At 42.4% G+C, this 72,089-nt stretch overlaps 1 protein-coding gene across 1 annotated transcript; it reads left to right on the forward strand.

Moving 5' to 3' along the window:
* Nucleotides 1-11,769: 11,769 nt before the first annotated feature.
* Nucleotides 11,770-41,380, forward strand: LOC114204180 (nuclear RNA export factor 2-like). The gene is made up of 22 exons (XM_088028548.1): nt 11,770-12,104; nt 27,604-27,698; nt 31,853-32,036; nt 32,265-32,418; nt 32,708-32,791; nt 32,911-33,015; nt 33,132-33,212; nt 33,333-33,402; nt 33,550-33,638; nt 33,759-33,866; nt 34,044-34,153; nt 35,828-35,864; nt 36,286-36,354; nt 36,441-36,496; nt 36,636-36,743; nt 36,864-36,922; nt 37,033-37,148; nt 37,241-37,283; nt 37,867-37,939; nt 38,496-38,678; nt 41,137-41,197; nt 41,336-41,380. The coding sequence occupies exons 1-22, from the start codon at nt 11,770-11,772 to the stop codon at nt 41,378-41,380; spliced, it is 2,265 nt and encodes a 754-aa protein (XP_087884674.1).
* The last annotated feature ends 30,709 nt before the right edge of the window (nt 41,381-72,089 follow it).

Genomic DNA, 72,089 nt, shown 5'->3' on the forward strand with positions numbered 1-72,089 from the left:
AGAATTTAAGGAGAGTCTTACAGAGCAGTTGAAATTTGGGCTTGACCTTGAAGGATATATAGCCTTTGGATAGTAGGAAAGAAGGCAGAAGGTAATTCCAGATGGGTTGGAAGGGGTAGGCAGAGATTTAGAGTTAGAAATGCCTCCTATATGAGAAGTTTGAGGACAAGGGCCATTCTAGAATAGAGCTTTTATATTAGGATTTAGGTTTAGGTCAGGTCATGGACAGCCTTGAATGCTATAACAAAGTATTTGGGCTTCATCCACATAGGCCAGTGTTTTTGCAAAGCTTGCTTAAAACACAGATTCCCAGGCTCCACCCTGACCGACTAAATCAAATTTTCGGGGTTGCAGCTTAGGAAGTCAGTATTTTAAGCAAGCTCCCCTGGTGTGTATGCTGCACATTCAAGTTTGAGATCTATTAGATAAGCAGAAGGGAGCCCTTGGAAGCTTTTCGTCAAAGGAGTGATGTGATAAGAGAGGTATCACAGGAAGCTTGATAAGGTGGGAAAGTGTAGCATATAGGAACTAGGTGAGGAAATCAGGTGACTTAAAATAGTTCAGATATGAATTTCACAAATGCAGATCTTTCTGGTTGGTGTGCTTGGAATTGTAAAATTGATTCCTAATATTTCCTATGTTTGAATTTTCCACACTGTTTGTTTGCTGTTTGAAATGACTAGGGCCCAGACACCAGAGCCTGACTTCGTGGGTTCACATCCCAACCCAGCTCAGCGGGGAGTCTGCTTCTCCCTCTCCCTCTGCTCCCCCTGCTTGTATGCCCGCTCTCTCTTTCTCTGTCAAATAAATAAATAAAATCTATAAAATAAATTAAATAAATAAATAAATAAATAAATAAAAGCTATTTTAGCTTTGAGTACCTACTTAACTTCTCTGAGCTTCAGTGTCCTTATTCATAAGCTGGAGATGATCCTAGCGCCTATCTCATAAGGACATTGTATTTTATTTTTTCAAAAGCACAAGCAGGGGGAGCAGCAGGTAGAGGGAGAAGCAGGCTCCCCGCTGAGCAGAGAGCCCGATGCAGGACTCGATCCTAGGACTCTGGGATCATGACCTGAGTCAAAGGCAGACACCTAACTGACTGAGCCACCCAGGCGCCCTGGCATTGTGAGGAGTAAATAAAATCATAAATAGCTTACAACAGTACCTGCCACGTAGTAAGCACTCAATGTTGGTGTTAATATTATTTCAACTAAAAAGCTCTTTTAGTTTATTCTAATTTGTATAATAGTTAAAGCTAAGCAGATGCATTCCACGAAAAAGTGTTAAATTTGCCCACTTACAGTATTAAAGCCAAGCCCTACACTTTTTGCTTATTGAGTCGTATTTCAAAACTTAGTTCTTCACTTAACATATGGTTATCCTTCATAAAATAAATCTAAATAGAGGACAAATTGTCCTTCTCACTGAATGTATTAACCTATGGTTAGTTCCTGGCTATCAGTCACACCTTTTTAATCTTTGTACTTTTTACATTGTTACTAGCTTTCCATGAACTCTGTCTATGATATTTATTTGAGAAAAAGAATGACCTCTACTTGTTCTTCTAGGGGACTGATAATTAAAATAAAATTCAGGGGGCACCTGAGTGGCTCAGTCAGTTAAGCATCTGCTTCTCCTAGCCTCTCCAGTTCCTTTTGACAGTTAGCTTCCTGAAGCCACTCTCAAGATACACCTTCAAGTCTTGAGGGCAGAGAGGGAAGGAAACAGATACAGACCCGTCATAACCACCCAAACACTTCTGAGACAGGCTGCGTAAGAAAATTGCCTTAGACCCTTCTTTCTGCTCTCAGAAACAAAGCCACTGCTAACTGTTCACGTAAATTCTGTTAGATGGTTGAAAAAGATGGTTCTGTGACATGGTGGGCAAAGGTTCTTTTTATGTTTTGAACAGATGAATGCATATTTTCCCTGCTATCTCCCTAGTTGTCCATTCCTCTTCCCTTGAGCCAGTCACTGTGCAATCAGAGGTTCTAGGAGGCCTAGCCATTGCCTAACTACATGATCCTGTACACTGATGTCACAGAATGTGACATCCTGGGCTCCTGGGATCGAGCCCCACATGGGTACCCTTTAGTAGTAAAGCCGAGTAGGAGAGGCAGGAGTGCCGGGGAAGTGATCTGGTAATGGCACAAGATCCATGATCTTAACTGTTGCTTCTACTCTTAGCTCGTCCATTGACTCACCACGTAGTCTAGGGGGAGCCTCTTTCTCCTCTCGGCCCTGCTGGAATATCTCCTTCCCTTGGCCATAAAGTTGAACACTTCAAGGTCCAACCAGTACATAATGTGCCCAGTAAGAAGGAATATGAAAGTGTCTGCAGATAGTTTAATTCTTACTGAATTGTACTAGGGAGCAAACTATAGGTGACATTTTGTTTACATGTAGTTACCATACGATCCAGCATTTTACTTATAGGTATATATTCCATGTGAATTGAACACGTTTCTACGAAAATGTGTATATGAATATTTGTAGTTGTACTATTCATACTAGCCAAAAAGTGAAGATAACCCTAAGATGGTTAATTTTACGTGTCAACTTGGCTAGGCTATGGTGCCCACTTGTTTGGTCAAATAGCAATCTAGATGTACTGGGAAGGTATTTTTTTAGATGTGATTAACGTTCTAAACCAGTAGACCTTGACTAAAACAAATTACCTTCCCTAAGGTGCGTGGGCCTCATCCAATCACCTAAAGGCCTTAGGAGTCTGCCTTTAGACCGCGACATAGAAATTCTGCCTGTTTCATTGAATGACGTACTGGACCAAATGTATTTAACAGATATATTCAGAATATTCCATCTTAATACAGCAGAATGCACATTTTTTTTCAAGTGTATAGAGAACGTTCTCCAGAGCAGATCACACGTTAGGCCACAAAACAAGCCTCAGCAAATTCAAAAATACTGAAGTCATACCATGTGTCTTTTCTGACCACAATGCTATAAACTAAGAAATCAACCACAGGAGAAAATCTGGAAAGACCAGAAATACATGGAGGTTAAAGAACACGCCACTGAACAATGAAGGGGTCAACCAAGAAATCAAAGAAGAAATAAAAAATTACATGGAAACAAATGAAAATGAGAACACAATGGTCCAAAGTCTTTGGGATGGAGCAAAAGCAGTTCTAAGAGGGAAGTTTATAGCAATACAGGCCTACCTCAAGAAGCAAGAAAAATCTAAAAGTAAACCGTCTAACCTTACACCTACAGGAACTAGAAAAAGAAGAACAAACACAACCCAAACCAGTAGAAGGAAGGAAATAATAAAGATTAGGGTAGAAATAAATGATATAGAAACTAAAAAAGCAATAGAACAGATCAATGAAACCAGGAGCTGGTTCTTTGAAAAGATCAACAAAATCGATAAACCTCTAGCCAGACTCATCAGAAGAGAGAGAGAGAGAGAGAGAGAGAAAGAGAGAGAGAACTCAAATAAACATAATCACCAATGAAAGAGGAGAAAAAACAACCGAAACCACAGAAATACAAGTAATTGTAAGTGAATATTATGAAAAACTACATGCCAACAAATTGGACAACCTAGAAGAAAGAGATACATTCCTAGAAACATACCATCTACCAAAACAGAAGCAGGAAGAAATAAAAAAATTTGAACAGACCAATAACAAGCAATGAAATTGAATCAGTAATCAAAAAACTCCCAACAAATAAAAGTCTAGGAGGCGACAGCTTCACAGGTGAATTCTACCAAATGTTTAAAAAGGAGTTAATACCTATTCTTCTCAAACTATTCCAAAAAACAGAAGAGGAAGGAAAATTTCCAAATTCATTCTGTGAGGCCAGAATTAACCTGATTCCAAAACCAGATAAAGACACCACAGAAAAAGAGAACCCTAGAGGCCAATATCTCTGATCAAGACAGAAGCAAAAATCCTCAACAAAATACTAGCGAACTAAATCCAACAATATATTAAAAGAACGATTCCACACAATCAAGTGGAATTTATTCCTGGGATGCAAGGGTGACTCAATATTTGCAAATAAATCAATGTGACACATCATATCAGTACAAGAAAGGGTAAAGACCATATGATCATTTCAATAGACGCAGAAAAACCATTTGGCATAGTACAACATCAATTCATGATTAAAAAAATAAAAAACCCTCAACAAAGTAGGTTTAGAGGGAATACACCTCAACATAATAAAGGTCTTACAGGAAAAACCCATAGCCAACATCATCCTCAATGGGGAAAAGCTGAGAGCTTTTCCCCTCAGGTCAGGGACCAGATAAGAATGTCCATTCTCACTACTTTAATTCAACAAGTGCTGGAAGTCCTAGCCACAGCAATCAGACAAGAAAAGAAATAAGAGGCATCCAAACTGGTAAGGAAGAAGTCAAACTTTCACTATTTGCAGATGACATGATACTACATATAGAAAACCCAAAAGACTCCACCAAAAAACTGCTAGAACTGATAAACAAATTCAGTAGAGTGGCAGAATACAAAATCAATGTACAGAAATCTGTTGCATTCTTATACATCGATAATGAAGCAGCAGAAAGAGAAATTAAGAAAACAATCCCATTTACAATTGTCCCCCAAATAATAAGATACCTAGCCAAAGTGGGGAAAGACCCGTACTCTGAAAACTATAAAACAGTGATGAAAGAAATTGCAGATGACACAAAGAAATGGAAAGACATCCCATGGCCATGGATTGGAAGAAGCAATATTGTTAAAACATCTATATCACCCAACACAATCTACACATTTAATGCAATCCTTCTCATAATAACACCAGAATTATTCACAGAGCTAGAACAAGCAATCCTAAAATTTGTATGGAACCACAAAAGACCCCAAATAGCCAAAGCAATCTTGAAAAAGAAAGACAAAGCTGGAGGCATCACAATTCCGGACTTCAAGTTACATTACAAAGCTGTGGTGACAAAAACAGTATGGTACTGGTACAAAAAAAGACCCATAGATCAATAGAACAGAATAGAAGACCCAGAAATAAACCCACACTTATATGGTCCATTAATCTACAACCAAGGAGGCAAGAATATTCAATGGGAAAAAGTCTCTTCAACAAATGGTGTTGGGAAAACTGAACAGCTACATGCAAAAGAATGAAACTGGACCACTTTCTTACACCATACACAAAAGTAAACTCAAAATGGATTAAAGACCTAAATGTGAGACCTGAAACCATAAAAATCCTAGAAGAGAGCACAGGCAGTAATTTCTCTGACATAAGCTATAGCAACATTTCTCTAGATATGTCTTCTGAGGCAAGGGAAATAAAAGCAAAAACGAACTATTGGGACTACATCAAAATAAAAAACTTCTGCTCAGCGAAGGAAATGATCAACAAAACTAAAAGGCAACGTAGTGAACAGGAGAAGATATTTGCAAATGGCAGATCCAATAAAGGGTTAATATCCAAAATATAAAAAGAACCGATGCAACTTAACACCCAAAAAACAAATAATCCAATTAAAAAATGGGTGGAAGGCATGAACAGCCATTTCTCCAAAGAAGACATCTAGATGGCCAACAGACACATGAAGAGATGCTCAGCAACCCTCATCATCCGGGAAATACAAATCAAAACTACAATGAGATATCACTTCAAAGTATACTTGTCAGAATGGCTAAAATAAAAAACACAAGAAATAAAAAGTGTTTGCAAGGATGTGGAGAAATAGGAACCCTCGTGCACTGTTGGTGGGAATGCAAACTGGTACATCCACTGTGGAAAAAAGTATGGAGGTTCCTCAAAATGTTAACAATAGAAGTACCCTATGATTCAGTAATCACACTACTGGGTATTTACCCCAAAAATACAAAGATGCTAATTCAAAGGGACACATGCAACCCTATGTTTATTGCAGCATTATTTACAATAGCCAAATTATGGTAGCAGCTTACGTATCCATCAAGAGATGAATGAATAAAGAAGATGTGGTATATATGTACAACGGAATAGGATTCAGCCATAAAAAGGAATGAAATCTTGCCATTTGCAACAACATGGATGGAGCAGGAGAGTATAATGCTAAGCGAAATAAGTTAGGAGAAAGACAAATACATGATTTTACTCATATGTGGCATTTAAGAAACAAAACAAATAAGCAAAGGGAAAAAAAGAGACAAACCAAGAAACAGATTCTTAAAACTATAAGAACAAATGGATGGTTACCAGACGGGAGGTGGGGGGGGATGGGTGAAGTAGGTGATGGGGATTAAGGAGTGCACTGTTGACGATGATGAGCCCCGAGTAATGTATAGAGTCGTTGAATCACTATATTGTACACCTGAAACTAATATAATGCTGTATGTTAACAATACTGGAATTAAAATTAAAAACTTAATTAACAAAAAGTTCTGCCTGTTTGCAGCCTTGGCACTCAAGACTGCAACATCAACTCTTTCCTGAATTTGCCTGCCCTGCAAACCAGTCCTCATAATTGTGTGAGCCAATTCCTTAAACTATCTCCCTTCCCTATCCTCCCCTCCCTGTTCTGTTTTTCTGGAGAACCCTAATACAAACCCTGATGTCCATAAACTGATGGATAAACAATATGTGATATATCTACAAAATGGAATATTATTCACCATAAAAAGAAATGAAATGCTAATACATGCTACAATGTGGATGAATTTTGATAACATTATGCTAACTGAAAGAAGCCAGACACACAAAAGGCCATATATTACATGGTTCCATTTATATGAAATGTTCAGAATAGACAAATCCAGAGAGATGGAAAGTAGATTAGTGGTTGACTAGGGCTCAGGCAGCGGGGGCGGGGGGGAGAGGAATGGGTAGTGAGGGCTTAATGGGTATGTGGTTTCTTTTGGGGGTGATGAAGATGTTCTAGAATTAAGTAATGGTAATGGCTGCACAACTTTGTACTAAAAACACTGAATTGTACCCTTTAAATGGGTAAATTGTATGGTATATGAATTAGATCTCAATATAGCCATTATTTTGAAAATAACAAGACTTAAAAAAGAAATAATATCCGTCACAATTCGGTCTCCTGTCCCTCCCCTGTACTAGGCAATGTATGTACAGCTTGCCATCCGCCTGGCAACACCCATCATCCCCAAATTCCATGCTGCATTTTGCAATAGCCCTTCTTTCCCTCCAGTGCTAATTTAGATGATCATTTAAATCAGATTTTTAAAAACATAACTACTAGGGATAAGGGTTGCAGGGAACTCGTGTTTTGACTCCAGGCCCTATGGATGATACTGACGAGGGAGCGGCTCAGAACAGGATAGGAAAAAACTCTTCATCCTCAGGTTGCTTTACGGTGAAAAGAGAAGGCCCAGAGGCTGCATAACTGATTTTGCGTTAGATATCTTTTAAAGATTCTAACGGTTCAAATTGAGCGTTCTACAGAAGGAAGGCATTCTTCCATCCGAGCTAATGATTCTCTGGGCCTTGCCTTTCACCTCCCACCAGCTAGTGTTCTATGACGACTATCAGCCACTTGCTGCACATCTTGCTCCTTCCTCTCCTCTTCCTTCATGCATACCAGCTACCTCTTATAAGTCAGCTCTGACTGCAGTGGCTTTGAAAGCTTAAACCTATTCCGGAGCCTTATATGTTTCAGAGGTGTTCTGAATGCTAATAAAGATGCCAAGAACTTTTTTTTTCCCAAAGATTTATTTATTTCAGAGAGAGAGGGAGAGAGCATGAGCAGGGGGAGGGGCAGAGGGAGAGGGAGAAACAGGCTCCCCACTGAGCAGGGAGCCCGATTCAGGGCTTGATCCCAGGACCCTGGGATCCTGACCTGAGCCGAAGGCAGATGCTTAACCGACTGAGCCACCCAGGCGCCCCAAGATGCCAAGAGCCTTTAGACTCATTCTCTGTTCCTGCTGAGTTTGGAGGTGTTGCAGGGGAGAGTCAAATCTTGGGTCTCCCTTTCCTGTAGAACTTTGGTTCTGCAAGAAGAAGAAATTGACCCTGAACACTATCTAGTATTCAGGGGGCAGCCTAGGGATATCACCTCAGTTGACCAGTCTTTGGGAGATGAGTGGTCTTTTTCTTTTAAGATTTTATTTATTTATTTAGAGAGAAAAAGTAAGCAAGCGGGGGGAGGGGCAGAGGGAGAGGGAGAGAGAGCATCTCAAGCAGACGCTGTGCTGAGCCCAGAGCCTGACTCAGGGCTTGATCTCAAGACCCTGAGATCATGACCTGAGCTGAAATCAAGAGTCAGATGCTACCCAGGCACCCCGGGAGATGAGTGGTCTTAATGGGGAAGGGGTTCCCAGGGCCTCAGTAGTCTCATGCCTGTCAACATTTCCAGTGTCTCTACTCCTCAGAGGAGTAAAGGGCTGAAATCTAGAGGTTGCCTGAAAGAAGAAAGAGAGTTGGACAGAAACAGGGCAAATTCTCAGTTTCTCCCAGGAGGGCAAAAGGAACAGGGAAATAAGAGACCAGAGGATTTAGTGACCTAAAGCGCCAGAGAGTCCTAGGGCTGGAAATAGAGAAGCTAGTGGGTGAGGGGGATCAGATGGCCAGAAACTTACAGGTCTGTATCAGCCATGGGGGAGTCCAAAAAAAAAAAAAAGTGTGACCGTTGGGGCTCTGCCTTTAAGCCGCTTATGGCAATGTAGTTGTGGAATAAAAAATAATACGCTTGCCATAATTTGTAATTTGGTGCTAAACCATGGTGTTGACAAAAAAGCGCTGTAGGAACTTGGAGAAGGGACATATCATGTGGGCTGGCATCCTCTGTGAGCTGAATGGCTGACTGAGGAAGTGGGTCTTTATGCCCCAGGACTTTATGCCCCAGCTCCAGTGGCTATAGCTTTTCTAGAGATGAGTGTGCCTGAGTCTTGCATAGTTTCCTGGAGGAAGTGTGGCGGAGGAAGGCTCATCATCATCGCCATTTTTAAATCATTACTGTCATCAACAAGAACCACAATAAACATTCATTGAGCATCCCTCCCTGAGTCTACACTTCTGTTGGGTAGGCAGGCCAAACACAGAAAGAGCTGAAGGACTGGTGCAAGAGAGAGTGCGCCAGTAGCTTAAAGACAGAGGGAAGCCTGAGGGCTGGGGAGGTGAAAGAAGGCTTCTTGGAGGAGGGAGTACTTGAGCTGACGCCTGAAGGAAGGTTAGGGTTTGGACTAATGGAGGAAAGAGTGCAGGACACTGTAAATGACCTCAACAAGACACAGAGGTGGAAGTGAGGAGGCAAGTATGATTAAATGAGAAAGTTTGCTGGACTGGAGCAAAGGGTTTGCGATAGGGTAACGTGGATGATGAAATTAGAGAGGGAAGTAGTGTGGTGATTACAGAAAGCCTTTAGTGGCGTCCAGAGGAAAGGGGTGTTCAGGAACAAAGTAGGAAGGTCTTGTAGATTTGTGTATTTGGGGCGTGCTGAGGGCACAGGGAAGGAGGAAAGGCTAAAAGAATTGGGATTCTCCATTCTTTCTAGCTTCAGTCTCCCATGCTAGGGTGACCAACTTATCCCATCCCAGCAAACTGAGGTGAGTTTGTCACCCTACTTGAGATCCATCTTGAGAACAGGTTCCTAAGAAGCCCCCAGAAGTTCTTCACCCTATACGGTGGGTGGAGAACCCCGTGCCAGTTGGAAAGCCCCAACCAATTAACACTATGTGTGAAGTGTTCTCAGATAGTGTCGACCTGCCTTGTGAAAAGGAAAGGAGGAAGGATCAGCCTGCTAACCCAGCTAACCCAGCTCTGAGCAGGAGGACGGGTGCAGACCAAGATAGCGTGCCTGCTTCAAAGGCAACAACCTTTAGAAGTTAATTTGTCCCTGAATCAGCCCTGGGGAAAGGAGGCAGCAACAGCAGGAATCTTAAAAAATCAACACAACCACAAGACTAAGTCTTTCTCCAGGCCATCATTTTGGTGGCTGCTAGTTGGCCACTCCTCACATATTCTTTGTACTGACCTCCTGCAGCAAAAGGAGATTGGCACAGGCTCTGCTACATTTATATTATTACCAGGAGGCAGATGTTTTCTGTTTCTCTGGGGTTTAGAATTATGCAAATGAAGGCAGGAAAACAAAAGCTCAGTGAGGTGGGGAGGATTGATCTTAAGAATCCTGGCAATTTTCTGAGCTCTTTAAGTCACCCATCTCAGCTTTTACTAACAGCTCTCTTGGCTCCTCTCCAGTCTATTTAGAATTTGGCACCTCTTGAGAACCTTCCAGCCAAAGACCTGAAAGTTCAATTCTAAAGTTCCTATCCCGGCCTCATTTTGCAAGTGGGGAAATCAAGGCATTATAATACGAGTTTTCAGTGCTGACCTTGAGTCTTGACAACCCCCCCCCCCTCATCCTTTTCTATCTTAATCTCTGCTGCATACAGACTTGCCTGGAAAGGAAACTATGGCCCAATTGCCTCTCAGGTCTCCTCCCCACACCACCGTGATATTATCTGGAGGGCAATAGGACCTAGGGAAGTTCAACCCTGAAGCCCAGAGAGAGACAGAGAGAGACAGAGACAGAGAGACAGAGAGACAGAGACAGAGAGACACCTGCCTAACCGCGTGGGTTGTTCAAGTGTGCAAGCTAGCTAGTTCCTGAAGGCGGGGTAGAAGTGGGAGTCGGCTGCTTTGGGGGAAGAGGAAAGCTGTGGCTTCCCTGTGGGATCCGGGGGTCGTGGTGAAAAGCCGTTCCAAAGGCTAGCCCAAGCCCCCCCCCCCCCTTTCGTTTGTCGCGCCTCTCCACAGGGAGCATCTTTGGGCTGACCGCCCTGGAACTCGCAGGCTGGTTTTGTTTGGCCCCAGCCGTCCCTCCCATTTGGCCCGCCCCCGCCTTGAGTGCCTTAGTTTCCCAAGCCGCCGACCTCTCGCAGCTGGAACTGCAGGTCAGGGAGGACCCCACAGCAGACGGGGCGTCCAAAAGTCTGACGGCATCTGCCTTTGCCCTCCCGGGCTGGCTGGCGCCCCGCACGTCGTGCTTCTCGCTCGCAAAGTTTCTCTGGAAAAGAAGCCCCTCTAGCTTTCTCTGGCTCCTGGAGCGCGCGCGCGCTCCGCTTCCCTCCCCCGCCCCCACCCCCACCCCCACCCCCGCTCCGCCCCTCCCCCCAGCCTGCGCTCCGGGCCCGGGTTGGTGCCTTTGCTCCAGCCCCCGGCCGGCTGCCTCGGGGGCGGAGCTTGGGGAATCGGTGGAGCGAGCTGGAGAAGCTTCGACTGGGCGCGGGTCCTGAGGGAGCAGCGGCGAGCGGGCGAGCTAGTAGCCACAGCCTAACAATAGCTTAGGGTACCTAGGCACTGAAATGAGCCCCCGAAGGGATGCTCAGGCTGCACCCCCTCTTCTGCCCTGGTTCAGTTCTCGGCAGGTTTGAGAGGGCGTGCTGGTCAGGACTCCTCGAGCGGTGCTGCTGAGTGTTGGTGCCCCCGACAGAGTGGCTACCCCGCTCCCTGCGGGGCTGCGGAAGGAGAAGGGGCCAAGGAGACAGCTGTCCCCAAGCCTTTCACGTGCCTGGAATTGCACTCCGGACTGGGCGCTAAAATGCTTGCTTTTGCCCTGTCCAGGTTTCTTGGCACGTCTGTGGACGACTGGAAGCCTGGGCCAATGAAGAGTCAAGTTCAAAGTGGTACTCCTGGGTTCTCTGCCCCATACTCCCAACAAGTGTAACTTGAAACTAGAAAGAGGGGTCTCCTGCTCTAACTAGCAGATCTCCGCTCTGGAATTGTACTTGACAGCTCTCTTCAATACTTGGACTGCAGTGGCTTCAGGGTTCTCTTGGGTGGGGGTGGGGGTTGCTCAGAACCTCGACAATGGACCGAGTTTATGAAATTCCTGAGGAGCCCACCGTGGATCCAGTTTCATCTCTGGAGGAAGATGTCATCCGTGGGGCCAACCCTCGATTTACCTTTCCATTTGGCATCCTCTTCTCCCCCTTTTTGTACTGTGGGGAGGCTGCATCTGCCTTGTACATGGTCAGAATCTACCGAAAGAATAGCGAAACCTACTGGATGACATACACCTTATCCTTCTTTATGTTTTCATCCATTATGGTCCAGTTGACCCTCATTTTTGCTCACAGAGATCTGGCCAAAGACAAGCCGCTGTCATTGTTTATGCATCTAATCCTCTTGGGACCTGTTATCAGGTGAGCAATTTTTCATTTCTATGCCCCCCCCCACAGGGTTTGTGCAGAGAAAGATGAAGCTAATAGTTACAAGACTGATACTGTGCCTCTAATCAATTCTCCCATTCCCTCCCGCTCTTGGCTTCCCTGCCTCCCATCCAGAAAATCTTATCCGAAGCCTTAGATGCCACCACAATGAATATGTGGCATGTACCTGTGTTCCAAAACCCTGTATGGTACCATTGCTGAGACTTCGGTAGACAGTGTTTGCTGTTCGGATTTGAGTTGTGAAAATTGGTACGGGACCAGCTGACGTGCTTAACCTGTGCGCACCGGCCATAGCTTCAGAGTGTGTTATTTTGACTCTGCCTTTTAGACACTCTATAAATTGGATCTCACATTCAATTTCTTTACCGTGAGCTGTTTGGACTGATGGTGGTGACATTTTCAAATTTTCCAGAGTTATTTGACACCTGGAAAATATTTTCAGCTATTTGTGGTCATCTAGTACCCCAACTCATTGCAGTTTGTTTGTTTGTATATTTTTTTCTGTTGGTTCATCAGTCTCTTGTGTATCTCTTTGTATTGTTCTGCAATAAAGGCACATGGTTAGAGGGGGCAAAAGAAGATAGTCCATCTCTCTCCATCTGGATGCTGGAGCACACTGTAATAGTATCAAGTCTTTCCATTCAGACTGCCTTGAAGGGATGAGAATGTGCCTTATCTTAGGGAGACAGCCATCTGTGTCAGCAGTCTCATCTGGACGCTATGGGATTTTTCAAGTTAGGGAGATGTTGCAAAACTTATGAAGTCAGGAGGAAAGAATGGACCAGGTTTGTCTTGATTGCCATCAGCTGAAGAATATGTGTCAGAGTGTTGATGTTGTAATTGCAGTGGGAAGATATTTCATCCTTAGAGAACTAAACACAGCCTGAAACTGTTCAAGGATGGAACTCCCCTGCCTTAAAATTTTTTTAAATCAGGGGTGCCTGGGTGGTTCAGTTGGTTAAGCAGCTGCCTTCGGCTCAGGTCATGATCCTGGAGTCCCAGGATCGAATCCCGCATCGGGCTCTCTGCTGAGTGGGGAGTCTGCTTCTCCCTCTGACCTTCTTCCCTCTCATGCTCTCTCTCTACCATATTCTCTCTCTCAATAAATAAAAATCTTTAAAAAAATTTTTTTTAAATCAATATATGCTCAAACAAGGAGGGACTGATTAGGCTCCATTAGAGAAAACGGTAGCCTGGAATTCCAGCGGCCTGGAGTCTAGTCCTCCCTCTGTCATTGACTAGTTAGTTGCATGGCTTTGGTGATATCTCTGAAGATGCCTTTTGCCCCAGTTTCTTCATCTGTATGATAAATGGGTTGGGCTAGATCATGGGTCTCAAACGCAAACGCTTACAGGGGCCAGGCAGGTCTCATAAATGAGTGAAGCAGGCCCAGAATGAGAAAACCAGTAGCTTCATGTGTGATAATAAATGAAAAGGAAGTCTCAGTGTTAGAGGAATGGTGGAGAGTAGTGTGGCAAGCTAGAGTCTGCATGATTTGCCTAAAGGAAGGCGGGCTACTCTACAGTTCCAGCCCATTGTTTCACTGTTGGAATTCAGACCCAGTCTTGCCAGATTCCCCAACTTTTCAAGAGAAGCTTCCAAGATAGGATTTTATATGAAATATCAGTTTGACTTTCGACAACTTGACTAAATAACACGGTATGGACAAACCACAGCTGTTGGTCCGATATGACTCAGCTGGCCTATATGCAACCTTTGGACTAAGCAATCTAAAGCTCCTTTCCAATTCTAAATCTTTGAAGTGAAGCTGTAAAAGAAAGACCTCATCTTGAACTTGGAACCAAGAAATTTAGAGATGTTGGGGCACCTGGATGGCTCAGTTGGTTATGTGCCCGACTCTTGATTTCAGCTCAGGTCATGATCTCAGAGTCCTGAGATGGAGCCCGCATGACAAACAATTATAAGAGAATATTATGAAAAACTATATGCCAATAAATTGGACAACCTGGAAGAAATGGATAAATTCCTAGAACCATATAAACTGCCAAAACTGATACAGGAAGAAATAGAAAACTTGAGCAGACTGATAACCAGCAAAGAAACTGAATCAGTAATCAAAAATCTCCCAACAAACAAAAGTCCACAGCCAGATGGCTTCAGAGGCAAATTCTACCAAACATATGAAGAAGAGTTAATACCTCTTACTCTCAGACTATTCCAAAAAATAGACAATGAAGGAAAACTTCCAAGTTCATTCTATGAGGCCAGGATTACCCTGATTCTAAAATCAGATAAACTCTCCACTAAAAGGACTACAGGCCAATATCCCTGATGAACACATGTGCTAAAATTCTCAATAAAATACTAGCAAGCCACATCCAACAGTATGTTACAGGAATCATTTATCAGGGTCAAGTGGGATTTATTCCTGGTTTGCAAGGGTGTTGCAAAATTCTCAATCAATGTGATACACCACATTAATAAAAGAAAGGATGAGAATCATATGACCGTTTTAATAGATGCAGAAAAAACATTTGGCAAAATACAACATCCATTCATGATAAAACCTCTCAATAAAGTAGGTTTAGAGGGAACATACCTCAACGTAATAAAGGCCATATACAAAAAACTTACAGCTAATATCCTCCTCAATGCGGAACAACTGAAAACTTTTTCTGTATGGTCAGGAACAAGACAAGGATGTCCACTCTCACCATTGTTATTTAACATAGCACTGGAAATCCTAGCCACACCAATCGGACAACAAAAAGAAATAAAAGGCATCCAAACCGGCAAGGAAGAAGTCAAGCTTTCACCATTTGCAGATGACATGATACTCTACATAGAAAACCCCAAAGACTCATCCAAAAAGTTACGAGAACTGATACACAAATTCAGTAAAGTTGCAGAATACAAAATCAATGTACAGAAATTTGTTGCATTTCTATACACCAATAATGAAGCAGCAGAAAGAGAAATTAAGGAATCAATACCATTTACAATTGCACCAAAAACAGTAAGATACATAGGAGTAAACCTAACCAAAGAGGTGAAAATCCTGTACTCTGAAAAGTATAAAACACTGATAAAAGAAATTAAAGATGACACAAGGAAATGGAAAGATATTACATGCTCATGGATCAGAAGAACAAATACTGTTAAAACGTCTATATTACCCAAAGCAATCTGCACATATAATGCATTCCTTATCAAAACATCAACAGCATTTTTCACAGAACTGGAACAATTCTAAAATTTGTATGGAACCAAAAAGGACTCCAAATAGCCAAAGCAACCTTGAAAATGAAAAGCAAAGCTGGAGACATCACAATTCCAGACTTCAAGTTATATTAGAAAGCTGTAGTGATCAAAATAGTATGGCACTGACACAAAAATAGACACATAGATCAATAGACAGAATAGAAAACCCAGAAAAAACACATAACTGTATGGCCAATTAATCTTTGGCAAAGCAGGAAAGACTGTCCAATGGGAAAAAGATAGTATCTCCAACAAATGGTATTGGGAGAACTGGACAGCATCATGCAAAAGATTGAAACTGGACCCATTCCTTACACCATACACAAAAAATAAACTCAAAAGGGATTAAAAACCTAAATGTGAGACCTGAAACCATAAAAAATTGTAGAGGAGAGCATAGGCAGGAACCTCCTTGGCATCAGCCAAAGCAACTTCTTACTAGGTATGTCTCCTGAAGCAAGGGAAACAAAAGCAGAAATAAACTATTGGGACTTCATCAAAAATAAAAAGCTTCTGCACAGCAAAGGAAACAGTCAACAAAACTAAAAGGCAAACTACAGAATGGGAGAAGATATTTGCCAATGACATATCTGACAAAGGGTTAGTATCCAAAGTATATAAAGGAACTATGAAACCCCAACCCCCCCAAAATAAAACAATCCAATTTAAAAATGAGCAGAAGACATGAACAGACATTTTTCCAAAGAAGACATCGAGATGGTGAACAGACACATGATAAGATGTGCAACATCACTGATTATCAGGGAAATGCAAATCAAAACTACAATGAGATACCCTCCCACCTCTCAGAATAGCTAAAATCAACAGCACAAGGAACAACAGGTTTTGGTGGGGATGTGGAGAAAGAGGAACCCTCTTGCACTTTTGGTAGGAATGCAAACTGGTGCAGCACTCTGGAAAATAGTATGGAGTTTCCTCAGAAAGTTAAAAAGAGAAGTACCCTACGATCCAGCAATTGCACTACTAGGTATTTACCCAAAGAATACAGAAGTACTAATTCAAAGGGATACCTGCACACCTACATTTATAACAGCATTATCTACAATGGCCAAATTATGGAAACAGCCCAAATATCCATCAACCAATGAGTGGATAAGTAAAATGTGGTATAAAAAATGCAGTATTACTCAGCCGTAAAAAGAATGAATTCTTGCCATTTGCAATGACATGGATGGAGCTAGAGAGTATTATCCTAAGTGAAATAAGCCAGTCAGAGGAAGACAAATACCATGTTTTCACTTATGTGGAACTAAGAAACAAAACAATCATAGGGACAAAAAGAGAGAGGGCAAACCAATAAACAGATTCCTAACTATAGAGAACAAACTGATAACCATCCAGAGGGGAGGTAGGTGGGGGGATGGGTTAAATAGGTGTTGGGGATTAAGGACTGCATTGTGATGAGCCCCCAGTATTGTACAGAAGTGCTGAATCACTAAATTCTACACCTGAGTCTACCATTACACTGTATGTTAGCTACCTGGAATTTAAATAAAAACTTTTTTAAAAGATTTGTTTGTCTGAGAGACAGAGCGGGGGGAGGGGCAGAAGCAGAGACTCGGCAAGCAGACTTCCCACTGAGTGCAGAGCCCAACTCCGGGCTCCATCCCATGACCCCTGAGATCATGACCTTAGCCAAAACCAAGAGCTGGATGCACAAATGAGTGAGCCACCCAAGCACCCCAAAATAGAAACTTTAAAAAAAGAATAAATACCAATCCTTCTCAAACCTTACCAAAATTTTAATTATAATAGTAATAATAATAATAAAAATAGTAGTAAAAATAGGAAAGGAGAGAACACTTCAAAGCTCATTTTGCAAGGCCAGCATTACCCTGATCACAAAACCAGACAGACTTTAGCAAAATAATATAGGCCAATATCTCTGACGAACATAGATGCAAAAATCCTCAACAAAATATTAGCAAATGGAATATAATAAAAGGATCATACACCATGATCAAATGGGACTTATTCCAGAGATGCAAGGATGACTCAACATCCACAAATCAGGGGCACCTGGGTGACTGAGTCCGTTAAGTGTCAGACTCTTGGTTTTCTCAGGTGATGATCTCAAGGTTGTGAGACAGAACCCTGCACTGGGCTCTGTGTTCAGCGCGGAGTCTGCTTGGGATTCTCTCTCTCTCCTTCTGACTCTCCCCCCTCCTCTTTCTCTCTCTCAATGAATAAATAAAAACATTTTTTTCTTTTTAAAAATCCACAAATCACACAATGTAATACACGACATTAACAAAATGAAAGATAAAGGTCATAGAAAGATCAAAATAGATACAGAGAAAACATTTGACAAAATCCATCATCCGTCTATCTAAACTCTCAACAAAGTAGTTATACAGGGGATGTACTTTAACATAATAAAGGTCACGTATGACAACCCCATAGCTTACATCATACTCAAGGGTGAAAAGTTGAAAGCTTTTCCTCTAAGATCAGGAACAAGACAAAAATGACCACTCTTGCCGCTTTTATTCAACATAGTATTAGAAGTCCTGGCCAGAACAACTAGACAAGAAAAAGAAACAAAAAGCATCCAAACTGGAAAGGAATAAATAAAAATGTCACTACTTGCAGATTATGTGATATTTTCTACTTAAAAAGCCCTAGAGATTTCACTAAAAAACTGTTAGAAGTAATAAACAAATTCAGTAAATTTGGAGGACACTAAATCATTAGGAAAATATTCCTTCTATACACTAATGGGAAAGAGAAATTAAGAAGACAATCCCATTTACAATTGCATCAAAATACTAAAGCACCTAGAAATAAATTTAGCAAAGGAGGTGAAAGACTGGTACACCAAAAACTGTAAGACATCAATGAGAGAAGTTCAAAAAGTCGCAGATAAATAAAAAGCTATTGCATGCTCCTGGTTTGGAAGAATTAATAGTGTTTTTTTTTTTAATTTATTTATTTGACAAAGAGAGAGAGATAGCAAGAGCAGAAGCACAAGCAGGGGGAGTGGGAGAGAGAGAAGCAGGCTTCCCGTCGAGCAAGGAGCCTGATGCGGGGCTCGATCCTAGGACCCCAGGATCATGACCTGAGCTGAAGGCAGACGATTAACAACTGAGCCGCCCAGGCGTCCTAATAGTGTTTCAATGTCCATACTATCCAAAGCAATCTACAGACTCAGTGCAATCCCTATAAAAACTCCAATGGCATTTTCTTCAAGAAATAAAACAAAGAATCCTAAAATTTGTATGGAACCATAAAAGACCCCTAATAGCAAAAGCGATCTTGAGAAAGAAGAAGACAACTGGAGGCAGCACATGCCCTGATTTCAAACTATATTACAAGGTTTTAATAATCAAAAGAGTATGGTGCTGGCAAAAAAACAGACACATAGATCAGTGCAGCACAATAGACACCCCAGAAATAAACCCATTCATATATGCTTAATTTATGACAAAGGAGACAAGAATATACAATAGGAAAAGGACAGGCTCTTCAATAAATGGCCAGCCACATACAAAACAATGAAAATGAAACACCCTCTTATACCATACATTAAAAATTAACTGAAAATGGTATATAGACTGGAATATAAGGCCTAAAACCATAAAAAAACCTAGAAGAAAATGTAGGCAGTAAGATCTTTGACATCAGTCTTGGTGATGATTTTTGTTTTTGGATTTGACACCAGAAACAATGGCAAAAAATGTAAAAATAAGCAAGTGGAACTACACCAAACTAAAAAGCTTCTGCACAGCAAAAGAAATAGTCAAAAAAAATGAAAAGGCAACTTACTGAATGAGAAAAAATATTTGCAGATCATTTATATAACAAGGGGTTAATATCCAAAATATATTAAAAAACTCATATGACTCAATAGCAAAAAAAAAAAAAAAATCCCATTCAAAAATGAGCAGAAGAGGAGGAGCAAGATGGCGGAGGAGTAGGAGACCTAAATTTCATCTGGTCCCAGGAATTCAGCTAGATGGGGATCAAACCACTCTGAACACCCACGAACTCAACAGGAGATCGAAGAAAAGAATAGCAGCAACTCTCCGAACAGAAAAGCAACCACTTTCTGGAAGGTAGGACGTGCAGAGAAGTGAATCCGAGGCGATATTCGGGAGGATAGACGGTGGGTGAGGGGGCCTCTGTCAGCCACTACTAGCAAGTGATAGAGCAGCAGAGTAAAAAATCAGAACTTTTAGAAGTCTGCTCCGCTGAGGGAGGTCGCTCCAGTGACTAAGCGGTGGGGGGGGGGGGGGGGAGTGGAACCCTCGCCGGGACAGTGTGGTCTCAGGACCCTCAGGGTCAAAAGACCAGGGGTGCCTGAGTGAGGCAGAGCGCTCAGGTATCGGAGCAGGGAAGCCGGCTGCAGGGATGGAGCAGAGGAGTGGGCTCTCAGCTCGGGGTTGCCACAAACCGTGATCCCCGGAACAGTCGGGCCACTGCTCTTCCAGCAGGGACCCAACAAGCCGCAGATCCGGGGAGCCTCCACCTCCTCCCCCCGGGAGAAGCAGCGCGGGAGTGCAGCACAGGGATCTGCTGGGGTTGGAGACCCCACACGGGGCCGTGTGCCAGAGATAGAACTGCTCACTCAAAGGCCGGGTGAGCACGGAGTGCGGCTGGAGACCAGGTAGACAGGAGTGATTGACTGCTTCTCTCTGGGGGCTCACTGAGGAGTGGGGGCCCAAGTTCTTGGCTCCTCCAGGACGGAGATTGGGAGGCCGCCATTTTCACTCCCGTCCTCAAAGCTATTCGGACAGCATGCAGGGAACAGAAGCTCCCCAGAGCAAACCCGAACAGATTACTTAGCCCGGACCAGGCAAGGGCGGGGCAATTCCGCCTCCCGCAAAGACATTTGGGAACCGTGGCAACAGGCGCCTCCCACAAAGGTCAGGAAGAACAGCCAGCCAAGACCAAGTTTACCGGTCAATGAGTATGGCAGAACTCCAGCGCCAGGGGAATGCAGCACATAGAATTCACGGCTTTTTTCCCCATGATCCTTTAGTCTTTCACAGTTAATTTTTTTAAATTTACTTTATTTTTTCTTTTCCCATTTTATTTTAATTTTTCATTTTCCCTTTTTCAACCAACATCTTATCAGCCCTTTTTGTAAAAATCTTTTTTTAATTTTCATTTTTAGAGTCATATTCTAGCCCTTCATTGTATTTAACCTTATTTTTTATATATATGTAAGTTGTTCTCTCTTTAAAATTTTGGGATACAGTTTCCTCTAACAGACCAAAATGTACCGAAAATCTCTAGTGTATGGCTTTGTTCTAGTCTCCTGCCTGATCACATTCTCTCCTTTTTTTTAAAATTTCTTTTCTTTCTTTTTTCAACCAACTTCTTATCTTATCAATTCCATTTATAGAATCTTTTATAATTTTCATATTTACAGTCATATTCCATCCCTTCATATTTACCCTTATTTTTATACATATGTCAGTTTTTCTTTCTTAAAAATTTTGGGAGGCAGTTTCTTCTAACAACCCAAAATACGCCCCGAATCTATTGTGTGGCTCTGATCTATTCACCAGCCTGATCATATACTTTTTTTGTCTTTCTGTCCCTTTCTTTTCCCCCCTGGTTACAGGTCTCTTCTGATTTGTTTAGTGTATATTTTTCTGGGGTCGTTGTTACCCTGTTAGCATTTTGTTCTCTCATTCATCTATTCTCCTCTGGACAAAATGACAAGACGGAAAAAAATCACCTCAAAAAAAAAAAAAAAAGGCAGTGCTGCCTGCAAGGGAAATAATCAATACGGACATTAGTAAGATGTCAGAAATAGAGTTCAGAATGACAATTATAAAGATACTTGCTGGGCTTGAAAAAAGCATGGAAGATACTAGAGAATCCCTTTCTAGAGAAATAAAAGAACTGAAATCTAACCAAGTCGAAATCAAAAAGGCTATTATCAAGGTACAATAAAAAATGGAGGGTCTAACTGCTAGGATAAATGAGGCAGAAGAGAGAATTAGTGATACAGAAGACCGAATGATGGAGAGTAAAGAAGCTGAGAAAAAGAGAGATAAACAACTACTGGATCACGGGACAGAATTCGAGAGACAAGTGATACCATAAGACAAAACAATATTAGAATAATTGGGATCCCAGAAGGAGAAGAATGAGAGGGGCAGAAGGTTTATTGGAGCAAATGATAGTGGAGAACTTCCCTAATTTGGGGAAGGAAACAGGCATCAAAATCCAGGAGGCACAGAGAACCCCCCTCAAAATCAATAAAAGTAGGTCACACCCCAACATCTAATAGTAAAACTTACAAGTCTCAGAGACAAAAAGAAAATCCTGAAAGCAGCTCGGGACAAGAGGTCTGTAACCTACAATGGTAGAAACATTGGATTGACAGCAGACCTATCCACAGAGACCCGGCAGTCCAGAAAGGACTGGCATGATATGTTCAGAGCACTAAATGAGAAAAATATGCAGCCAAGAATATTATATCCAGCTAGGCTGTCATTGAAAATAGGAGAGATAAAAAGCTTCCAGGACAAACAAAAACTAAAATAATTTGTGAACACCAAACCAGCCCTACAAGAAGTATTGAAAGGGGTCCTCTAGGCAAAGAGAGCGCCTAAAAGTTACATAGACTGGAAAGGAATAGAGGCAATATACAATAACAGTCACCTTACAGGCAATACAATGGCACTAAATTCATATCTTTCAATAGTTACCCTGAAAGTAAATGGGCTAAATGCCCCAAGCAAAATCCACAGGGTATCAGACTGGATAAAAAAACAAGACCCATCAATATGCTGCCTGCAAGAGACTTGTTTTAGACCCAAAGACACCTCCAGATTGAAAGTGAAGGGGTGTAAAACAATTTACCATGCCAATGGACATCAAAGGAAAGCTGGGGTGGCAAACCTTATATTAGACAAATTAGATTTTTAAACCAAAGAGTATAATAAGAGATGAGGAAGGACATTATATCCTACTTAAAGGGTCTATCCACCAATAGATCTAAGAACTGTGAATATCTATGCCCCTAACATAGGAGCCGCCAATTATATAAGCCAGTTAATAACAAAGTCAAAGAAACACAGCAACAATAATACAATAATACTAGGGGATCTTAACACCCCCCCTCACCTAAATGGACAGTTCATCTAAGAAAAGAAAAAAAAAAACAAAAAACAAGGAAATAAAGGCTTTAAAGGACACACTGGACCAAATGGACTTCACAGATATATTCAGAACATTCCATTCCAAAGCAACAGAATACACATTCTGGAAGAAATGGATGCATTCCTCGAGATGTTATAAACTACCAAAACTGAACCAGGAAGAACTAGAAAACCTGAACAGACCCATAACCAGTAAGGAAATTGAAGCAGTCATCAAAAATCTCCCAAAAAACAAGAGCCCAGGGTCAGATGGCTTCCTAGGGGAATTCTACCAAGCATTTAAAGAAGAATTAATACCTATTCTTCTGAAACTGTTCCAAAAAAATAGAAAGGGAAGGAGAACTTCCAAACTCCTTTTATGAGGCCAGCATTACCATGATCTCAAAACCAGACAAGGACCCCATCAAAAAGGAGAATTACAGACCAATATCCCTGATGAACATGGAGGCAAAAATTCTCACCAAAATACGAGCCAATGGGATCCAACAGTACTTTAAAAGGGTTATTCGCTACGACCAAGTTGGATTTATTCCTGGGCTGCAAATTTGGTTCAACATCTGCAAGTCGATCACTGTGATACACTACATTAGTAAAAGAAAGAACAAGAACCGTATGGGCGTCTCAATGGATGCAGAAAAACCATCTGACAAAGTACAGCATCCTTTCTTGATTAAAACTCTTCACATTGTAGGGAGAGAGGGTACATACCTCAATATCATAAAAGGCATCTATGGAAAACCCACAGTGAATATCACGCTCAATGGGGAAAAACTGAGAGCTTTTCCCCTAAGGTCAGGGACACGGCAGGGATGTCCACCGTCACCACTGCTATTCAACATAGTACTAGAAGTCCTAGGCTCCGTAATCAGACAACAAAAGAGATAAAAGAATTCAATTTGGCAAAGAAGAAGTCAAACTCTCATTCTTTGCAGATGATATGATACTTTATGTGGAAAACCCAAAAGAATCCACCCCAAAACTGCTAGAGCTCATACAGGAGCTTCAGTCAGGTGGCAGGATATAAAAATCAATGCACAGGAATCAGTTGCATTTTTATACACCAACAACAAGACAGAAGAAAGAGAAATGAAGGAGTCAATCCCATTTACAATTGCACCCCGAACCGTAAGATACCTAGGAATAAATCTAACCAAAGAGGCAAAGGATCTGTACTCGGAAAACTATAGAACACTCATGAAAAAAATAGAGGAAGACACAAAGAAGTGGGAAAACGTTCCATGCTCACGGATTGGAAGAACAAATATTGTGAAAATGTCTATGCTACCTAGAGCAGTCTACACATTTAATGCAATCCCTATTAAAACAGCATCAACTTTCTTTCAAAGAAGTGGAACAAATAATCCTAAAACAAGTATGGAACCAGAAAAGACCTCGAATAGTCAGAGGGATGTTGGGGAAAAAAAAAAAAAAAAAAAAAACGCAAAGCTGGTGGCATCACAATTCCAGACTTCAGGCTCTATTACAAAGCTGTCATCATCGAGACAGTATGGTACTGGCACAAAAACAAACACATAGATCAATGGAAAAGAATAGAGAGCCCAGAAGTGGACCCTTAACTCTATGGTCAACTGATCTTTGACAAAGCAGGAAAGAATGTCCAATGGAAAAAGACAGTCTCTTCAACAGATGGTGTTGGGAAAATTGGACAACCACATGCAGAAGAATGAAACTGGACCATTTCCTTACACCACACGCAAAAATAGATTCCAAATGGATGAAAGACCTACATGTGAGACAGGAGTCCATCAAAATTCTTGAGAACACAGGCAGCAACCTCTTTGCCCTCAGCCGCAGCAACTTTTTCCTCGAAACGTCACCAAAGGCAGGGGACGCAAGGGCCAAAAAGAACTATTGCGACTTCATCCAGATAAGAAGCTTTTGCACAGCCAAAGAAACAGTCAGCAAAACCAAAAGACAACCGACAGAATGGCAGAAGATATTTGCAAATGACATATCAGGTAAAGGGTTGGTATCTAAAATCTATAAAGAACGTATCAAGCTCAACACCCAAAGAACAAGTAATCCAATCCAGAAATGAGCAGAAGTCACGGAACAGACGTTCCTGCAAAGAAGACATCCAAATGGCCAACAGACACACGAAAAAGTGCTCAACATCGCTCGGCATCAGGGAAATAGAAACCAAACTCTCAATGAGATACCACCTGACACCGGTCAGAATGGCTACAATTAACAAGTCAGGAAATGACAGATGTGGGTGAAGATGCGGAGAAAGGGGAACCCTCCTGCGCTGTTGGTGGGAATGCAAGCTGGTGCAGCCACTCTGGAAAACAGTATGGAGGTTCCTCAAAACGTTGAAAATAGAGCTACCCTACGACGCAGCAGTTGCACTACTGGGTATTTACCACAAAGATACAGATGTAGTGATCCGAAGGGGTATGTGCACCCCAATGTTTATAGCAGCGATGTCCACAATAGCCAAACTATGGAAAGAGCCTAGATGTCCATCAACGTACGAATGGAAAAGGAAAATGAGGTGTGTGTGTATGGGTACATGGGTATATATACCCATACACTCACACACCATGGAATATTATGCTGCCATCAAAACCATGAAATCCTGTCACTTGCAATGACGTGGATGGAACTAGAGGGTATTATACTAAGCGAAATAAGTCAATCAGAGGAAGACAATTATCATATGATCTCACTGATATGAGGAATTTGAGAATCAGGACAGAGGATCGTGGGGGAAGGGAGGGAAAAATGAACCAAGACGAAACCAGAGAGGGAGAAAAATCATAAGAGACTCTTAATCTCAGGAAACAAACTGAGGTTTGCTGGAGTGGAAGCGGGGTGGGTGGGATGGGGTGGCTGGGTGATGGACACTGGGGAGGGTATGTGCTATGGTGAGCATGGTGAATTACGTTAAGACTGATGAATCACAGACCTGTACCCCCGAAAGAAGTAATATATGTTAATTTAAAATTTTTTTAAAAAATTAAAAAAAAAAGAAAGGGGAAAACAGTGGTAAAGCAGGGGCCACCAGTAGTAGGATCAAAAAGGAAGCTAAACTGCTGGCAAGGCCAGAGCAACGTATGGATTAAAGCCAAGCGCCGGGGCGCATGGGTGTCTCAGTCATTAAGCATCTGCCTTTGGCTCGGGTCATGATCCCAGGGTCCAGGGATCGAGCGCTGCATCGGGCTCCCTGCTCAGCGGGAAGCCTGCATCTCCCTCTCCCACTTTCCCTGCTTGTGTTCCCTCTCTCGCTGTCTCTCTCTCTCTCTCTCTGTCAAATAAATAAAATCTTTAAAAACAAGTAAATAAATAAAATAAAGCCAAGCACCTATGAGCCCAGGGCCGACTCAGCAGTGAAGCCTCCTCTGCAAGAGATAGGCACAGCTCAGCGTAAGCATGGAAGGGACAGAACAAACTCAAAACAATCAAATGATTTGCACCGAGGGAATAAAAACAATAGAAAAATGGTGAAAAAGACCTTAAGATAATATTTCCCTAGAGAGATAAAAGCGTGACAACGGATGAAATTATATCATTATATAAGAACGGAAGACTGACCAAGAAGTTGGTGATTGAACACAAGGAACTACTTTCACTACCTTCTGAAACTTCCTTAAAACGACGTTAAAGGTAAACAAATCAGTGCAATGGGAGAGTGCTTAGCAAGGAAAAGGCAAGGACATGGATGGATCTTTAAGAAATGCTGAGTTACAAAAAGCCGGGCACAGAGGGATACAGGATGTACGATTCCATTTATATGAAATTCTAGGAGAGGAAAAACTAACATAGAGAGACTGAGAGCAGGTCAAGGTTTGCATGCAGCCGGGGGATGAAGAGGAGATTAACTGGGAACCTTTTGGGGTGTGGTGTATGTTCCACATCTTGATAAGGTGGCGGTTAGACCTAATCTCCGATTATTACATATAAGGAGCTGGGATCAGGAGAAGTTGGGTGAATTGTGTAAGGTGATACAGCTTATTAATCAGCGAGAAGATCCATCCGCTTATAAATGATCGATTGCTCCTATTGTGCTGCATAATGAGTCAGTAAGAGGAGGGCTTCCCACCGCTCCCCCGGCCCCAGCGCCTGACAAAACCCTGACCCAGGCACAAACATCCTTTTAAGCAAGTAAAACATAAATATGAAAGCATAACTATTATGCATCCCAGCCACCCATTTATAAATACAGTTGACATTCTCACATGTTCTTTTACCCTGACTTCTTTATGTTTACATTTGCACCTAAAAAACACATAAACATTTGTTAATATCTTCTCCTGAGAAACCATACGGTAATATCTGACTCTTTTTCTTTTCAGAGTGTGTCATGTGGTGCGAGGGATACTCTGCCTTGCTTTTTGTAACCTACCACTCAAGCCTGGACCGTTTCCTGAATAATAATGGGTTTCTTGGCCCAAATTTTGGAAATGGGAACTTAGGCCCCCCAGCTAATCCTTCCCCTAATCCTTCCCACAGCCTGTTTCGGTCTGTGATCTTTTAATTTTGGTTCCCTTAAACAGTGTATCAGGTTATTTCCCACCAGGGCTGCTCTGTTTAACCCTCGCCACTTTATAAAGTATGTGAATAGCTGACACTGCAACCTGCCCTCATCCACCCATCTGTTCTCCTCCTTGTAACAACAAGTGCAATTAACACACATTCATCTCTTACTAAGCCCCAGCCCTTGTGCTAAGTTCCTGACCTAGGAATGACTAACTTATTTGTAGTGCTTGTTAGGTCACAGGCGTTTCTCCGGAGGCTTTGCCTGTATTGCCAGGTATTCGCTCAATTCTCACAATTTTCTCATGAGGTAGAAACTATCACTATCCTCAGTTTAAGGGAAAAAAATAAGGTGAGTCACCATGAAGTCCAAGTTACTTGCCCTGGACCACAGAATTTAGCACAAGGATGCAAACCCTGGTTGCTCTGACCTCAAATCTGATGCCCTTAACTACAATGATGTGTGACTCTGTGTTAGGGCTGAAAGGAGCACTGGGACAGTGGGCAATGATGGATGTGGTGTCTGGGACCAACATGACCCGAACTCCAGCCCTCTGTCCAAGAGAGAGACCCATTGTTGCACACTGTTCCCCATACAGTCTCTCCTTTCTCAGACTGTGTGGGAACTGTGTCTCTAGTGTTCAACTTGAAGATGAGGTAACAGAGACAGACAAGATATACGTGGACAGAAAGGAAGGCTTCCAGTGGGGTGTGTACCGCCAGGACGCATCCAGGTCCTCAGAGGCTTTGGCTACTTGTGTTTCATTCTCTTCCCAATGATCACCCTCATCTTTCTGGCCCATACGTCCATCCCTTGGCCCTTTTAGTCTGTATGTCAGGTACCCATGCCCCCTTCCTTCCCATCTATCCTTGACTCAAGGGACAATCATTTCTACCCCTCTTCTGTCAATATCAGCCACCCTCTGGCCCCATTGTCTTTCTGTGTCAAAGAGCCTGTAAAGAAGAATGAAATCATGCCATGTGCGATGACATGGATGGAGCTAGGGAGTATAAGGCTGAGCAAAATAAGTCAGTCAGAGAAAGACAAATACCATATGATTTCACTTATGTGTGGAATTTAGGAAACAAAAGCTATAAGCAAAGGAAGAAATGAGAGGGAGAGACAGAGAGAGCGCACAACAGAGAGAGAGAGGGAGAGAGAGAGAGAGCGCGAGCGCACAACAGAGAGAGAGAGAAAGAGAGAGAGAGAGAAAGGAACAGACCCTTAACTATAGAGAACAACCTGATGGTTACCAGAGGGGAGGTGTGTAGGCGGGGATGGGTGAGATAAGTAATGGGGATTAAGGTGTGCACTTGTCGTGATGAGCACTGGGTGATGTATGGAACTGTTGAATTACTATATGGCGCACCTGAAACTAATATAACACTGTATGTTAACTACACTGGAATTAAAATGAAAACTTTCAGAAAAGTACAAACTTCCAGTCATGAGAGAAATAAGTGTGAGGGATGTGATGTACAACATGATGACCATAGTGAATACTGCTTTATGGTATATTTGAAAGGTGTTAAGAGAGTAAATCCTAAGAGTTCTAATCACAAGGAAACAATCTTTTATGTCTTTTTCATTTACTTTACTTTTTGCCTCTATATGAGATGATGGACGTTAACTAAACTAATTGTGGTAATCATTTATGTAAGTAGAATCATTATACTGTATTCCTTAAACACACACAGTGCGATATGTCAATTATACCTCAATAAAAATGGAGTAAAAAAAGGCGGGGGGAAGACCCTGTAATACACAGCCATATAATTATAGGTATATATTTTGGCAGAAAATATTTTGTGTGATAAATTTTAAAAGTGAAACGTCTGGGTCAAAGCATAAGAATGACTTTTGAATGGTTAAACATACTGTAGGAAATTAGACTCTCCCGCACTGTTAGTGGAGAAGTACACTGGTGTAAATATCCTTAGGAACTTGTCTCTTATAGTTTAAAATACTTATGTGCTGCTTCTGGGAAGCTGTAGAGCACAGACTCAAATCTCGGAACTGCCCTCAATCCCAAGCCATGCTCCACTGGGTAATTTCGCCTCCGCCATTAGGAATACCTCGTATAGAGAATTCTAATGCTTTAAATTTGAAAAATCAATTCAAATAGTAAAATGCCAAGAGGTAAAAAATAATAATAATAATAATTAAATAAAGGGCATATTAAAAACAAGAAGCAAAAATTGGGTGCACATAGCACATATTGCATGAAATGAAAATGTACATTAGGGTCCAGTTTTGTGTGGCAATGTACTTTCCAACATGATTTGAAATAATGTATCCGTAATCTAATTATACAAATGTAAAAGAGATAATATTAGCACGTGTCCATGCACACACACATGCGCATGCACACACTCTTGCTTTCCTCTGGAGACAAGTACGATAGTGGCTGTCACAAAGCTGAGCACCCACAAACAAGCATGTAGGTCCAGAACATTCTTCCTACGCATACCAGACACCCAGGAAGCTCTATCTGCTGGATTTAAGGAAAGCCTCTCCTCATTTCTGCCACCAGTTTGCAAAAGCCTCCCTTCCTCAGATCAGAAAAGCCGTAGTTTTAGCATTAGTCAAGAGGGGTGTAATTAGCTCCAATTCTAACTGTACGCTAGTGAAAAATACTAATTTTGCCAAAGACAAATCCAACACATGCTAGTTTCACAAGCAGGTTATGAAACAGTTCTGCAGCCCATTTTTTTTCTGGATTAAGTAGACGTGGGTACAAATGGTTGAGATGTATGGATTCTCAAAAGTGGCTTTGTTGATCCCAAATCTACATTGCCTACAATTCATTTAACAAATACTAATTAGGCCCCATTATATGCCAGACACTGCCAGCTCAGAGTGACTCCTGATCTGCAGACACTGTGATCGAAACAGATTTCTTCATCTAGTTCAAGACCGGTGTCTCTACTTGGTCCAAGGCACCTGGATCCGCCCAAGCAGGAGTCACTAACTCCAGCTCACAAAACAGCATCCCTGGTCTGCTCACAGAAATCTGTCCTTGAGACCTGAAAGTCCACCATTAAAGGAGAATAAGCACACTAGCTAGAGGAACACTTAGGATGTGGAGGCGGACCAATAGGTGAGGACACAATTTCTGTTCCTCCACTGACTTGGCTGAGCAGTCCTGGGACATGTACCTAACGCCTGTGAGCCTAACAGTCATGATCTGAAAGGGGGCCGCGGATACAGATGTTTTCGGACTTCAGTGAGGAGGTCAAAGAACTCTAGTGAGTCTGCCCAACACTGAGCTAATGTTGCTTGCTGCTGGGCAAGTGGTGTTTTACTTCTCACCCTGTTCTTTCCCTACCATACCAGGGATGCCATTGCCATCTACTCAACGACATAGCAATGATGTAGGCAGAATTCCAAACCGACACAGGAGGTACCATGTGAACACACATGATGTCATAAAGGACACTCACGACCGTTGCTTAGCGGGAGGATCAGTTAATACTGTGGTAGAGACTGAGGGGGGACCCAGGCAGCCTGGGCGAGAGGCACCAGCTGATTTCCGATGCTCCTGTTGTTGCCTTTGATTTTGGCAGAACGATGGTGAGACAGGGATCGTGCCGAGATGCAACCCCTCAGTAAGTGGATATGCGTGTGTGCACACACACGTGTGTGCGTGGTCTCTCTGGCTTTTTAATCTCATGCCCACCCTCGTGTGAGACTCCCAAAACAAGGCTATGCTTGAGATCGCTCCTGTCTGAATCACCTTGATGAGGGAGGCCCCTGGCCCTGTTTAGGCACCCAACTCACCTGGTCGGTCTGGGGAATGCCGTAGCTGTTAGCTGGCTCACTTTTAACACTTCCCCCTTGACAACGCTATTTCTGAAGTAATGTCAGTTCTCAAAGGTGACTCTGAAGCCCCCATACACCATACATTGGTCACGGGCCGTTATTCCTCCTTTTAATATTCGAGTTTTTCTTCTAATATTCACCAAACTAGGTCACCTCCTGGACCATCAAACAAACCCCAGCGAATTTTAAATCACACGGAGCACGTTCTCTGACCCTAATGGACCCATGTTAGAAATCAATAATAGAACGAAAAAGGAGGAATTCCTACACACTTGGAAATGCTAGTTGACATATCATCCCGGTTTGTCATTCAGATCCTCGTTATAGAGGAGCCGAGGTTAGCAAGAGTTGTCCCCTCAGCTGAAAGGCATTTCAGGCGGGGCAAAAAGAAAGCTCACTCTGGATATTTCAAACTGAGTATTGTTGACCGCAAGGCTGGAGGGAGGGGGACAGCTTAGGAGGCTGTTACATCAGTCCCACCTGACATTAAAGCTTGAACTACACCAGCAAAGGAAGTACAGCTTGCTGATTGTTAGTGGGATCAGTTTGGTGGCTGATTGTATCTGGGAAGCATGAGAGAGATTGCCTCCCTGGTACTGGTGTGGTTTTGAGACAGGCCTGAGAGAAGGTACAATTCAGAAGTCTTCGCGGTCTATGGCTGGTTTCCAGTCTAATCCATGGAGGCACACATCTCTTGTTCTGCTTTGTTCTGTTTTTGTTTTTATAAATCTGCTTCCTTCTTTAAAAGGTTCAATACAGTTTTCTCCTCCTCCTACTCCTCCTCCTCCTCCTCCTCCTCCTCCCTCCTCCTCCTCCTCCTCCTCCTCCCCCAAGATTCCTACCCTGATAGTGCCATCTGTCAAATAAGGCCCTCCTATCTGGACAAGCAGAGGAGTTTCCTTTCCAGGGTTTGGGAGATTGGACCCTTAGGGCAGGTTGACACTTTGCTTGCCCTACCATGGTGTTAGCCTAAGATGTGGTGCACGGTAAGTGGACCACTGATGTGTCTGTAAACTTGTATATTTGTTCCCCTTTTTGAGAATACAACGATGGTGGTAGCTCACCTCAAGGAAGAAAGAGAGTTTGGAGTTCTTTCCGAGGTAATTTTGGCAAGAGGAACCCTCGTTATGAACGTGGTGGATATGAGCCTCAGCCTTCACACCTCCAGGAGGATGATGGAAATGTGCTGAGGGGAGATGTCCAGGAGGACCCCCAAGTAAGACAGTCAGTGACCAGGCAGACTGGTTTGCATGCAGCAGCCCCTGGGACTAGGCGACTCTTTCACTCTCCCTGGTCTTCTTTTCCTTCACTGGAAAACTGAAGAATGCCGGAAGTGGAATGATGGCTAAGCAATCCCAATTGTTGTCCTGGTGACAGAGAGGTGAGGGTGTATAGAAGAAGACTTTTGTAGCATTTATGGCGACCCTCCTCCTCTCCACTTCCCCTCCACAGCACTCCCTATAGCACCCGGCGTGACAAGAGGAGAGTGAAAAGGCAAAAGGAGGGCCATATCCATATTACTGTGTGGAGAGAGAGAAAAACTCTGAGGAGAGAAATGGGGGAGAACACACAAGATGGAACCCCAGGGAGCTGGTTCAAGATCACCGTGAGTGTCTTGGCAGGGTCTGCATTAGATAGAATATCCTGGAACCTTATAGAAAGGAAGACCACATTAAACATCCTTATGTCAATTATTTGGAGGAGATCTTTCCAATGGGGAGGGTCTAGGGAATCCACGTTTGGCACAAAAAAAATAAGAAATAATGCCAGTGGTCCCTTCTTTCGAAGCCCTGTACAGCTCAGTAGAAGGTCAGCCAAGATGGCTGTTGGGTCTGTTTTCCCTCTTTAATTCTATGTTGTCTCTCCTCACTCCCATCCCTTCTCTTCACCCTTAGATTCCCTATGGGAGAAAGTATGATAAGACATGGCTAATGAATTCAATCCAGAGCCATTGCAGTGTCCCCTTCACTCCAGTGGATGTAAGAGAGGATGGTGAAGCCAGATGAGTGGGCACAGGGAAGTGGGGGCGGGGGGGGGGGAGCCCACTGAGCAGGAAGACTCTCTCCTCCAAAATTATTGCTGCCTCCCCCTCCTGCAGTTTCACTACGTGAAAAACCAGGCTCGGTTCTTTGTCCAGGATGCTGGCACTGCCTCCGCATTGAAGGATGTCAGCTACAAGATTTGGGATGAGAAGAACCGAAAGGTGTGTGTTGAGGGCATTACCTCTACCTAGTCCCGGGGCAGGAGGACAGGGCAGGGGCTGGTCGTCTTCTTTGGGATGAAAGTTCTTGGTGCTGACCCCACGTCTCTTTCCTGCAGATATCTATCTTTGTCAATCCTTCTACTGTACCCTACTCTGTGCGGTATAAGTTGGAGCCAGAAGAAATGGAGCAGCTAAAGGTAATGCAGACTCAGGGTCCATTGTGTGCCCACACCCAGACCCACCTCTTCTTCCTCCAGCCCCGGATTTCCCTATCCCCACCAGAGCCTCCCAGTGGCTTTCTCCATCTGTCTCTGCAGCTGACCATAAACAAACGCTATGACGTCTCCCAGCAAGCTCTTGACCTCCAGAGTCTCCGCTTTGACCCAGGTACCCTTGACAGCAGTAATTCTAGGGCAGGTGAGGGCACAGGGATCTGCCTGGGAGGGAGACTGAGGGATGGTGATGTGGGGAGGGGTTGGTGCTGGCCCTGGACCCCTCTCAGCCTTCTGATTGCCTCCTCTCGGCTTCCTGAAGACTTGGTGGGCCATGATATAGATATGATCCTGAATCGAAGAAACTGCATGGCTGCCACCTTGCAGATCATTGAAGAGAATCATCCCGAGGTGAGGCCTTAGGCCCAGTGCTGTTATTGATGGTAGGGGGTGGAACTCATGGGGTGGAGGAGAGATTTGTCTCTGAGGCCCTAGATAGTAACTGTCACTCTAACTCTTCTTCACCAACAGCTCTTGTCCTTGAACTTGAGCAACAACAAACTGTACGGGCTGGATGGCCTGTCTGACATTATACAGATGGTCCCCACAGTCAGGATCCTGAACCTCTCCAAAAATGAGGTGAGAAGAGGGAGCCAGATCAAAGTTGGGGTTGACGGTGGGTGGTAGTGCTCATCAGAGTGATGACAGGAGGCAGGAGAAGGTACCTGTGTGGAAACGTGGGGGCTGGGGGCGCAGGGGCCTGTGTGTCTCTCTTTCCCTGGGACTCCTTTCCACTTTCTTCCCCATATTGCTCAGCTGAACTTGGTGTGGGAGTTAAACAAGATGAAAGGGCTGGATCTTGAAGAGCTTTGGCTAGAAGGGAACCCCTTGTGTGACACCTTTCCAGACCAGCCCACCTACATAAGGTCAGTGTGAACACCTCTCACACGTCCTGGGAACCTTTGGTCCCGGCAGCCTGAACTGTGTCCCTGAGGATGCATGTGTGCAGGAAGCTGCAACCCTGGTCCTCCAGAATGGCCATAGGCCCCAGCTTCTCCTCTCTCCGTGTCCCTCACCTATAAGGAGTTTCCTTCCTCTGACTGTTCACCTTGTTCTCCTGGTCTGGGGTCTGTTTCCACCTCTCTGCATTCAGTGTTCTTCAGCATGCCCTGCAAGAGTGTGCTCCAGGAAAGCAGGGCTCCTCCTCCTCCCCGGGACCAGGAGTGACCAGCCTTGAGCCAGATGCTTGTGCCCTGGACTGAGAAGGGTCCTCCAGCCCAGGGCCTCATGCTGAGACAGGCTTTCCCACTCCCTGCTGAGATGGACATTCTCTTCCCTTGTTCTGAGAGGGGACCTCCTGCCCTTGCCCCAAAAGGGTTGCCCTCTCTCATCTCAGGCTGCCATGGTGGCTTTCCTGCCCCATGCTGAGGGCCAGGGTCCTGGGGGCCTGCCATCATGACAGCCATTCCTCTGACCCAATGCCAAGGGCAAGGCCCTCCTTGGGAGAAACCAGGGTTCCCTGAGTCAAGGGGCTAGGAATGGGTGGCTGCCAGTGAGCAGAGGGCTTCCTGAGGCAGGAATGGAGGCAGGTGGCAGAGGTGCTTGAGAGGACAGGAGGACAGGCCTCTCAGAGGCACGGACCCCTCCCCTCCCTCCGCACGTCACAGCATCCTGACTGGTCCTTCAGAGGAGCCCTGGGTAGTCCAGCACAGGTATGATTGCTCAGGCAAGGAACCGACTGAGACAGGAACAGGTGCCCAGGGGCCATCAGGAGGGAAGGCGGTGATCATAAGAGGGGGCCACAGACCCTCAGCCCCATGCTGACCTGGGGCTTGACCCTCTACTCCCTCTGGGGAAGGTCTCCTGCCCCCGTGGTTGCCTCATTTCCCATGCCCGGCTCAGACTGAGTTCACACGGGTGACAAAGTTTCAGCCAGCATGCGATGGGCCCCCAGCCCAACACCTGCATGTTTTCCATTCTTACCTTGGGTGCCAGGGCCAGTTAGGGCAGACGAAGGAAAGGACTGCAGCCAGGGAGCCATTTACCCCTTCTTCTCTCTTCCTCCTGATCCCCACCACCATGGTAGAGCTTCTTTCCCTTCCTTTTGCTTTGCCTTCTTTCCTCCTTTGTCTCTGGTTCCCCTATGTCTCTCCCACCTCTCCCCTCCTACCTTCACTCCCTCTTCTGCCTTCATCCGCCTCCCTCTCCATCCCTGCCTCCTGGGCCTTGCCTCACTCACCTCCCTGCCCTAGCATCCTGGGCCATCCCTGGGGGGGTATCATGGTCCTGCAGCATGCCGGACCCCTAATGAGGTAGCAGAGTGCTGGGCTCCCACCCCAGTCCCTCTTCTCTCTGGAGTCTTCAGTGGGGACTTGGAGGAAGGAAGGGAGGCAGAGAGGGGGAGGCAGCCCTGGAGCCTGGATTCCAAATGTTGCATCTTGTGGCACTGTAGAAGGGCGTCAGGGCAGTCCCGGGCGGGGGTGGGGGGCGGTGGAGCTACCCAGTGGAAAGGAGAGGGAGGGAAGGGAGGGAAAGGGTAGGAGGGAGGCTTCGCAACCCTGACCTAACAGTCACTTCTTTCTATTTTGGGTTTTGGATAGTGCCATCAAGGATTGTTTTCCTAAGTTGTTACGCCTGGTAAGTGACTACATTCATCACTGTCTCTTACTAACATTGATCACCACCACACCTGCCCTCAAGCCCTTTGGGTCTTGCCTAGATTCCAGGTTTCCCTCAGACATTTATCCATTTTAGGAGACCAGGACTCCCGAAAAAGACATGAATATGTTCTCTGGAAAAATGCACACACACACACACACACACACACACACACACATACACACAACACACACACACACACACACACAAGTTGCATATAATAGTAGATACTTTCAAGATGTCATGATGAAGACACCCTCTGTAATCTTGCCCATGTAATTTCCAGTGCCCTTTCCTACCTAACCTCTGACCCTCACCCTCTCTCGGGCTCATCTTTTCCCCTGAGCATCCAGGGCCACCTCCCTGGTCTCCACTGCCGACTTCTTCTTCCCTTCTCCAGGATGGCCAGGAGTTATCACCACCAGTTATCACTGATACTGACACACCCTGCTTGATAAAGCCCTGCAAGGTGAGGGAAAATTGATCAAACAGCATTTGGGCTATTACAAGGGAGGCTTTATCAGCCACATAGTCTCAAATGTCTTTTGGTTCCAGGAAAGCTACAAAGGATCTGATGCCCTGAAGAGTCTAGTCCTGCAATTCCTGCAGCAGTAAGTACTCCTGGGAATCTGGGGAAGGGGTTGGCTGGGATGGGTGAGGCCACCCAAGCTCAGGACTGCTGACTGGGTCTTGAAATCTCATTTGGGGTCCAGACCACAGAGATAGACGGTCCTCATTGCTCTCCCACAGGTACTATTTGATCTACGATTCTGGAGACCGTCGGGGTCTCCTCGATGCCTACCATGAAGAGGCCTGCTTCTCCCTGGCCATTCCCTCCAGCCCCGAGGACCCAGCCCTGTGAGTAGCAAAGATCCAACTCTGCTCCTGGGCCCTGTGGCTCCCCAGTGGACACAGGGAAGCTCCTGGAAATACCCACACTGGCCAGACCGCCACCTCCTGTTCCTCTTTCTCTGCTAGAAGCAGCTTGTGCGAGTACTTCAAGGAAAGCAGGAATATGAAGAAGCCCAAGGAACCCTGTGCGTGTGTGATGGGGAAGACTGGGCAGGGAAAGGGGGTGTGCAGGGGTAATTATAGGGCCCAGGGTGTGGCAACTCCCAACCTTCGCTTGCTTCTCCTCCCCGCATAGCCCTGTGTGTTCAGCCGCTGAAGCATACAAAACATAACATCGTGGGCTCCCTCTGTGTGCTGCCCAAAACACAGCATGACCTCAGCTCCTTCTTGGTGGACATGTGGTTCCAGACGGTGAGCACGTGCTTCCTCCCAAGGGCAGCTCCAGAAAGCCACGGGTGGGTAGGAAGTTTAGGTGGCTTAGCACCTGGGCCCTTCCCTTTCAGGAGAAGGTGCTCTGCTTCTCTGTTAACGGGGTGTTCAAGGAAGGTGAGCGTGCATTGGGCCCCTCCCCAGACGCCCCACTGCTCCCTCCCCACTGGCTGAGCTCCCTCTCAGAACTGTCCCAGCTTCCCTGATCCCTTTCCCTCTCTTCCTATTCCGGCTGTGTTCTCCTGCCTCCACTCTGTCCCCAAACCATCCTGGTCTGAACCGGCTCTATGCCTGTCTGCCCCACACAGCTTGGGCATTAGGGACACAGTCTGTTTCCCTAATGAGTTTCATGGCTGTCATCCCAAATCCTTATTCTGACAACTACCTGGGGTGGTTACTTAACCTCTAAGTTTCCTCGTTTGCAAAATGGGACTACTAACACCCACCTCTCGGGCAGCTGTGAAAAATGAATCAAATGAACTTGTGAAGTGGTTGTCACACCACCTGTCACATAGTAGAGGCCTTGTCACTGGGAGCCTTTTGTTTCTACCGTTGCCATCCCCATACCAGACACCCCGACTCCCAGTGAACAATTGTCCCCTTCGGCATGAGTATCAAAGTCAGACCCTGACTGGGAACACCGTGTTGGGCATGTGAAGCATGTGCAACTCTAATGGGGTATTGTTGTTCGTTGTTAAAGTGGAGGGAAAGTCTCAGGGCTCTGTTCGTGCCTTCACCCGGACCTTCATCGCTACCCCTGCCAGCAATTCCAGGTGAGTGCTACGTTGTAGGTGGGAATGCTCGTCCCAGCCTGGGCTCAGGGGTGTGGGAACGTGGTGGCGAAGACATCTTGGTTTTCTCAGTATTGTGGGAAGCCAACAGGTAGATCCACGGAGCGGTCCGGTCTGGTGGTTAAGAACGTGGACTCTGGAGTTAGAGCACCGGGTTCTCTTCTTGACCCCAGCACTCAACTGAGTGTGTGTGATCTTGGCTAAGTCACATGACCTCTCTGTGACTCATTGTCTTCCTTGGAAAATGGGGATTAGACTGTCCATTCCCTTGAGCTGTTGTAAGGGATAAATGCGGGTGTAAAATCATCCCTGGGTTGCAGGTTAAGTACACATCTAGTGAGGCTGGTAGACAGTCCCTGCACAGGTGGGCTCTGTGGGAGGGGTGGAGGCACCAGCCAGGGAATCTGGGGGCGGGGGGGCAGGCACAGTAGAGGTATGGAAGGAATCTGGTTGCTGAGTGGGAGTGGGAGCAGGATCATTGTTGGGGATGTGGAGTTGTACATTCATCCACTTGTCGGAGGGCCCGTTTTCCCTTCAGTCTATGCATCGTGAATGATGAGCTGTTTGTGAGAGATGCCACCCCCACGGAGACTCAGAGTGCATTCTCCAACCAAGAGCCTACACTGACCCCCAGCTCCGTGCCCACCCTCTCCCAGGAGCAGCAGAAAATGGTGCATGCTTTCTCCACTCAGTCTGGGATGAAACTCGAGTGGTCTCAGAAGTGAGTGCTGGGTGTACATGGGAAGAAGGGTGAGCTGGGACAGCGACTTGGGTGGGGGAGCGTGAATCAAAGAAACTCACAGGAAATTTGGAAAAATAACATTTTGGACAGTTTGCTTCCAAAAAAAAAAAAAAAGAGGAAAGAAAGTGGGCCCATGGAAAAGGTATCATACTATTATATATGTGAAGGATTTAAAAAATAGTATAATGCTCGATGACATTGTCTTATATATAGAAAATCTGAGAGAACCCACCAAAAAGCTACTAGAACTAATAAACTCAGCAGGGTTACAGGATAAACGACCAATATACAAAACTCATTTGCATTTCTATGTACTTGCAATGAGCAGTCCCAAAATGAAATTAAGACAACAAGCCCATTTACAATAACATCAAAGTAGTGAAATATTTGGAAACAAATGTAACAAAAGAAGCACAAATCTTATACTCTGAAATCCATACAACGTTGTCGAAAAAAATTAAATAAATGGAAAGACATCCCATTTCCAGGGGTTGGAATATTGCTAAACGGCTTAATATTGTTAAGATGGCAGTAATACCTAGAGCAATCTACAGATTCAACACGATCCCTGTCAAAATCCTTCTCTGCAAAAATTGACAAGGTTATCCCAAACTTCATATGTAAGTGCACCAAAACTATCTCAAAAGAAAAGGACAAAGTTAGAGGACTCACACTCCCTAATCTCAAAACTTGCTACAGAGGTACAGTAATCAGGACTGTGTGGTGCTGGCTTGTGGACAGTGCATGAATCAATGGAGTAGAACTGAGAGTCCACAAATAAACCCTCACAATTATGGTCAATTGATTGTCAATGAGAGTGCTGAGAAAAATCTGTTGGGAAAAGAAATAGTCTTTTCAGCAAGTGGTACTGGGACAACAGGATATCCACATGCAAAACAATGAATTTTGACCCCAGATTCACATCATGTACACACGTAGACTATAAATGGATCAAAGACCTAAAGGTTAAGAGCGAAAACTATAAAGATCTTAGAAGAAAACAGGTGTAAGTTTTCATTAATTAGGCAAGTGTTCCTTATATATGACACCAAAAGCACAAACAACCGAAGAAAAACAGATAAATTGGGCTTCATCAAAATTAAAAGCTGTTATGCACCAACGGACACTATCAAAAGAGTGAAAATCCCGCCAAAGGGATGGGAGAAAATATTTGCACATCACATACCTGACAAGAATATATGAAGAACCCTTGCAGCTCAACAGCAAAAGGACAAACAACCCCATTTTAAAAAGCGGAAGGGGGCTCTGAATAGACATTTCTCCAAAGAAGATATACAAGGGACCAAGGAGCACATTTAAAACTTCTCAGCACCATTAGTCATTAAGGAAATGCAGATTAAACCCACAATGAGTTACTACTTCACACCCCCTGGGATGGCTTTAATCAATAAAATGAATGATAACAAGTGTTGGTGCAGACGTGGAGCAACTGGAGTTCTTATGTATTATTGATGAGAATATAAAATGGAACAGTGGTTGGGGAAAACATTTTGGCAGTTCCCCAAAATGTTAAACATGGAGTTACCCTATGACCCCGTAATTCCACGCCCAAGTATCTAAGGAAAACATATGTTCACTCTAAAACTTGTACAGGAATGTTCATAGCAGCATTGTTCATAATAGCCAAAAAGTGGAAACAACCCAAATGTCCTTTAGCTGATGAATGGATAAACAAATCTGGTACGTCCACATGGTAGAATATTATTCAGTCATAAAAAGAATACAGTTCTGATATATGCCGTGCCATGGATGAACCTTGAAAACATGCTGAGTGAAAGGAGCAAGCCTCAAAAGGTCACATATTGTATGATTCCATTTATATGAAATGCCCAGCATAGGCAAATCCACATGGACCAAATGCAGATTAGTGTTTTCCAGGGTCTGGGGAAACGGGAGGAATAGGGAGTCATCTCTAATGTTTAAGGAGGTTTTTTTTTTTTTTTTTTTGGTTGTTGTTGTTGTTCGTTTTGTTTTGTTTTTTAGGCGATAAAATTACATGGGAATTAGATAATGGTGATGGTTGTGCAATCTTGTGACTATACTAAGAAAACACTGAACTGCACACTTTCAAATGGTATGTGCATAAAAAAATAATAAAATGGCGTGTGCATTATATCTCAATAAAAATGATTAGAAACCTGTACTCTTAAATTTTTCCATTTATTTTCTTGAACGTCTCTCTTTATCAATGTATATTAAGTTCCCTTGTTCTTTTGGAGAGCTTTATTTTCTGTTTTGAATTCTAGTGGGCATGAATGCCAGTGATAGGCATTTTCACTAGGTCTTTCTTCATCATTGCACATAGCGTTCATACCGGTGCATGCATCCCAGCAAAAATGTGGCACAGATTTAGCATCGCGTGGTCAGCATGTCTGTACTGTGGTACTAATGGAGATAACCTGTTCTCCCACTCCAGGTGCCTTCAGGACAACGAGTGGAACTACACCAGAGCTGGCCAGGTCTTCACTATGCTCAAGGTGAGGTGTAGGAGTCATTAAGCGGGCTACAGATGGGCATTTCTGGGCCTTCGGGAAGGCCAAGAAGGCGGAGGCTGGGTTGCCTGGGAATGAAACTCCAGATCTGGGTCTTCTGATGTCCCAACTCCTTCCCTCCAGAATGAGGGCAAGATCCCAGAGGAGGCCTTCAAGCAAATCACCTAAAAGGAGCCTTGGGTGTCCACGCCATCATTGTTTCTCTTTTGTCCAACCTAAGGCCATGCCCATGACTGGGGATGGAGGCCTGGCTGACCAAGAAATCAAAATGACCTTGCAAGCCAGGTAACATAACCACCTGAAGGATCAGTTGTTCCATGTATTTTCCCCACACACGATTGCTGTTTATTTTCATAATAAAGAGTTATGTTGCACGTTGTATGTTGTGTGTCCTGGATTGCTCTTCTCCTGCCCCAACCATGAGCCAGTGAGTCCGGGCCTAAAAGGCCCTGTCCCCTCCCCGACATTATTCACCCTGGCGGTCCCCGGCAGGGACACAGGCTTGACTCCATAGGTAGTATGTCAATAAGTTCTGGTGAGAAGGTACACACATTGCTTCCAGGGATTGGCCTTTGGAAACGGTGTGACTCAGTCAGACGCTCTACCCGGAGGCCTGCAAAAGGAGGCATGTAACCTGGAACAATACGGGCTTTGCAAGGGCTGCCTACCGGCTAGTGAGGGCAGTGGAAGGAAGGACGATGACGACTCACATATATTTACTTCTTATTCCTAATCATTGGAATGCATTCGAAGGCATACTGTCAACAGTTTTATGACTTGCACACAAGTGAATGGGCCCCTTCACACCTCTCCCCATGCTTGCATTTGTCTTCTCATCCATCCACTGTACTGCCCCCTCCCCCTCTCTGAAGGTGCACTCTGGGAGGGCTCTCACTTTAGCACCTGAGAGTGAGGGAGAGCCAGCCGGTTTGCCCAGTGCATTTCTCAGAGAGCTGACAAGGGTGCTCCGTGTCCATGTATGTGCTTGAGGAGGTTCAGACATTTAGTTTCACTTCCAGACAAACAACAATAGCACGGAATCTCACATTATGGTCGGTTCTGTGGGACCTTTCTCAATGAGCAGCAATTGGCAGTCCAGAATCGCAGGCAACAGTTGAAAGGGACACTTGTGCAATTTATTTTCCACACTTCTGTAATGTTTGGACTTTAGACCACAAGCAGGCATAATTCTCTCTCTCTCTTTTTTTTTTAGAGATTTTATTTATTTATTCATGAGAGACAGACAGACAGAGACAGAGAGAGAGAGAGAGAGAGAGAGGCAGAGGCAGAAGGAGAAGCAGGCTCCCCGTGGAGCAGGGAGCCCGACGCAAGACTCGATCCCAGGACCCTGGGATCATGACCTGAGCCGAAGGCAGACGCTTAACTGACTGAGACACCCAGGCGTCCCTGGCGGGCATAATTCTTGAAATTAAAAAAGAGCAGTACCAAGTTTCTCATTACCACCCTATAAATGATGGCACAGGTGAGGTACCACCAGTTTACAAATTATGCCTCTATTGGCAGGTCTCACATAAGTCATTTCCTACCACTTGCCACTTTTCAGTTCCTCATGTACATTTACACAAGGAATCCATATGGGGGTGTGTGAATTTCTTAGAAATATGAACTAAAGGAATAATTGCCGTTCCACAAGGAGTAATTCCATGCTATTCCATGTAGTGCCTCAGTGGTCAAAGACAAGTCTCAGCCTCCTCACCCAGGGAACTGAGCCTGCATTGTGAGGAACAGAGGCAGTCTCACATGTTAGCGAGCAATTGCAGTGTCTGGCTCAAATTAGGCCCTCTGAGCTGAGTTCCCTCATGGGCAGGGACCACGGAACCCACTGCATGGCCCCTTACTGCCTCTCTCTACAGCATTACATCTACATCATTAGGTGTCCACATCCTTGGCCTCCTATCCTAGCTAGCTCAGATGCCATGGACTTCCAGTCACTCATTCTCCTGCCAATTCTCCCCATTCCCTTGGTCCCATGGTACAAAGGCATCAAGTTTATGGACAGACACCTCCAACCAGATGCCCTTCTCCCAAAGGCTGCTACTGGGGATGGGTGGTGGACCCCTCCCCGTATCCCATCAGGACCCAGGAACCTCTGAGGGGAAGGAACCCCAGAAGCAGCTGCAGGAACTCCAGGAGGAGTGGCCTTGATGATGACTTTTTCCAACTAACTTCTGTGCCTTTCCTAAAAATCTCTCTGACTCCAGTATTTTCCTGTGTTCCCAACACTTTGTCCCAGACCTTGCTCTGAACTGATGCCCTTATCCCTAGGATTCCTGCCTGGAAACACCACCCCTAGCTCTAGAGTATAACTGCTGCTTATCTTTCTAAATATGGATTCTATTTATCCTACTTGCCATTTCTTTAATGATCACAGAATTTCTCTTCAAGCACTGCTCCTTATGATTCTACCACCCTGTAAACCCTGTGCTGGAGAAAGTCAGTCTTGGATGTGAACACATCACCCCTTCAGTGACCATAACCAAGGGCAGAAGCCTTGGCCCTAGATCATACAAGATTAGACACTGTCTCACACCCCTGCCAAAATAAAGCAGGGAAAAATGGTGTCTGGCTGATCTTAGCACCCTAGCCTGCATCAAAGAAAGGTAGTAATGTAGTGGGAGGATGGCATGATTTCTGGGGGTTAGCGGGGAGAGTGTCTGTGGCAGGGTCTGAAATTTTGCAGTTGTAACAGGAGCCCAGCTGTGATGGTTAATTTTGTGTGTCAACTTAGGTAGACTGTGCTACCCAGATACTTGGTCAAACATTATTCTGGATATTTCTATGAGGATTGTTTGGGATTAGATTAATATTTAAATCTTAGAGCAAAGCAGATCACTCTTCATTATGTGGGTGGGTCACACCCAATCAGTTGAAGGCCTAACAGAGAAAAGACTGACCTCCCTGAAGGAAGAGGGAATTCTGCCAGCAAATCACCTTCAAAACTGAACTGCACCTCTTCCCTAGGTCTCCAGCCTGCCGGCCTATCCTGCAGATTTGGGGCTTGTCAAGTTCCATAATAGCATGAGCCAACTCCTTAATTTAAAAAAAAAAAAAAAAAAAAAAAAGAATGAACAATGCTACACCAACAAACTGGACAACCCAGAAGAAATGGAAAAATTCTTGGAAACATACAACCTACTAAGATGGAATCAGGAAGAAATAAAAATTCCGAAGAGACCAATTACTCGTAAGAAGATTGGACGAGCATAAAACAAAACAAAACAAAACAAAACTCCCAATGAAGAAAAATTCAGGACCAGATGGCGTCACTGGTGAATCTTACCCAACATTTATAGAAAAATGAATGACAATCCTTCTCAAACTCTTCCAAAAAATTGAAGAGGAAAGAACATTCTCAAATTCATTTTACGAGGCCAGCATTACCTTTATATCAAAACTAGAAAAGGACACTACTAGAAAAGAAAACTACAGGCCAATATCCTTGATGAATATAGATGCAAAAGAAAAATCAATAAAATACTTGCAAACGAATTCCAGTGGCACATTAAAGGATAATTCACCATGATCAAGTGGGATTTATCCCTGGGATGCAGGGATGGTTCAACGTATGCAAATCATTAAATGTGATACACCGTATTAGTAGAATGAAAGAAAAATTACATGATCACTCAATAGGAGCAGGAAAAGCCTTTGACAAATTCCAACACCTGTTCATGATAAAAACTATTAACAAATTAGTTATAGAAGGAACATACCTCAACATAACAAAGGCCATAAATGACAAGCCCACCACTAACATCCTTCTCAATGCGTAAGAGGTTAAAAGCTTTTTCTCAAAGATCAGGAATAAGACAAAGGTGCCCACTTTGACATCTTCTACTCAACATAGTACCAGAAGTCCTTGCCAAAACAATTAGGTGTTAAAAAGAAATAAAAGGTATCATAATTGGAAAGGAAGAAGTGAAATTATCTCTATTTGAAGATGACATGATTTTATACAGAGATAATCCTAAAGATTTTACCCAAAACTGTTAGATCTAATCAATGAATTCAGTAGTGGCAGAATACAAGATTAACATACAAAAATGAGTAGCATTTCTATGTGCCAACAGGGAATTATCTGGAAAAGACATAAAGAAAACAATTCCATTTACGACAAAAGCAAAAATGAACTATTGAGACTTGATCAAGATAAAAAGCTTCTGCACAGTGAAGGAAACAATCAACAAAGCTAAAAGGCAGCCTATGGAATGTGAGAAGATATTTGCAAATGACATATCTGATAAAGGGTTATTATCCAAAGTCTATAAAGAACTTATCAAACTCAACACCCAAAAAAACAAATAACCCAGTTAAGAAATGGACAGAAGACATGAATAGACATTTTTCCAAAGAAGACATCCCGATGGCCCTCAGACTCATGAAAGGATGTTCAATATCACTCATCATCAGGGAAATACAAATCAAAACCACGATGAGATACCACCTCACACCTGTCAGAAAGGCTAAAATTAACAACACAGGAAACAACAGAGGTTGGCGAGGATGTGGAGAAAGGGTTAGAGGGAATGCAAACTGCTGGTGGGAATGCAAACTCATGCAGCCACTGTGGAAAACAGTATGGAGGTTCCTCAAAAAGTTAAAAATAGAACTACCTTACAACCCAGCAATTGCACTCCTAGGTTCGGAGGGGCACATGCACCCCGATGTTTATAGCAGCATTATTAACTAAAGTCAAATTATGAAAAGAGCCCAAATGTCCATTGACTGATGAATGGATAAAGAAGAGGCGATATAGGGGTGCCGGGGTGGCTCAGTCAGTTGAACATCCAACTCTTGGTTTTGTCTCAGTTCATGATCTCATGGCTCTTGAGATCAAGGCCCACATGGGGCTTCATGCTCAGTCTGCTTAAAGATTCTCTCCCTCTACCCCTCCCCCACTCTCTCTCAAATAAATAAATAAATCTTTATAATAAAGAAGACCTCTCTCTGTATGTATATATATATGTATATATGACTATTATCCATGCTTCAAAAAGAATGAAATCTTTTCCATTTGTGTGAATGGAGCTACAGTGTATTATGCTAAGTGAAATAAGTCATTCAGAGGAAGACAAATCCCATATGATTTCACTCCTATGTGGAATTTAAGAAACAAAACAGATGAACAAACTGTGGGTTGATGGAGGGAAGGTGAGCAGGGGTCAGACTAAATGGGTGATGGATATTAAGGAGGGTACTTGTGTTGAGCACTGGGTGTTATATGTAAGTGATGAATCACTAAATTCTACTCCTGAAACCGATATTACACTTTATATTCACTCATTAGAATTTAAATAAAAATCTGAAACACACAAACAAAAAAGAAACAATCTCATTTACACTAGCACCAAAAACAATAAAATACTTAGGACTAAGTTTAACCAAGGAGGTGAAAGGTCACTACACTGAAAACTACAAAACATTGATTTAAGAAAGTGAAGAACACAAATAATTGGAAAGAAGTCATAGATGGAAAGAATTAATATTGTTAAAATGTCCATACTACCCAAACCATCTATAGATTCAATGCAATCCTATCAAGATTCTAATGGCATTTTTTTTACAGAAATGGAAAAAAGCAATCCTCAAATTTATATGGAACCACAAAAGACACTGAATAACCAAAGCAATCCTGAGAAAGAAGAACAAACTGGGAGGCATCACATTTCCTGATTTCAAGCTATATCACAAAGCTAGAGTAATCAAAACTTCATGGTATTGGCATAAAAACAGACCCATAGATCAATAGAAAAGAATTGAGAGCCCAGAAATAAAGCCAAGCATATACAGGCAACTAATATTTGACAAGCAAGCCAAGAATACTCAATAGAGAATAGACCATCTCTTCAATAAATGGTGCCGGGAAAATTGGATATTCACATGTAAAAGAATAAAACTAGACTTCTATGTTACACCGTTTGTAAGAACTAAAACCATAAAACTCCTAGGAAAAAACATACAGAAGAAAGCTCCTTGACATGAATCTTGGCCATGATTTCTTGGGTATGGCAGCTTAAGCGCATGCAACAAAATCAAAACGAAGCAAGTGGAACTACATCGAACTAAAAAGCTTCACAGAAAAAAACAAAAAACGATCAACAACAAAATAAAAAGTCAACCTATGGAATGGGAGGAAATATTGCAAATCATATATCATATACCCCATATATCATATAAGGGGTTACTATCCAAAATATATAAAGAACTCATACAACTCAATAACAGCAAGCAATCCAATTAAAAAATGAGCAAACTCCTGAATAGACATTTCTCCAAAGAAAATACAGAAATGGCTGACAGATACATGAAAAGGTATGCAACATCAGTAATCTGTAGGGAAATGCAAATCAAAACCACAATGAAATATCACCTCACACCTGTTAGAATGGCTATCATAAAAAAGACAAGAGATACAGGTGCCTGGGTGACTCAGTTGGTTAAGCATCTGCCTTCAGCTCAGGTCATGATCCCAGGTTCCTGGGATCGAGCCCTGTGTTGGGCTCCCTGCTCAGCAGGGAGTCTGCTTCTTCCTCTCCCTCTGCCCCTCCCCCCGGCTCCTGCTCTCTCTCTCTCTCAAATAAACAAAAAAATCTTAAAAAAAAAAAGACAAGCGATAATGCTGACAAATATGGAGAAAAGGGAACCCTGTGTACTGTTGGTGGTGTGTGTGTGTGTATGTGTGTGTGTGACACACTATTTAGCTATAGATAAGAAGAGACCCTGCCATCTGTGACAACATGGATGCACTTTAAAGGCATTATGTTAAGTGAAATAAGTCAGACAGAGGAAGACAAATACTCTATGACCTCACTTATACGGGGAAGACAAAAACAAAACAACAGAAACTCATAAAAAAAGTGAGAGATCGGATTTGTGGTTACCGGAATCAGGGGATCAGTTGTCCATGAATTGGATGAAAGTGATCAAAAGGTACAAACTTCCAGTTATAACATAAAAACGTAGTGGGGATGTAATGTACAACATGATGACTATAGTTAACACTGCTGTATGGTGTATTTGAATGTTACTAAGAGAGCAAATCTTAAAAGTTCTCATTACAAGAAAAAAACACATTGTTTTTGCTTTTTAAAATATCAAAAACTAATGATATACTATATGTTGGCTAACTGAATTTAAATTAAAAAATTTAAATATCTATGAGAGAGGATTGATGTTAAGTAAACCCACTGTCATCATTTTACAATATACGTAAGTCATTATGCTGTATACCTTAAACTTATATAGTGCTGTATGTCAGTAATGTCTCAATGAAACTGAAAGAAAAAAGGAAAATACACACACACATACACACACACACGTGTGCATGCACACACACACAAGCTATTGGCTCTGTTTCTCTGGTAAACCCTAACTAATACACCAGGTAATGCTGAAACTGCTTTTGCATGGATCACACTTTGAGTAGTAAGAACTAGAGAATATCTGGCAAGTGGGCACATGGCTCCATCTATAATAACGCTCATTTCAGCATTGTTTGTGAGAGCAAAAGTGTAGGAAAAAACAAAATGTCCATCAAAGGTGGTCCAAAAAATGCATTGTGATTCATTCTTACAGTGTGATATTGTATAGCAATAAAAGTGAGTGTCTTAAAACTATAGGAATCAGGCCTTATACTCATCTGAAAAATGTACTGTTATATCAAATTATCAAATGGAAGATAAAGGCACCTACAGTATGAATATATATGTATATGTATGTATGTATGTGTGTGTATAACATTTTTTATTAGTTTTATTTTATTGTGTTATGTTAGTCACCATACGTTACATCATCAGTTTCTGATGTAGTGTTCCATGATTCATTGTTTGCGTATAACACCCAGTGCTCCATGCAGTACGTGCCCTCTTTAATACCCATCACCAGGCTAACCCATCCCCCCAACCTCCTCCCCTCTAGAACCCTCAGTTTGTTTCTCAGAGTCCATAGTCTCTCATGGTTCATCTCCCCCTCTGATTTCCCCCCCTTCATTTTTCCCCTTCCTACTATCTTCTTCTTCTTCTTTTTTTTTTAACATATGATGTATTATTTGTTTCAGAGGTACAGGTCTGTGATTCATCAGTCTTACACAATTCACAGCACTCACCATAGCACATACCCTCCCCAATGTCTATCCCCCAGCCACCTCATCCCTCCCGCCCCCTTCCACTCCAGCAACCCTCAGTTTGTTTCCTGAGATTAAGAGTCTCTTATGATTTGTCCCCCTCTCTGGTTTCATCTTGTTTCATTTTTCCCTCCCTTCCCCCATGATCCTCTGTCTTGATTCTCAAATTCCTCATATCAGTGAGATCATATGATACTTGTCTTTCTCTGATTGACTTATTTCGTTTAGCGTAATACCTTCTAGTGCCGTCCATGTCGTTGCAAATGGCAAGATTTCATTTTTTGATGGCTGCATAATATTCCTGTGTGTGTGTGTGTGTGTGTGTGTGTGTGTGTGTGTGTGTGTGTGTACCACATCTTCTTTATCCATTCATCTGTTGGTGGACATCATGGCTCTTTCCATAGTTTGGCTATTGTGGACATTGCTGCTATAAACACTGGGGTGCACATACCCCTTCGGATCCCTACATTTATATCTTTGGGGTAAATACCCTGTAGTGCAATTACTGGGTCATAGGGTAGCTCTATTTTCAACGTTTTGAGGAACCTCCCTACTGTTTTCCAGAGTGGCTGCACCAGCTTGCATTCCCACCAACAGTGTAGGAGGGTTCCCCTTTCTCCGCATCCTCGCCAACATCTGTTGTTTCCTGACTTGTTAATTTAGCCATTCTGACTGGTGTCAGGTGGTATCTCATTGAGGTTTTGATTTGGATTGCCCTGATGCCAAGTGATGTTGAACACCTTTTCATATGTCTGTTGGCCATTTGGATGTCTTCTTTGCAGAAATGTCTGTGCGTGTCTTCTGCCAATTTCTTCATAGGACTATTTGTTCTTTGGGTGTTGAGTGTGATAAGTTCTTTTTAGATTTTGGATACTAGCCCTTTATGTGATATGTCATTTGCAAATATCTTCTGCCATTCTGTCAGTTGTTTTTTGGTTTTGTTGATGTGCATACTATTTTTTAAGGATACTTTCATTCACAGTTCAAGCATAAAGCAATAGTGTACAAACACCTTATTCTGGTTATTAGTTACATCTCAGGGGCGGGGAAGACAGATGGTGCAATTAAGGGGATGGACTCAAGGCATTTGTCACGTTTATTGCTTAACCTGGGTTATGGGTACACAAGGGTTTATTTTATAGCTTTTTGTAAAATTTAGTGTATTTGATAGTTTTGATAAGTAACAAATAAAACGTTTAGGGGCTGAAGTTCTTTATCATAAATGTATATTCATTTTGCCAAACAATTAAAATACAGTTAACTACAGAGATAAAAAATATCAATAATCAGCAATCCCACCATCACTGGAAAAAAAGAGTAACACTTTGCTGTGTTCCATTCCTTTAGCTTTAATTTGCTTGCATATATGCAAATACATTGTATATACATTACATCGATGTTTCATAGAATTGTGATAACATATATGCAGTTTTTATGTTATTACTGTTTTGTTAAATTTGTAATTAATATTAAATCACTTGGTATGAAGAAAGGATTTAACTTAGATTTTTTAAAGATGTATTGTTTTAGAGCAGTTTTAAGTTCACAACAAAATTGAGGGGAAATTACTTCCTGCTCCCACACATGCATAACCACCTTCATTATCAACATCCTCAACCAGAGTGGTACATTTGTTCCCACTGATGAACCTACATTGATAAGTCATAATCACCCAAAGTCCATAGTTTATATTAGGGTTCGCTGTTGGTGGCATACCTTCTATGGGTTTTGGCAGATATATAATGACATGCATCCATTTTTTAAATGTTGATTTTTATTGAACCTTTACAGCTGTACCTGTACCAGTTCTTGAACAATGCATCTTAATCTGTAGCCTTGGAAATGCCACACCTGTTTCATATTAAATAATGGACCTACCTTCTCCTGCTCATGAGCTTTCTACAGTCTTCCTTTAATCTGAATGTCAACCATTCTCTTCCCAGCAGTGATGAACTTACAGCACCACAGAACAATTACACTGGCAATGTGAAGCCCACCTGCCCAACATCCCTTTTGAATGGCTGGGAGGAGTAGTGATAATTAGAATGAATGACACGAAGATGTATTCAACACTGAAGGTGCTGATCATTGTTCTGATTGTTTTCAATGTAGTGTTTCATTTAATCTTCACTACAACTTTAAGGGACAGGTACCATCCTGATTCCCATTAAATACAAGAGAAAAGGTGACACTTGGAAAAAGGAACCTGTTTACTAAAGATCATGTATCCTGCAACTAAAGGTGCCCATGGTCAAACCCATTCCCTGAACCACTGTTCCTATGTTATATGTCTTCTTTGTTATGGCTGAGGCCAGCACAGGGGAAGCGACTCACCCAAGATCCTGTGGTTTGGCATGAGCACAGGCCTCCTGAAGCTACTCTTCTCTCCAGCAGACCTCTTATTGGCTTATTCCCATATATGCTCTCTTTTTCTGAGGCTCAGTTAGAAACTGCTCCACTAGTACCAAACTAGAAGGTAAAAGAAAGGAACAGGAAATCACCTGGAATAAAAGCAATTTATTTTCTTACCTTTCTCAAAATTCCTTGCTTAATTCATCCCACAGCACAGGAATGACACCAAAACTCATGCACCAGGTAAATGTCTGTACATTTCTCTCCCTTGGCTACATTTCTGGATACTCTCTACGAGAGATATGCTCTTTGGTTTCTTTAACCGTCAATTCTTTTATGAGAGGGGGAGGCAGACTGGGCAGTACTAATGTTTATCCAAGTCCTACAATGTGCCGGATGTTTCTATAGGTTTTCTCCGTTTCTCCTCACCGGAGTTCTGTGAGGAATGTATTGTTATTCCCACTTTACAGATGATCAAAATAGGCCCACAGAGCACTATGCTTTTCCAGAGTCACACATCGACTCAGGAGCAAGAATGAGGTTCTCTCTCTCTCACTCCCCACAATATACCCATCAGCTTCCCTTTGCGAGGTTGGGTTTCCAAAGCTTAAGAACTGATTGTTTTAAACTCTCCTAGAATTATGACCGCATGGCTACTCAATGTGATATTGATTATAGAGATGAAACTTTGTGCCAGGAGGCCCAGGTGTACAAACCACATGGTCCAGCTGGTCTCTGAAGTGTTAAGCAAGGTCGATGTGACAGCAGAGCTGTTTGCTCTTTTTGGAGGGTGACCTGAGAACAGGTTGTTGACATTTACACAGGGACTTTAATGATTGGGTACTTTATACTTTAACTTAATCCTGACAGCTACTCAAGTTGCTGTTCATTGTTGACATTATTCAGATTAGGGTACAGGAGTTATGAGAAGTGAGGTAAATTTCCCCAGGGGAAATAACCTTGTAAATTAATGCTCAGGAGCTTAAAACCTAGAATTACACAAAGTGTCAGTGTTTTACTGCTCTGTGATGTGGGCAAGGAGTCAATGGGGCCTTTACTCCTTTTATACTTCAATATATATATTCATATATATATATATTCATATATATGTATATATATGGTGGTAAGTGTCTGTATATATGCTACAGAAATGTGTATACACACATATCTGTATATATCTGCTATACAGATGGTGTTATCAAAATTTAAAAGTACAAAGTATATAAAAAGGTGGGAGAAAATATTTGGAAGACACACTGTAGGTATGGGGTTAACATCTTCAGTCTTTCATTCAACAGAGAAATGAGCCAAAGATTACAACAGAGAATGCTCATTCAAAGCAACATAAATGCCCCATAAAATCCTTAAAAACGGAGGGGTGGAGCAAGATGGTGGAGGAGTAGGAGACCTGGATTTCGTCTGGTCTCAGGAATTCAGCCGGATAGGGATCAAACCATTCTGAACACCTACGACTGAACAGGAGATCGAAGAAAAGAATAGCAACAACTCTGAATAGAAGAGCGACCAATTTCTGGAAGGTAGGACGTGCGGAGAAGTGAATCCGAGGTGATATTCGGGGAATAGATGGCGGGGGAGGGGGCCTACGTGGCCATTTCTGGCAAGTGATAGAGCAGCAGAGCACAAAATTGGAACTTTTAGAAGTCGGCTCCGCTGAGGGACATCGCTCCAGTGGCTAAGCTGGGGGGGAGGGGAGTTAGGGGGATCCCTTGCAGGACAGTGTGCTCTCAGGACCCTCGGGATCACAGAAAGACCTGGGGTGCCTGAGTGTGGCAGAGCTCCCAGGTATCGGAGCAGGGAAGCCAGCTGGAGAGACAGAGCGGAGGCACAGGCTCTCAGCTCGGGGTTGCCATAAACTGTGATCCAAGGCACAGTCAGGCCACTGCTGTTCTAGCAGGGACCCAAAAAGTGGTAGATCCGGGGAGACTCCCCTTCCTCCCCTGGAAGGAGCAGCGCGGGAGCCCACCACAGGGATCTGCTGGGTTTGGAGACTCCACATGGAGTCGGATGCCAGAGATAGAAACGCGTGGTCACAGGCCGGTGAGCACGGAGTGCGGCTGGAGACCAGGGAGACGGGACTGACTGACTGCTTTTCTCTGGGGGCTCACTGAGGAGTGGGGCCCTGAGTTCTTGGCTCCTCCGGGGCAGAGATCTGGAGGCCACCATTTTCACTCTCATCCTCCAAAGCTCTACCGAAAGCTTGCAGGGAACAAAAGCTCCCGAGAGCAAACCCGAGCAGATTACTTAGCCCGGACCGGCAAGGGCGGGGCAATTCCGCCTCCTGCAAAGACATTTGGGAACCATGGCAACAGGCCCCTCCCCCAGAAGATCAGCAAGAACAGCCAGCCGAGACCAAGTTTACCGATCAACGAGAACGGCAAAACTCCAGAGCTAGGGGAATACTGCACATAGAATCCGTGGCTTTTTTACCATGATTCTTTAGTCTTTCAAAGTTAATTTTTTTAACTGTCTTTTTAAAAAAATTTTTCCCCTTTTCAACCAACGTCTTATCAAAACCTTTTTTAAAAAAAACATTTTTATTTTTCATTTTTAGAGTCATATTCTATCCCTTCATAGTAGTTACCCTTATTTTTGGCATATATATATAAGTAGTTCTCTCTTTAAAATTTTGAGATACACTTTCTTCTAAAAGATCAAAATACACCCTAAATCTCTAGTGTATGGCTTTGTTCTAGTCTCCTGCCTGATCACATTCTCTCCCTTTTTTTCTTTTTTTTTTTTAAATCCTCTTCTTTTTTTTAAGCTTCTTATTTTATCAATTCCGTTAATAATTTTTTTATAATTTTCATCTTTACAGTCATATTTCATCCCTTCATTGTATCAACCCTTATTTTTGTACATATATAAGTTTTTCTCTCTTTAAAATTTTGGAAGGCATTCTCTTCTAACAGACCAAAATGAACCCCAAGTCTAGTGTGTGGCACTGATCTATTATGCACCAGCCTGATCATATTTGATCATATCGTGTTTTTTTTTTTTTTTTTTTTGGTTTGTTCTGTGTTTGTTTGTTTTTATCTTTTTCTTTTCCTTTTTTTTTCTTTCTTTCCCTTTCTTTCCCCCCGGTTTCAGGTCTTTTCTGATTTGTTTAGAGTATATTTTCTCGGGATGTTGTTACCCTGTTAGCATTTTGTTCTCTCATTCATCTATTCTCAGGACAAAATGACAAGATGGAAAAAATCACCTCAACAAAAAGAACAAGAGATAGTACCGACTGCCAGGGACCTACTCAATACGGACAGTAGTACGATGTTGGTCCTAGACTTCAGAATCATGATTTTAAAGACACTAGCCGGGCTTGAAAAAAGCATGGAAGTTATTAGAGAAACCCTTTCTGGAGAAAAAAAAGAACTAAAATCTAACCAAGTCGAAATCAAAAAGGCTATTAATGAGGTGCAATCAAAAATGGGGGTGTTAACTGCTAGGATACATGAGGCAGAAGAGAGAATCAGTGGTATAGAAGACCAAATGATGGAGAATAAAGAAGCTGTGAAAAAGAGAGATAAACAACTACTGGATCACGAGGGCAGAATTCGAGAGATAAGTGATACCATAAGATGAAACAACATTAGAATAATTGGGATCCCAGAAGAAGAAGAAAGAGAGAGGGGGGCAGAAGGTATATTGAAGCAAATTATAGCAGAGAACTTCCCTAATTTGGGGAAGGAAACAGGCATCAAAATCCAGGAGGCACAGAGAACCCCTCTCAAAACCAACAAAAATAGGTCAACACCCCGACATCTAATAGTAAAACTTACAACTCTCAGAGACAAAGAGAAAATCCTGAAAGCAGCTCGGGAGAAGAGGTCTGTAACCTACAATGATAGAAACAGTAGATTGGCAACAGACCTATTCACAGAGACCTGGCAGGCCAGAAAGGACTGGCATGATATGTTCAGAGAACTAAATGAGAAAAATATGCAGCCAAGAATACTATTACTAGCTAGGCTGTCATTGAAAATAGGAGAAGAGATACAAAGCTTCCACGACAAACAAAAACTAAAAGAATTTGCAAACACGAAACCAGCCCTACAAGAAGTATTGAAAGCGGTCCTCTAAGCAAAGAGAGAGCCTAAAAGTAACAGAGACCAGAAAGGAACACAGACTATATACAATAGAGTCACCTTACAGGCAATACAATGGTATAAATTCATAACTTTCAATAGTTACCCTGAATGTAAATGGGCTAAATGCCCCAATCAAAAGACACAGGCTATCAGATTGGATTGAAAAACAAGACCCATCAATATGCTGTCTGCAAGAGACTCATTTAGACCCAAAGACAACCCCAGATTGAAAGTGAGGGGGTGGAAAACCATTTACCATGCTAATGGACACCAAAAGAAAGCTGGGGTGGCAATCCTTATTTCAGAGAAATTAGATTTTAAAACAAAGACTGTAATAAGAGATGAGGAAGGACACTATAGCCTACTTAAAGGGTCTACCCAAGAAGATCTAACAATTGTAAATATCTATGCCCCTAACGTGGGAGCAGCCACTTTTATAACGCAATTAATAACAAAAGCAAAGAAACACATTGACAACAATACAATAATAGTGGGGGATTTTAACACCCCCTCACTGAAATGGACAGATCATCTAAGCAAAAGATCAACAAGGAAATAAAGACTTTAAATGACACACTGGACCAAATGGACTTCACAGACATATTCAGAACATTCCATCCCAAGCAACGGAATACACATTCTTCTCGAGTGCCCATGGAACATTCTCCAGAATAGATCACATCCTAGGTCACAAATCAGGTCTCAACCGATACCAAAAGATTGGGATTATTCCCTGCGTATTTTCAGACCACAGTGCTTTGAAACTAGAACTCAATCACAAGAGGAAAGTCAGAAAGAACTCAAATACATGGAGGCTAAAGAGCATCCTACTAAAGAATGAATGGGTCAACCAGGAAATTAAAGAAGAATTAAAAAACTTCATGGAAACCAATGAAAATGAAAACACAACTGTTCAACATCTTTGGGATACAGCAAAGGCAGTCCTGAGAGGAAAGTATATAGCAATACAAGCCTTTCTCAAGAAACAAGATAGGTCTCAAATACACAACCTAACCCTACACCTAAAGGAGCTAGAGAAAGAACAGCAAAGAAAGCCTAAACCCAGCAGGAGAAGAGAAATAATAAAGATCAGAGCAGAAATCAATGAACTAGAAACCAAAAGAACAGTAGAACAGATCAACGAAACTAGGAGCTGGTTCTTTGAAAGAATTAACAAGATTGATAACCCCCTGGCCAGACTTATCAAAAAGAAAAGAGAAATGACCCAAATCAACAAAATCATGAATGAAAGAGGAGAGATCACAACCAACACCAAAGACATACAAACAATTATAAGAACATATTACGAGAAACTCTGTGCCAGCGAATTAGATAACCTGGAAGAAATGGATGCATTCCTAGAGATGTATCAACTACCAAAACTGAACCAGGAAGAAATAGAAAACCTGAACAGACCTATAACCACTAAGGAAATGGAAGCAGTCATCAAAAATCTCCCAAGAAACAAAAGCCCAGGGCCAGATGGCTTCCCAGGGGAATTCTACCAAACATTTCAAGAAGAATTAAGACCTATTCTTCTGAAACTGTTCCAAAAAATAGAAATGGAAGGAAAACTTCCAAACTCGTTTTATGAGGCCACCATTACCTTGATCCCCAAACCAGGAAAAGACCCCATCAAAAAGGAGAATTACAGACCAGTATCCTTGATGAGCATAGATGCAAAAATTCTCACCAAAATACTAGCCAATAGGATCCAACTGTACATTAAAAGGATTATTCACCATGACCAAGTGGGATTTATCCCTGGGCTGCAAGGTTGGTTCAACATCTGCAAATCAATCAACGTGATACAATACATTAACAAAAGAAAGAACAAGAATCATATGATCCTCTCAATAGATGCAGAAAAAGCATTTGACAAAGCACAGCATCCTTTCTTGATCAAAACTCTTCAGAGTATAGGCATAGAGGGTACATACCTCGATATCATAAAAGCCATCTATGAAAAACCCACAGCAAATATCCTTCTCAATGGGGAAAAATTAAGAGCTTTCCCCCTAAGGTCAGCAACGTAGCAGGGATGTCCACTATCACCACTGCTATTCAACATAGTATTAGAAGTCCTAGCCATAGCAATCAGACAACAAAAAGAAATGAAAGGCATCCAAATCAGCAAAGAGGAAGTCAAACTCTCACTGTTTGCAGATGAAATGATACTTTATGTGGAAAACCCAAAACACTCTACCCCAAAACTGCTAGAACCCATACAGGAATTCAGTAAAGTGGCAGGATATAAAATCAATGCACAGAAACCAGTGGCCTTCCTATACACCAACAACAAGATAGAAGAAAGAGAAATTAAGGAGTCGATCCCATTTACAATTGTACCCCAAACCGTAAGATACCTAGGAATAAATCTAACCAAAGAGTCAAAGGATCTGTACTCAGAAAACTATAAAATACTCATGAAAGGAATTGAGGAAGACACAAAGAAATGGAAAAACGTTCCCTGCTCATGGATTGGAAGAACAAATATTGTGAAGATGTCAATGCTACCTAGAGCAATCTACACATTCAATGCTATCCCCATCAAAATACCATCCACTTTTTTCAAAGAAATGGCACAAATAATCCTAAAATTTGTATGGAACCAGAAAAGACCTCGAATAGCCAGAGGAATGTTGAAAAAGAAAAGCAAAGCTGGCGGCATCACAATTCCGGACTTCCAGCTCTATTACAAAGCTGTCATCATCAAGACAGTATGGCACTGGCACAAAAACAGACACATAGATCAATGGAAAACAATAGAGAGCCCAGAAATGGACCTTCAACTCTATCGTCAACTAATCTTTGACAAAGCAGGAAAAAATGTCCAATGGAAAAGACAGTCTCTTCGACAAATGGTGTTGGGAAAATTGGACAGCCACATGCAGAAGAATGAAACTGGACCATTTCCTTACACCACACACAAAAATAGACTCAAAATGGTTGAAACACCTAAATGTGAGACAGGAGTCCATCAACATCCTAAAGGAGAACACAGGCAGCAACCTCTTCGACCTCAGCCACAGCAACTTCTTCCTAGAAACATCGCCAGAGGCAAGGGAAGCAAGGGCAAAAATGAACTATTGGGACTTCATCAAGATAAAAAGTTTTGCGCAGCAAAAGAAACAGTCAGCAAAACCAAAAGACAACCGACAGTATGGGAGAAGATATTTGCAAATGACATATCAGATAAAGGGCTAGTATCCAAAATCTATAAAGAAGTTATCAAACTTAACACCCAAAGAACAAATAATCCAATCAAGAAATGGGCAGAAGACATGAACAGACATTTTTCCAAAGAAGACATCCAAATGGCCAACAGACACATGAAAAAGTGCTCAACATCGCTCGGCATCAGGGAAATCCAAGTCAAAACCTCAATGAGATGCCACCTGACACCAGTCAGAATGGCTAAAATTAACGCTTCAGTAAACGACAGATGTTCGTGGGGATGTGGAGAAAGGGGAACCCTCCTACACTGTTGGTGGGAATGCAAGCTGGTGCAACCACTCTGGAAAACAGTATGGAGGTTCCTCAAAAAGTTGAAAATAGAGCTACCATACAATCCAGCAATTGCACTACTGCGTATTTACCCCAAAGATACAAATGGAGGGATCTGAAGGGTACGTGCACCCCGATGTTTATAGCAGCAACGTCCACAATAGCCAAACTGTGGAAAGGGCCAAGATGTCCATCGTCAGATGAATGGATAAAGAAGAAGTGGTATATATATATATATATATATATATATATATATATATATACACACAATGGAATATTATGCAGCCATCAAAAGGAATGAGGTCTTGCCATTTGCAACAACGTGGATGGAACTGGAGGGTATTATGCTGAGCGAAATAAGTCAATCAGAGAAAGACATGTATCTTATGACCTCCCTGATATGAGGAATTCTTAATCTCAGGAAACAAACTGAGGGTTGCTGGAGTCAGGGGGCGTGGGAGGGATGGGGTGGCTGGGTGATAGACATTGGGGAGGGTAGGTGCTATGGTGAGTGCTGTGAATTGTGTAAGACTGATGAATCACAGACCTGTACCTCTGAAACAAATAATGCAAATAATGCATACCTCACACCTGTTAGAATGGCTATCATAAAAAAGACAAGAGATACAGGTGCCTGGGTGACTCAGTTGGTTAGGCATCTGCCTTCAGCTCAGGTCATGATCCCAGGTTCCTGGGATCGAGCCCTGTGTTGGGCTCCCTGCTCAGCAGGGAGTCTGCTTCTTCCTCTCCCTCTGCCCCTCCCCCCCGGCTTCTGCTCTCTCTCTCTTTCTCAAATAAACAAAAAATCTTTAAAAAAAAAGACAAGAGATAATTATTGCTGACAAATATGGAGAAAAGGGAACCCTGTGTACTGTTGGTGGTGTGTGTGTGTGTGTGTGTGTGTGTGTGTGTGTATATATACTATATAGCTATAGAAAATAGAAAGCCTGCCATCTGCGACAACATGAGTGCATCTTAAAGGCATTATGTTAAGTGAAATAAGTCAGACAGTGAAAGACAAATACTATATGACTTCACTTATACGTGGAATCCAAAACCATAACAAAAGAAACTCATAAAAATGAGAGATCAGAGTTGTGGTTACCGGAATCAGGGGATCAGGGGTACTGGGATTTGGATGAAAGTGATCAAAAGGTACAAACTTCCAGTTATAACATAAAAAAGTATTGGAGATGTAATGTATAACATGATGACTATAGTTAACACTGCTGTATGGTGTATTTGAATGTTACTAAGAGAGCAAATCCTAAAAGTTCTCATTACAAGAAAAAAAAACACACATTGTTTTTGCTTTTTAAAATATCCAAAACTAATGATGTACTATATGTTGCCTCTCCAAACTGAGTTCCCCTGTGGACAGAGACCTTTACTACAATTCATTGTTTCTTCATATGGCTTCCAGTTTTATGATCTAATATCCTTTTATTTCAGCCTAAAGGACTCCCTTTACTGTTATTTGTAGGACTGGGATATAAATAACAAACTCCATCTGCTTTGGTTTATCTAGGAATGTCTTAATTTCTCCTTCATTTTTGAAAGCGTCTGTGGTTTGTGATGCAAATCAGCTGTTAATCTTTCTGAACATCACTTGCATGTGATGGCTTGCTTCTCTCTTGCTGCTTTCAATACTCTCTTTGACATTGGCTGTTGACAGATTCATTATAAAGTGTCTGAGTGTGGATCTCTTCTAGTTTATGCTGCTTGAACTTCATTGAGATTCTTAAATGTGTACATTCATAGTTTTAACCAATTTTGGAAAGTTTTGGGCCATTATTAATTCAAATATTCTTTCTTCACCTTTCCCTCTCAACTCTTCTTCTTGAAGTCCCATAATGCATATGTTGGTATGCTTGATGGTGCCTCATAGGTTCCTTAGGATCTGTCCATTTTTCTTCATTTGTTTTTTTTCTTTCTTTGCCTCAGACTGGATAATTTCCACTGCCTTATCTTTAAGTTCATTTGTTCTTTATTCTGCATGCTCAAATATGCTGTTGAAACACTCTAGTGGATTTTTCATTTCAGCTGTTGTAATTTTCAGCTCTAGAATTTTTTTGGCTCCCTTTAGATTTTCTATATCTTTATTGGCATCTTCTGTTTGTACATACATGAATCTCTTGGTTCCCTTTAGCTCTTTGTCCATAGTTTTCTTAGCTTTTTAAAAATACTTAAACAATTGTAAGGCATTGTCTTGTAGGTCCACTGTCCAGAGTACAATGTATATGCACAGGGCAGGACACAGTCTCAGAAAAGGTCTGAGAACAAGTCAGGTTTGCACATCTGGCTGAACTTTGGGCACCTCAAAATCAGGAGGTGAAGGCTAATGCCAAAGTGAAGGCTAATGCTGAGTTGGAGGCATCTTGGCTAAGCATTGGTGGAGTGCCCCAGTTCAGAGTCAATCTGCAAAAACTGAAAGATATGTTTCCCTTTCCTTTCTTTTCCTTTTGGCTCCAAACCTTTCAGGAAAATGTCTGTCAAGTCACTATCTGACTACTAATAAAATAGAAAGACGACATCAGTGACCATGTATGAAAAGGATTTTGGTCGCTGAAAAAATCATTTGGATAACTCACCAAACAAATGGATGATAGCAGCTCTCAACAAGCAACAGCATTCAGGCCTTGGTAGAGGAGAGGATCTAATTTCCAGCGTTGCCACATTATAATATTCAAAATGTCAACTTTTAAAACAAACAAAAAATATGGCAAGATGTAACACGAAAAAACATGAAGGTATGGCCCATTCATAGGGGAAAAATAAATTGACAGAAACCATCACTACAGAAGTCCAGACACTGGGCTTACAGGACAATGCTATATCCTTTTAGACACACTTGTACTTATACATATACATGCACTTTTGTACTTTGGTGTATTATCAACAATAACTGGGATTATATTGTGTATATTTCATTTTTTAAACGTAGCAATTGACTATGAATTCCTTTCCAGACCAGTAGATTTCTATGAAATCAGGTATCAAATCATAACAAGCTTTTTCCTGTTTTCCAAAATTTATCTCATGTACTATCCTCAATTATAAAACTAATGTATGTTTAGAAGGAGGCGTTAAGATGGTGGAGTTGTATGGAGGACCTTGGGCTTCCTCATCCCTCTAACACAGCTAGATCAACATTAAATCATTTTGAACAACTAGGAAATCAGTCTGAAGATCAAGAACACAATCTGCACAATGGGAGGGAAAGAATGTGTGGCAGATGCAAGGTTTGGAGACTTGAATTGGGAGAGAGAAAAGTGACGGTTCTGTGGAGAGGTGGGAACCCTTTTTACAGAGCAAATTCAAGGAGAAAGGGAGAGAGTGGGAGAGAGAGCAGCATGAAGTGTTTGGCAAGGCGCTGTGATGTGGGGACTCCCTGGGTGGCACTGGGAGAGAACCGTTCCCCTCCCAGGAGTGCATTTGGAAGAGGGTATTTGACTTCTTCAAGGAGAAAAGACCCGCCAGGTGATATTGAGTGGTTGTTCAACAGCAGGGCACAGAGGCATGCACAGATGGCAGAAAACTTGTTTGCAGCTTTTTGCTGTGTTTCAGCATAGACTCTGGGCACTTGTGTAGGCATGCAACTGCTTTTCTGGGACAGAAAGTTGCCAGGTACAACACTATGAGGTTCCCCACCAGGGGAAGGGAGCAGGTCAGCACGCTGCCAGGTACTTTAAGATTTGTTGTTTTGAATGCCAGCCACCAGCCAGAGATAAAATACAGGAGAACTGTGGGGTTAGGCATGCCCCTGGGGCACAGAAGAGGAGATTGTTCACTTTTCTGTGAGGGCCTCCTGAACAGTGGCAGCTGCGGGTTCCCCTCCCCAGGGATGAGAGGGCAGGGTGACACCATCTCCCACATCCACCCCGTTGCTGTCCTCCACCAGCACAGTCAGACTTCAGAGAGAAACACAGAACCTCCAGCAGAGGCTGGAGTCGCTTACACCAAAATCCACCCCCCTGTGCCCAGCAGGGGCTTTATTAGAGCAGGTCTGACTATGAGTCAATGCAGTGGGCCACATGCTCAGAAGACCAACACAGACCCTCCTCATGCTCAAGGCTACTTACTGATCATGCAGTGCTCCAGAGCAGCAGCTTCAGTTCTGGTTGAAATAAAACCAGGCTTTTTTTTTTCTGCTTTTCATTTTTTTTAAATTTTATTCTTTATTCTTTTTTTATTATGTTCAGTTAGCCAACATATAGTACATCATTAGTTTTTGATGCAGTGTTCAACGATTCATTAGTTGCATATAACACCCAGTGCTCACCACAACACATGCCCTCCTTAATACCCATCACCCGGCTACCTCATCACCCCATCCCCTTCCCTTCTGTAACCCTGTATGTTTACTGGAGTCCAGAGTCTCTCATGGTTTGTCTTCCTCTCTGATTTCTTCCCCTTCAATATTCCCCCTACCCCTATTGTTCTCTGCACTATTCCTTATGTTCCACATATGAGTGAAATCATATCATAATTGTCTTTCTCTGATTGACTTATTTCACTTAGCATAATCTCCTCCAGTTCCATCCATGTCAATGCAAATGGTAGATATTCATCCTTTCTGGTGCCTGAGTAATATTCCATTACACATATATGAACCACATCTTCTGTACCCATTCATCCACTGAAGGACATCTCATCTCCTTCCACAGTTTGGCTATTGTGGACATTGCTGCTATGAACACTGGGATGAAGTTGCCCCTTCTTTTCACTACATCTGTATCTTTGGGGTAACTATCCAGTAGTGCAATTGCTGGGTCATAGGGTAGCTCTATTTTTAACCACCTGAGGAACCTCCATACTGTTTTCCAAATTGGCTGTACCAGCTCGCATTTCCACCAACATTGTAAGAGGGTTTCCCTTTCTCCACATCCTCGCCAACATTTGTTCTTTCCTGTCCTATTAATTTAAGCCATTCTTACTGGTGTAAGGTGGTATCTGATTGTGGGTTTTTTTTCCCTTTCTTTGTGCTTTAACAATATATTTATTTCTATCCAGATAATTTTTGTGATACACATTCAAAACTTAAATCCTTAGCTAATATAGATGCTTTCTTTTCTTTATGCAGGATAGGTACAGTGTCCTAATGATAACTTCAAGGTTGTGACTGACTCAGAGCATGGACTGATTGTGATGTCTTTTAGTAAACTTCTTTTTTTTAATTTTATTTTATTATGTTATGTTAAGCACCATACATCATTAGTTTTTGATGTAGTGTTCCATGATTCATTGTTTGCATATAACACCCAATGATCCATTCAATACGTGCCCTCTTTAATACCCATCACCAGGCTAACACATCCCCCACCCCCCTCCCCTCTAGAACCCTCAGTTTGTTTCTCAGAGTCCATAGTCTCTCATGGTTCATCTCCCCCTCCAATACCCCCCCTTCACATTTCCCTTCCTACAATCTTTTTTTTTTTAAACATATAATGTATTATTTGTTTCAGAGGTACAGGTCTCTGATTCATCAGTCTTACACAATTCACAGCGCTCACCATAGCACATACCCTCCCCAATGTCTATCACCCAGCCACTGCATCCCTCCCACCCCCAAACACTCCAGCAACCCTCAGTTTGTTTCCTGAGATTAAAAATTCCTCATATCAGTGAGATCATATGATACATGTCTTTCTCTGATTGACTTATTTCGCTCAGCATAATACCCTCTAGTTCCAACCACATGGTTGCAAATGGCAAGATTTCATTTTTTTTGATGGCATAATATTCCACCAAAAGCGTAGGAGGGTTCCCCTTTCTCCGCATTCTCACCAACATCTGTTGTTTCTTGACTTGTTAATCTTAGCCATTCTGACTGGTGTGAGGTGGTATCTCATTGAGGTTTTGATTTCTATCTCCCTGATGCTGAGCGATGTTGAGCACTTTTTCATGTGTCTGTTGGCCATTTGGATGTCTTCTTTGGAAAAATATCTGTTCATGTCTTCTGCCCATTTCTGGATTGGATTATTTGTTCTTTGGGTGTTGAGTTAGATAAGTTCTGTATAGATTTTGGATACTAACCCTTTATCTGATATGTCATTTGCAACTATCTTCTCCCATTCTGTCGGCTGTTATTTGGTTTTGTTGACTGTTTCCTTTGCTGTGCAAAAGCTTTTATTCTTGATGAAGTCCCAATAGTTCATTTTTGCCCTTGCTTCCCTTGCCTTTGGCAGTGTGTCTAGGAAGAAGTGGCTGCGGCTGAGGTTGAAGAGGTTGCTGCCAGTGTTCTCATCTAGGATTCTGATGGACTCCTGTCTCACATTTAGGTCTTTCCTCCATTTTGAGTCTGTTTCTGTGTGTGGTGTAAGGAAATGGTCCAGTTTCATTCTTCTCCCTGTGGCTGTACAATTTTCCAAACACCATTTGTTGAAGAGACTTTCTTTTTTTCCATTGGACATTCTTACCTGCTTTGTTGAAGATTAGTTGACCATAGAGTTGAGGGTCCATTTCTGGGCTCTCTATTCTGTTCCATTGATCTATGTGTCTGTTTTTGTGCCAGTACCATACTGTCTTGATGATGACAGCTTTGTAATGGAGCTGGAAGTCCAGAATTGTGATGCCACCGGCTTTGCTTTTCTAATCTCTATTCGGGGTCTTTTCTGGTTCCATACAAATTTTAGGATTATTTGTTCCATTTCTTTGAAAAAAGTGGATGGTATTTTGATAGGGATTGTATTAAATGTGTAGATTGCTCTAGGTAGCATAGACATGTTCACAATATTTGCTCTTCCAGTCCATGAGCAAGGAACGTTTTTCCATTTCTTTGTGTCTTCTTTGGTTTCTTTCATGAGTATTCTATAGTTTTCTGAGTACAGATTCTTTGCCTCTTTGGTTAGATTTATTCCTAGGTATCTTATGGTTTTGGGTGCAATTGTAAATGGGATTGACTCCTTCATTTCTCTTTCTTCTTTCTTATTGTTGGTATATAGAAATGCAACAGATATCTGTGCATTGATTTTATATCCTGCCACACTACTGAATTCCTGTGTGAGTTCTAGAAGTTTGGGGGTGGAGTCTTTTGGGTTTTCCACATAAAGTATCATATCAGCTGCAAAAAGTGAGAATTTGACTTCTTCTTTGCGAATTTGGATGTCTTTTATTTCTTTTTGTTTTCTGATTGCTGAGGCTAGGACTTCTAGTATTATGTTGTATAGCAGTTGTGATAGTGGACATCCCTTCCGCATTCCTGACCTTAGGAGGGGAGCTCTCAGTTTCTCCCCATTGAGAATGATATTCACTGTGGGTTTTTCAAAGATGGCTTTTATGATATTGAGGTATGTACCCTCTATCCCTACACTGTGAAGAGTTTTAATCAAGAAAGGATGCTGTTCTTTGTCAAATGCTTTTTCTGCATCTGTTGAGCAGATCATATATTTCTTTTTCTTTCTTTTATTAATGTAGTGGATCACATTGAATGATTTGTGGATGTTGAGCCAAACTTGCAGCCCAGGAATAAATCCCACTTGGTCGTACTGAGTAATCCTTTTAATGTACTGTTGGATCCCATTGGCTCGTATTTTGGTGAGAATTTTTGCATCCATGTTCATCAGGGATATTGGTCTGTTATTTTCCTTTTTGATGGGGTCTTTGTCTGATTTTGGAATAAAGGTAATGTTGGCCTCATAAAACGAGTTTGGAAGTTTTCCTTCCCTTTCTATATTTTGGAACAGTTTCAGAAGAATAGGTATTAATTCTTCTTTAAATGTTTGGTAGAATTTCCCTGGGAAGCCATCTGGCCCTAGGCTCTTGTTTGTTGGGTGATGTTTGATTACTGCTTCAATTTCCTTACCGGTTATGGGTCTGCTCAGGTTTTCTATTTCTTCCTGGTTCAGTTTTGGTAGTTATACTACTCTAGGAATGCATCCATTTCTTCCAGATTATCTAATTTGCTGGCCTATATTTGCTCATAATGTGTTCTTATAACTGTTTGTATTTCTTTGGTGTTGGTTGTGATGTCTCCTCTTTCATTCATGATTTTATTTATTTGGGTCATTTCTCTTTTCTTTTGATAAGTCTGGCCAGGGGTTTATCAATCTTATTAACTCTTTCAAAGAACCAGCTCTTAGTTTCATTGATCTGTTCTACTGTTCTTTTGGTTTCTATTTCATTGATTTCTGCTCTATTCTTTACTATTTCTCTTCTCCTTCTGGGTTTAGGCTTTATTTGGTGTCCTTCCTCCAGCTCCTCTAGGTGTAGGTTTAGGTTGTGTATTTGAGACCTTTCTTGTTTCTTGAGAAAGTCTTGTATTGCTATAATACTTTCCTCTTAGGACTGCCTTTGCTGCATCCCAAAGATTTTGAAAAGTTGTGTTTTCATTTTCATTGGTTTCCATGAAGTTTTTTAATTCTTCTTTAATTTCCTGGTTGACCCATTCATTCTTTAGTAGGATGTTCTTTAGCCTCGATGTATTTGAGTTCTTTCTGACTTTCTTCTTGTGATTGAGTTCTAGTTTCCAAGCACTGTGGTTCAAAAATATGGGGGGATGATCCCCAACTTTTGGTACTGGTTCAGACCTGATTTGTGACCCAAGATGTGATCTATTCTGGAGAGTGTTCCATGGGCACTAGAGAAGAATTTGTATTCTGTTACTTTGGGATGGCATGTTCTGAATATATCTGTGAAGTCCATTTGGTCCAGTGTGTCATTTAAAGTCTTTATTTCCTTGTTGATCTTTTGCTTAGATGATGTGTCCATTTCAGTGAGGGGGGTGTTAAATCCCCTACGAATATTGTATTGTTGTCGATGTGTTTCTTTGATTTTGTTATTAATTGGCTTATATAGTTGGCTGCTCCCATGTTAGGGGCATAGATATTTACAATTGTTAGATCTTCTTGTTGGATAGACCCTTTAAGTAGGATATAGTGTCCTTCTTCAACTCTTATTGTAGTCTTTGGTTTAAAAATCTAATTTGTCTGATATAAGGATTGCCACCCCAGCTTTCTTTCGGTGTCCATTAGCAGGGTAAATTGTTTTCCACCCCTTCACTTTCAATCTGGAGGTGTCCTTGGTTCTAAAATGAGTCTCTTGCAAGCAGCATATCGATGGGTCTTGTTTTTTTATCCAATCTGATAGCCTGTGTCTTTTGATTGGGGCATTTAGCCCATTTACATTCAGGGTAACTATTGAAAGTTATGAATTTATACCATTGTATTGCCTGTAAGGTGACTCTATTGTATATAGTCTGTGTTCCTTTCTGGTCTCTGTTACTTTTAGGCTCTCTCTTTGCTTAGAGGACCGCTTTCAATACTTCTTGTAGGGCTGGTTTCGTGTTTGCAAATTCTTTTAGTTTTTGTTTGTCGTGGAAGCTTTGTATCTCTTCTCCTATTTTCAATGACAGCCTAGCTAGTAATAGTATTCTTGGCTGTACATTTTTCTCATTTAGTTCTCTGAACATATCATGCCAGTCCTTTCTGGCCTGCCAGGTCTCTGTGAATAGGTCTGTTGCCAATCTACTGTTTCTATCATTGTAGGTTACAGACCTCTTCTCCCGAGCTGCTTTCAGGATTTTCTCTTTGTCTCTAAGAGTTGTAAGTTTTACTCTTAGATGTTGGGGTGTTGACCTATTTTTATTGATTTTGAAGGGGGTTCTCTGTGCCTCCTGCATTTTGATCCCTGTTTCCTTCCCCAAATTAGGGAAGTTCTCCACTATAATTTGCTCCAATATACCTTCTGCCCGTCTCTCTCTTTCTTCTTCTTCTGGGATCCCCATTATTCTAATATTGTTTTGTCTTATGGTATCACTTATCTCTCGAATTCTGCCCTTGTCATCCAGTAGTTGTTTATCTCTCTTTTTCACAGCTTCTTTAGTCTCCACCATTTGGTCTTCTATATCCCTAATTCTCTCTTCTGTCTCATTTATCCTAGCAGTTAGAGCCTCCATTTTTGATTGCACCTCCTTAACAGCCTTTTCAATTTCGACTTGGTTAGATTTTGGTTCTTTTATTTCTCCAGAAAGGGTTTCTCTAGTATCTTCCATCCCTTTTTCAAGCCCAGCAAGTATCTTTATAATTGTCATTCTGAACTCTATTTCTGACATCTTACTAATGTGCTTATTGATTAGGTCCCAGGCAGTCGGTACTGACTCGTGTTCTTTTTTTTTTTTTGAGATGAGTGTTTCTGTCTTGTCATTTTGTCCAGAGGAGAACAGATGAATGAGAGAACAAAATGCTAATAGGGTAACAACGACCCTAGAAAAATATACACTAAACAAATCAGAAGAGACCTGAACCCGGGGAAAAGAAAGGAAAAGAAAGAAGAAAGAAAAAGGAAAAGAAAAAAAAAGAATATGATCAAATATGATCAGGCTGGTGAACAGATCAGGGCCCACACACTAGATTTTGGGTGTATTTTGGTCTGTTAGAAGAAAGTCCCTCCCAAAATTTTAATGAAATAAAAACTTATATATGTACAAAAATAAGGGTAAATACGATGAATGGATGGAATATTACTGTAAATATGAAAATTATGAAAGATTTTATGAAATGAATTGATAAGAAGTTGGTTGAAAAAATAAAGAAAAGAAATTTTAAAAAAGAAGAAAAAAAGGGAGAGAATGTGATCAGTCAGGAGACTAGAACAAAGCCATACACTAGAGATTTAGGGTATATTTTGGTCTGGTAGAAGAAACTGTATCCCAAAATTTTAAAGAGAGAACAACTTGTATATATACCAAAAATAAGGTTAACTACAATGAAGAGATAGAATATGACTCTAAAAATGAAAAATAAAAAAAAGTTTTAAAAAAAGGAATTGATAAGATGTTGGTTGAAAAAGGGAAAAAGAAAAATTCAAAAAAAATAGAAAAAGAAAACAAAGAAAATTTTAAAAATCAACTTTGAAAGACTAAAGAATTATGGGGAAAAAGCCATGAATTCTATGTGCTGTATTCCCCTAGTGCTGGAGTTCTGCCATTCTCATTGATCGGTAAGCTTGGTCTTGGCTGGCTGATCTTGCTGATCTTCTGGGGGAGGGACCTGTTGCAGTGATTCTCAAATGTCTTTCCCTGAGGCGGGATTGCCCCGCCCTTGCCGGGCCGGTCTAACTAATCTGCTGGGGTTTGCTCTTGGTAGCTTTTGTTCCCTGCAAGATTTCCATACAGCCTTGCAGGACGAGAGTGAAAATGACAGCCTCCCAATCTCCGTCTGGGAGGAGCCGAGGACTCGGGGACCCACTCGTCAGCGAGCCCCCAGAGAAAAGCAGTCACCCCTGTCTCCCCGGTCTCTGGCCACACTCCATGCTCACCCGACCTGTGACCGAGCATTTCTATCTCTGGCACACAACCCCATTTGGAGTCTCCAAACTCAGCAGATTCCTGCAGTGTGCTGTTGCACTGCTTCTCCCGGGGGAGGAAGGAGAGTCTCCCCGGTCTGCCACTTTTTGGGTCCCTGCTGGAGGAGTAGTGGCCTGACTGTGCTGTGGATCACAGTTTATGGCAACCCCAAGCTGTGAGCCCACTCCTCAGCTCCTCTTTGCAGCCGGCTTCCCTGCTCTGATAGCTGGGAGCTCTGCCACACTCAAGCACCCTCGGTCTTTCTGTGACCCTGAGGGTCCTGAGAGCACACTGTCCCAGCGAGGGTTCCACCCCCCGCTTAGCCACTGGAGCAACATCCCTCAGTGTAGCAGACTTCTAAAAGTTCTGATTTTGTGCTCTGCTGCTCTCACTTGCCGGTAACCGGCTGACAGAGGCTCCCTCCCCCCGCAGGCTATCGTCCCGAATATCGCCTCGGATTCACTTCTCTACACGTCTAACCTTCCAGAAAGTGGTCGCTTTTCTGTTTAGAGAGTTGCTGCTATTCTTTTCTTTGATCTCCTGTTGAGTTCGTAGGTGTTCAAAATGGTTTGATCCTTATCTAGCTGAATTCCTGGGACCAGAGGAAATTTAGGTCTCCTACTCCTCTGCCATCTTGCTCCTGCTCCTTCATTGTGGTTTTGATTTGAATTTCCCTGATGGCAAGTAATGTGGAGCATTGTCCCATGTGTTTGTTGGTTATTTCTATGTCTTCTTTGGAGAAGTGTCTGTTTATGTCTTCTGCCCATTTCTTGACTGGAGTATTTGGTTTTGGGGTGTTGAGTTTGAGAAGTTCTTTATAGATTCTGGATAACAGCCCTTTGTCTGTAATGTCATTTGCAAATATCTTCTCCCATTCTGTAGGTTGCCTTTTAGTTTTGTTGATTGTTTCCTTTGCTGTGCAGAAGATTTTCATCTTGATGAAGTCCCAATAGTTCATTTTTGCTTTTTTTCCCTTGCTTTTAGAGATGTATCTTGCAAGAAGTTACTTTGTCCAAGGTCGAAGAGGTTGCTGCCTGTGTTCTCCTCTAGGATCTTGATGGATTCCTGTCTCACATTTAGATCTTTTATCCATTTTGAGTTTATCTTTGTGAATGGTGTAAGAGAATGGTCTAGGTTCATTCTTATGCATGTTGTTTTCTAATTTTTTCTAGCACCATTTATTGAAGAGACTGTCTTTTTTCTATTGGATATTCTTTCCAGCTTTGTTGAAGATTGGTTGATGACAGAGTTGAGAGTCCATTTCTCGGCTCTCTATTCTGGTCCATTGATCTATGAGTCTGTTTTGGTGCCAGTACCATGCTGTCTTGATGATCAAGCTTTGTAATATAGCTTGAAGTCAGGTATTGTGATGCCCCCAACATTGGTTTTCTTTTTCAGCACTCCCCTGACAATCTGGGGTCTTTTCTGCTTCCATAGAAATTTTAGGATTGTTTGTTCCAGCTCTGTGAAAAATGTCATAGTATTTTG

The sequence above is a fragment of the Eumetopias jubatus genome, unplaced genomic scaffold, assembly GCF_037043125.1.
Source record: "Eumetopias jubatus isolate StellerSeaLion01/CBP00866 unplaced genomic scaffold, mEumJub1_p1.0 scaffold_11, whole genome shotgun sequence".
Classification (NCBI taxonomy): domain Eukaryota; kingdom Metazoa; phylum Chordata; class Mammalia; order Carnivora; family Otariidae; genus Eumetopias; species Eumetopias jubatus.

Coding starts and splice junctions, on each gene's coding strand:
- LOC114204180 (XM_088028548.1), top strand. CDS start 11,770: ATGGACCGAGTTTATGAAATTCCTGAGGAGCCCACCGTGGATCCAGTT. Junction 27,699..31,852: donor AAAGGAAGGCTTCCAGTGGG/GTGTGTACCGCC, acceptor CCCCTTTTTGAG/AATACAACGATGGTGGTAGC. Junction 32,419..32,707: donor GGAGCTGGTTCAAGATCACC/GTGAGTGTCTTG, acceptor CTTCACCCTTAG/ATTCCCTATGGGAGAAAGTA.